The sequence below is a fragment of the Nyctibius grandis genome, chromosome 5 (assembly GCF_013368605.1).
Source record: "Nyctibius grandis isolate bNycGra1 chromosome 5, bNycGra1.pri, whole genome shotgun sequence".
In the NCBI taxonomy this organism is placed as follows: Eukaryota; Metazoa; Chordata; class Aves; order Nyctibiiformes; family Nyctibiidae; genus Nyctibius; species Nyctibius grandis.
This window is the reverse complement of record NC_090662.1, coordinates 90,678,148-90,735,451: the sequence shown is the minus strand read 5'-3', so window position 1 is coordinate 90,735,451 and position 57,304 is coordinate 90,678,148. Positions and strand designations below refer to the sequence as shown.

The following is a 57,304-nucleotide window of genomic DNA, read 5'->3' as shown; positions in this document are numbered from 1 at the left end:
GCGCTGACAGCTGTAATCCTCTCTAATAGGAGCCAGGTGGGCAGCCACGCCGCGCTCCCGTGCTGAGCAGCCTGGCCCCAACCAGTCACCACCAGACTGTGTCTACCTGTTTCTTCCAGTGCTTTGGTGGCGTGGTGAGAGGTATGACGTGGGCGAAGACCCCGCAAAGGGAGCTAGTTACTGGGGCGGTCTCTACAGGTACTCCCTGACGCTCTTGCTGGCAGGGTTATGATCTGGAGAGGGCTGTTTGCTACCAGTTAGGCAACGCGTACCCCAGAGCCTCGGTCACTGAAGTGCCACGTTTCCCAACAAGCCACCGCTTCCCTGAAATCTTTCTCTGTACAATGCCTGAACACATCCTTACCGCAAATGCCCCCGAGGTTCCCCATCTCACCTCCAACCCCTTTTTCTTCGTTAACTTGAAGTTTCTCAGTCAGCAGCAGCCTTAATTTTCACTCTAAAAACATCCATGCAGGATATAAGTGATTATGATTAAGGTGTTTTTAGTGTTTGTGAGGGCCAAGTAGATTAAATGGATTTTAAAAAATGAGGCTTCTAAATGTTTTCCTTTGATGATAACACCGCGAGATAGATTTCCAGCTGTTTGGCTGCTTTAAACCTGGAAGCTGCCCTACCTTACTCTGGTTTGCTTACGTACCCAGTTTAACTGAATCTTCTGAGTTTATAGCACTTGGCTTCGAAAGAATTACAGCAAGATCTGTGTAATACCATCTTCCCAGCCTGCTGGTGGGTGTCACTGCCCCCAACAACCCCACAGCGCCCTTCCATTGGGGAAAATGCCTGTGAAATCCCCTCGCTTTGGTGCTGCGCCCGTGTTAGGGAAATCCAAATTAATCAGAGGACCCTCCTCACACCCCTGCCCAGCTCTGCTTCCGAGGACAACTGGGTGAAGTGGGCTCTATATTCTATTTCAATGATTTCTGTAGTTTCATGCATGGTCTGAGTCACTTAAGGTTCGGTTCCCAGCCTGGGGACCCGGGAGAGAGTCCTGTCCCACCTTCCTCCACCTTGTGGGCAGCCTACCCTGCCCAGGCCTTTATCAGGCCCACAGACCTCTCTTGGTTTCACTTTCAACAGAGACATGTTTCTCCAAGGTAACAAGAAGAGCAAAGCATGACATTGTTTCACCCTGGTTACTCATTCGGTGTTTTCACTCCAGCATGGATGGAGGCCAGAAACCTCCATCCAGGGTATTTTGGTGCTGCCCAATGTGGGAGGAAGGGGTGAGGCGGAAGGGACTCCAGAGTATTTTGGAAAGAAGGGAGAGTTTCCAGGCTAGCGTGAACTGTTCGTGTGCAGGACACAGATAACAGACTATAAGCATGACTTGCTGGTGCTGCAGACAATGTGACCTCGGAGGTCAGTTTATGGTCTCTCGGGTTATTTTTTGTATTGGATTCCTTTTGTGTCCAATAACAAAGCAGAGGCGTTACAGGGTTTAGATGCTGGACGTTGTGATGCTGCTACCGTATTGCTTCCTTGGGGTTCTGGGATACAGACGTACTGCTGTTCAACTCTTCTTCATTTTCGCTGTTCCTCTGACTGAGGGTTGCTCTAGCCTGCCTGTAATACCCACTTTGTCAGGTTACATACAACAGGTAACATGAAAAGTATCTTTCAGTATCTGTGTAAAACTAGTATCATCCGATGTATCCATAAATGTGATGCTGTTCCTCAAAGGCTGCAGATACATTTCACCTCTTCTTTTAACCTAGCTGTGACCATTTGTAGCTGACGTGAATCGATTTACCCCTTGTGTTTTCTACTCGGCAGCCCTGGAGGCTCTCCTGATCATATTGATGCTTGCCATGACTCTGAGTTGAGGTCTTACAGCTTCAGCCAAGTAACCTTGAAGATCTCAGGATTTCTGAGAAGTCTCTTGCCTTTTGTTTTTCTTTGGTAAGGCAGAGAATTTTGCCCTAGACCATTTTGAGAGGGGAGGGGTATCAAACTCCCAGATAAGTAACTTTTACTTTGGAATTAGTAAGAAATCGGTCCATACCTTCACTCAATATTCAGTTGTTGTCCCAGAGTCCATGCCTCTTCAACACTCCTCCCCCCATTTTAAACTATTTGTGAGAATCCTGCGTCCCCAACACTAGCCAAAGCAATTGCCCTGAATTCTGCCAGTCTCCCCCAACACTACAAAGCTCTTTCCTCTGCCCAAGATACTCTTCTCCACTTCTAGATTTCTGCAAAGTCTCCGTGGCAAGCTAAGGAAATCTAAATCATCCATTCTCATTGTTGCTTTCTTCGTCATGCCCCCCACCCCTACTCTATTTGTTTGTTTGTTTGCTTTTTCACAGAGAAGCATGAGCTTATTTGTTTAGCACCTTTGCTTTGGTGTCAGACGTGGAAGAAAATGACACAAGAAATAATCTCCTCGCCTTGTGGAGAAGAGACAAGAGCCCCTCCTGCCATGACTGAGAAGCTGCTCCTGCAGCAAGTAAATGCCACTGGAACAAGAGGCAGAGACTTGCACACAGAGAATTTGGGAGCATACAACCAGAATAAGATGAAGAACCACTGAACAGACAATGTGTGCTTCTTTTTTGAGAACAACATGCTAGTGTCAATGAAGGATCCAGTCTCTCTAACAGCCACCTAGGCAAGGACTGCCCTTATGCCAGCATGACTCTGCATCTACTTCCCGTTAGAAGAACAGCAGCTCAGACTTCGTTCGGCAGTCCTCAGGAGCCTCGTCTCCTGTTTTGCCAGGAGAAGGAGGGGGCAGGGTGCATGGCGCAGCTGTGCAGCCAGAGCCACACCACGTCAGCCAGCCGTGCAGGGTGCACAAGGCAGGGCTAGCGGCAGAGAGCTGAGGCAGGGGGAGAGATGGAGAAGATTGGGGATTGCTCAGCCCCCTGTAAATCTGAACTGCTGATCTCTATCTCTCTATGCTTTGCTAGTTTGCTTGCTTTAAAAAACATCACAGGCATACCTGGTACTGACACTTACAGCTAAGGTTACTCGGTATTTTCCATCACAAGTCTGTTTTCAGTTACTCAGAACTTTGCCAGACATCAGACATTCAGACTCGAATTTTCCATGTTTATCTTCACCTTTTTTCTGAAGATGAAGGCACTTAGCAAGACGTAAGAAACAAACGTTATTTTATAATTGTAAAATTTTGACTTTGCAATATTACCGGTCTTTTAACATAGAATTTTGTATATAATGAATAATGAAAGCTGGAAGCGATACCCAAAAGTTAAGGATGCTTATCAGTTATCATTTTTAGGTTGCCATTTCCCTAAAGTGCCTTAGATAGAGAAGCCCTGCTCCCCTCTTCATGAAACAAACAGTTGGATCCAGTCAGAGAAACAGCAAGTGGTCTCAAAGGGACTGCAATAACAGCCTCCTGGTTCAAGCTGCCTGGACTGCAAATCTGTGATACCTATTTTTGCGTCCTGCATTAAAGCTGGTGTGTGCTGGCAAAAATCATTAACACTGAAACACATCTCCTCGTGAGCTCGGTTAGCAGAAATACTGAAAAAACAGGCTGGGACAGAACTCTCCTTCATCTCCTGCCTCCAGCTGGATCTGGGAGAGGCGTTTCCAGAGCTGCACCCAGCAACAACTGTGCTACAGGCAACAGTGCAAATTAGCCTAGAGGTTGTATACCCCATTTGATTGTGTGTGAACCCCACTGCTGCTGAGCAAAGCTGATGGACTCGAGTTTGCTTGAGAGGAGGAGGACATATGAGACTCAAATCTCAATGGTGATACCTACTAAGTCACCTTCAGCTCAAAACCAGTCAGAGGTTTGCCAAGCTGCTAAAGCCACGAGTGTCTGGAGGAGGTTTTCTCTTGTCCCGTAACAGGCAACAACCAGCCAGGTAACCTTGGGGCTGTGCCCTCAGGGCAGAAGTCAATGATCACGTATCAGGTCCTGCTCTGAGATGAACTATTTAGGGATGGGTCTTGCTCTGTGCCATGCACTGCACGTTTCTTGGAAGTCGCCAGCTCCTAGCTTTGCACCACTTGGACTTAACGCGTCAAGTGTTTTCTTTAAAAAAGATAGGTTTAGGACCAATGTTTAAGCGCCTTTCTCATTACAACTCATTGGGATGCCCCAGTTTGAAGGGCTGTGTGTTTTTTCTCTTCCTCAACTATGTAGGTAACAGAATTCACTCTGAGAGCAAGCAGAAGCCCCCAGACTACTGGAGGCAAGAGCACCCAATGGCAGCCTCACCATCCTGGGGACCCAGCCGAGGATTTCCATAAAACCCACGTGGAGTTGGCAGCCATGGCCCCCACCACGTTGCTGTCCCTGCCTGCATCCGATGTGTCGCTGCGTTTGCCTCCTCCTGCCGTGCCTCCCCCGAGGGCCGGCGGGACGCGGGCCCCGAGCAGCCCTCCGGGACAGCCCCACCCTGCCCAGCCGCCTGCATCCCATAATAGTTCACAAAGGCGAGTCCATCCCATAATAGCCACCCACGGGAAATGCTCCATAGTAACCACCCCCCCCACCCCACCCCCACACCGTGGAGCAGCCATCCCATAATACCCTGCCGGCTTTATTGGTTATGACTGCTGAGAGGCAGGGGAGGGGGAGCCGGGGCGAGGGGCCCCGGGGCGGGCGGGACGGGGGCACCAGGCGGGCGGCGGGACGGGGGGCAGCGGGGCCGCGGCGCCGCCGGGGGGGTGGGTCCCCGCGGGCCCTGCCAGGCAGCCTGGCTGGGGCTGCAACCGCCCCCGCCCCGGGCTGCACTGACATCCCATAATAACTCCCCCCCCCGCCCCCCCCACTCTGTCCGCTGCATCCCATAATATTTCCCAGGGAGGCAGCCCGCCGTAGGTACAGAGGCATCCCATAATAGTCTGGCCGGGTCACACGCGCTGGGAATGGTGCCATCCCATAATACTCCTCTCTCGCCCCTCACGCCGGCTGCGGCGGGCCCTGCTATCCCATAATACCCGCCTGCCCCCCCGCCTGTGGGGCATCCTCATCCCATAATACTCCCCCAGCGGCAGGAGGCCCTGCCATCCCATAATACTCCCTGCCACCCACCTGCCCCCCTCCGGCCGCGGGAGGCCTCGCCATCCCATAATAGTCGCGGCTCTCCCTCCCCCGCCGCAGAAGGCCTCGCCATCCCATAATACCCACCGCTTGCCCTCCCCCTCGACCCCCCCCAACCGGGCCTCGCCATCCCGTAAGAGCCGCGGCTGAGGCCTGACCCTGCCGGCCCCGCTCGGCTCGGCCGCCGCCCGGCCGGGCTCCCCACCGGTCCCCCGCACCCCCTCTCTGCCTCCCCTTGCCCCCCGCCGCCGCCGGGCTGCCTGGCCCCCGGCCTCGCCACCCGGCTCTGGCCTGCCTTCACCTTCACCTGGCGGGCAGGCGGCCCTGCCTGTGCCCCCGGGCCCACCGCTGCCTCAGCTCTCTGGGGCAGCCCGCCTCGGGCCCGCACCTTCCCAGAGCCTTGCCCGGGGCACCCCCAACCTGCGCTGGGCCCCTCGCCCTGGTGCCCTCCCTGCCAATCCACCCACCCAGCCCTCAGCCTCTGCTGCCCCGGCCTGGGCACTGCCCGCCGTCCCCTGGCCACCCTTGAGTCAGCAGAAAAGCACAAAGCCGCATCGTGCTGCTCAACGGCAAGGTGGTCGTGTGCCCATGGTTGGAGCCCCTGCTGCTGTGGGGCCTGGGGCCACGCTGGCACAGCCTTCACGACTGTGGAGCCCTGACCTAGTTTGCCGGGTGCTGTGCCGCTGTCCAGAAGGCCTCCTGCGCCTCACCCGCAGCCCCCGCGTGCCGCGTTTCGGTCAGCTCACAGAAAGCTTTGCTATCTGCTCACATCTGCGTTATCGCGCGTCTACCGTGGCAGATAACTCCTCATCTTGCCCTCTGCTCACGTCAGCGTGTTTGACTTCTGAACACGGTTTTTACCGTTGTCTGTGAGCTTTGCTTTCAGCCCCATCACTGCTCTTGTGCCCCTGTTGTATTTAGTGTTTATTATGGGCTCATGGTGGTGTTTTTGAGCTGCTCGGTGGTTTTACTGGACATACTCGCTACCCATCCTTACAAGTACGGCTCAGCACCTGCAACATTTACTTCTTGTTAAAGCCAGCAAAACTACCCCAATATCTAAGGGAGGAATAGAAAGTATAAACCCCGAAAGCTGAAATAACAACATGTAAAAGGTTTGCACGCAGAAGAGAATCAAAAAAACCCCCATAATCTCCCACACCCTGAATGAAGGCTCCAAAGTTACAGACTTTGTGGGTTAAAAGTATCGAGGCAGGCTGGGAAAGAGTGATACGCGGTGAGAAGGTAGGGAGGTGTTTCCTTGGCGGTAAGTAGGGTGGGACACCGCCAAGTTGCCCGAGTCCGTTCGGTCAGATTCCTGCAGAACACGCACGGGGACGAGGTTTTAGAGCAGCAGCAGCACATTAGGGCACCACTGCGAGGAACGGTGGGAAGGATCCTGTTCTCCCAGTGAGAAACCCGCTGCCACTGCTTCAAGGGGAAGGGTCTCTACCCGGCCTCATGCTGGTGAATCCGGAGAAGGGGTCTGCTGGGAGCCCCCACGCCCGTCACCCTGACTGGCAGTACTGGCGAGGTGTGGTCCCTTTGTCTGGTGGCTTTCTGGCGGTGGCAGATGCAGGAACCCCCTTTGCAAACTCCGTGTTTTACAGGGAGTCGCCCTGTGGCAGGCACATTCACAGGGGAAGCATCTGCAGGGGAGCGCGAGGTGGTGGAGGATGCAGCCTGCAAAGTGCCGCACGTTTTCTTCTGCCTGTCATACATTTTGTTCGTGGATGATCTTCTGGCATCGGTTAGAAACAAGCGAGCAAGTGAACACATGCGGTGCTCCACGGTCTTGGAGAAGGAGCTCTGGACTTCGAGCCTGGAAGCGCTGAGTCCTTCTGACAATCCTTCCCGCTCACTGTTTTTCATGTTTCCGTGCACTTGGGCACCCACTAAGTAGGTTCCAGACCTGTGTTCTCGGGACGATAGCTGTTCTTTCGCTTCTTTTACATAGAGAGTAACTGAAGGGCCCAGTGAGGCTGTGTCAGGCTGAGCTAACAGAATCACAGAATCACAGAATGGTCGGGGTTGGAAGACACCTCTGGAGATCATCTAGTCCAACCCCCTGCCAAAGCAGGTTCCCCCAGAGCACGTTGCACAGGGTCGCGTCCAGGTGGGTTTTGAATATCTCCAGAGAAGGAGACTCCACAGCCTCCCTGGGCAGCACAGAGCTTTAGTTTACAACGTATGGTCCATTCTATACCATCTGCATGTGACGTGTTTAGATCAATGTTACATCTGTTCAGTAAAACATCGAGAACGCCTAACGCAGAGGAGGAACTTAAACTGTTCCAAGCCTGGCTTTAATTGGATAGATCTGTAGTTTGGGCACACGCTCACTTAGCAGAACTCCGCTGCAGTTTGGGTGCTCCTGTCTCCTGGCTGTCCACTACTGACCTACTGCAGTAGAAGTTGCTCCTCTCTCGGCTCTGGTGACAGAGCACAAGATGTGCATGCTCGGTGCCTGCTCCAGCGCGCAGTCCAGCACTTGATGGCACGACAGCTGCGGGAGGAGGTCTGAGCTAAGGAAGCTGGTCCCAGCAGCCGTGCTTGGACCTCACTGGGGCATCCCTCTTTTCAGGGCCTGCCTGCACTGCCAGCAGCCGTTTCCTCCTCTCCCCTGCACACCCTCCTTCCTCTCCTCTCATCCTCCTCAGCCCCCACAGCAGGTCCTGTGCTGTGCAGCCTTCGGAGGGGCATTAGAGTCCCGGACAGCGAGCCACGCCAGCCCGCAGGCTCTCAGTTTGATTGCACTGAGTGAACAGGTGCCTCATCCTTTACTTTAAGAACTCATCAAATTTAATTATACCGCTTCCAAATGTTCCATCTTAGGTGCGGCTTGAACACGTCCACATTAGTGGTTTTTAGAGGTGTAACGAGACTGTTTTTAAATGGATTGATTTACACTGGTGACACTGCTAACAGACCAACCATACCATGAAAAACTCGGCGTTTCAGGTTCGCCCTTCTCTCTTTCCAAAGAAATATCGCAGGCTTTGTGTGTAAAGTGGCTGTTTCCAGTCATCAGGCCTCATTTCTCCGTCTGCCTCGCAATTCAGACAAAGCTGCTGACAAGGCATGATCGACAGCAAGTGCCGTATCCCTGCCTTATTCTGAAGTTGCTAGGGACAGCGAAGTGACTGATCCCTGAGTGGCAGCTCAAACTGTGGATGAACCAAGGAGAAAGTTACCAGCAGAGCTGGAATTAGACCGTCTGGGCATTCCTGCTGCAGACTGCTCAGTTGCTTATAACTTCCACGACTGGAGCTGAAATTTTCCATTCTGGCTGTCTGCCTACATCTGATTTGTTATAATTTTTTTATTTTATTTTTAAATATGGCTTCAGCCTGAATGAACATTTAATCTACTCAGGGGAAAAAAAAAAGCAGAGAAAACCATTTTGGTTTAGACCATTAAAGCGTACGTTAAAAAGAACAGCCCTTTACTGTGAACAACTCCAGCCCAACCGCTTTGAAGGAGGAAGCTGAAGCCTATGAAGGAGAGCTGTCCTCGCATCAGAGCTACACCACTCACTATCCCCAGAAAAATCCATGTGATATTTTGACAAATCATAATTTTTTTTAAAAAAAAAATCGGGTTCACACAGGCTCTGTAGGGACACTTCAGACTTTCACCGTGCGGTTCTTCAAAGATCTTCCTTCACTGAGCACTGCCTCACAAAGGTGGGATAAGCACGGGGTACATGCATGTTGTAGGGCTGCGGGGGAAAGCCGCCCATCTTCTGCAACCACTGCCCTGCCAAGAGCAAGCACCCAGTTGCTGCTGACTGGTTTGGGTCCAGGCAGGGTGAAGGAGGAGCAGGTGAATGCAAGGAGGACAACATGTCCCCTGGGGAAGGGAAGCATGGAGAATAGATGAGGGCGAGGAGCCTAATGATGTGGGGGTTAAGACAGAAGGAGCTACTGGAAGATGAAGGGGTGGAAAAGGGAGAAAAGAACCTTGACTGGCTGAATAACATGACTAGATTGAAAGTCAGAGTACAAGGGGTTAAAAAAAAGTCAAGACTGATAGCTGTAGTAGAAGCAGAGCCTAGAGAGAGGGAAGACTAGGACAAGATGAACAAGCAAGCCAGTCTTGGGAGCTATGGAGAAAGCAGGAGTAAGGAGCCTGTGAAATGAGGAGAAAAAGGGAGCTAAAAGCGGTGGGAAGGCTGTTAACAACACTGGACCTGGAGATAGGAAAGAACAAGCTGTGATAGACTCAATAAGGAGCCAGAGGGCAGGAAGAGCACTCAGATAACAGGGCAAAGAGATTTGAGGAGGAAGGGTGGGCAAGGAGCTGGCCAAGCAAGCACCGTCTCTATCCTGTTCTAGGGGCTTAAGCAAACTCTCAGGTTCCTGCATCTCATTCCTGATTCAGGAATGCTGAGGCTGGTAGCACTGCTACGGTGAAGTGCTAAAGGAGAGAAGGAAAAAGAAGAAAGAGTAAGATGGAGGGGATTCTACAACAGCTTCTGAGCTGAGCTGCCATTCTCCACATGAAAAAACACAAACAAGTTACTCCTAAAAAAGATCTGCCTCCTTCATAAGTTGATAAATGGCATCCTGACACCATGTTATGGGCAAAAGAGCATCTCTCCTGGTCCTCACATCCTCATCCACTCCCTTTCCAGACTGCTTGGTAATGTCACAGAGACTGAACCAAATGAATGAAGACACATCTCTTTTAAAGTCTTTGGTTAACAAATCCTACACTTTTTTTTTCTTTTGGAGGGGGGGGGCAGGAGTTAGCAGACCAGACAGAAAGCTCTATAGGTGAAAAAGGGTAAGGTGCTCCAGAGGTCTGTGCTGTACCTCTTCCTAATTCCTACACACTCTGCCCACTTCCCCTTACAATTACCATACCTGCCCTCCCCACTGGCTTACTCCCCAGGCTGTAAGGGGTTTCACCAGAACTGCTGATGGGGCAGGTGACTGGGATGCCAGAGCTGGATGGGGTCCATCCAAAATCTGTTGAATGCAGTGATTCTTCTCCTTTACCCACCCTCTTCAAAAACTATGATGCCATGGAGGATAAAGTGGGAAAGGCTGCGAGTGACCGAGCTCTACAAGGTGTGCCATTCCAGATGTGTTTCTCTCTCTACAACACCTGGTATGTTTGATGACAGATGCAGTCACCTAGACTTGAAGTAGAAACAAGGATGGCATTAAGAAACCCCCCAGAGCTGCACATAGGAACAATGTCAGATGTTAAAGTTGCTCTTCAAGTCTTTGTGGTACCACCTTCTTTAAAACAATTCTTTCTTCAACAGCCAAATAAACTACACCAACCAGCCAAAACAAGGACATTGCACCTTAGCAACAAAGTTTCCATTTTACCCTGCAGTAGTTGCATGTACAGTCAAGTGGAATCTCTCTTTCTGTAATTGCCCCCTTTTATGGATGCTCAGGCTTTTTTTTTTTTGCCTTTTTTTTTTTTCCACCGCCCACCCCCCCGCCCTGAGAAGCTGTGGGAGCAACAAAATACAAGAAAGAGATGCTGACCTTCCTTGACCAGCTCTCTCTTCAAAATTATATCCTGGGAATCACTCCCTAAGCTATCTGGGGAAGGAACTTGAGATGGATTTGATGCAGGTTTGGTGCAGGACAAGGAGTATCAACTGGCACTCATGAGCTACATGAGATCGGGAAGCTGTAAGCGTCAAGTGGCTGCAGGTTCAGGCACAAGCAAAGCTCCATCTCAGATTCCAAAAGCATCCATCACTGTGGCATGAGTCCAAAGAGCCGAGACAAAAGGCCGTTCTGGACATTTTCCCTGGCATCCAAGCACAGAGACACAGTGCTATGAAAATCCTGTGTTCTTGGTAGGGTCACTGTGCTGTCAGTGTTTCAAAATGTTCCTCTGGTGAGGAGCACAAACATCTCTAGTAGGTCTCAGAGCTTTTGCCTGTTCTTTTCAGGCTTTGTTGCAGTGCAGTTTCTGATGTTTCACAGGCAACCCTGGCAATCTGAAACATAAAGCAGGGCAACTACCCTCCACAGCATTCAGCTGCTACCAGAAACTCTGCACGGGGAAGAGCTGTCTGTCAGACTGAGATCCTCACCCATCGCCCTGCTCAGCCAGACAGGCAGGAAAAGCGGTACAAAGCTCAGCTGGATCAAACCATCAGCCCTGAGGAGGTTATTTCTCAGGACCATGAACACCATCTCTATGCTGAACCCAAGCCAGTAGGAAACACTTTTTTTAAAAAATAATTTTTTATTTTTTAAATTGGTGAAGGCTACCCCCTATAGAAGGCTACAGAAACCAACCCAAGGACAGAAATAGAAGTGCTGGAAAAGGCAGACACAATCAGCTTCATCCCATGTTTTGGTGTCCCTGGGAAGTTGCTCTCCCAGCTGAATTATGTTTTTGGTGCAAAGTGCCTCAGGTTTTTGGAAGAGAATAGTTTTTCTTAGTGCTTTCAGACTCCATGTCTAGAAAATGACATGAGGACAGCATGGAGGGAACAGAGTAGCGCAGGGTCAGGTTTGAAGAAAGCAAAACAGGGAATTGTATGTATGACAGGGCCCTCCCAGGCTTCAAAAATAGCTCAAGAGATGAGCCTGGCCATTTTCCTTTGAAGCATCGATGTCACCCTGCCTGTGGCAATGATCTACTTATCAGATTGACGATATAGTGCTACTGGCAGTTACTCTGAAACAGCTAAAGTCAATAAATACCATTTCTAAATTAAGTAGCCAGATAATTTTGCTATTGCTTCTCCTATATTTAATTCTTCCTTGTCCGGTAAGTCACGGTGTCTCACCCACTGGCTTTCCTGTGCCTCACCATTAGAAAGTACGAAGTGCAGAATGGCAGAATGACCCATGTCACCTTTTTGACTGACTTACCCTTTTACTTTCTAAATTTCTCATTCATATTACCTCCGAACTAAGATGGCATTTTCCCATTGATTATAGCTGTGGGCTCTTTGGCTAGGTAATAAACTTGGCGCAACCAACCGCCAGATCTCACTGGTATTTTTCTGTCACTGTTTCATCCCGACTAATTCCCCACATCACCTCCCTCCTCTGGAGGAAGGTCCTTTTGGAGCAACAAGCCTGCGTGTTGGTGGTTCAGGTTACGCTCCAGATGCGCAAACAAGGCAATCAGGTCATGAAGACAAACCTCTGATTCCCAGGCCAACAACTAATGCCTCGCTACCCATCACAACGCACCCCAAAACCAAGCCAGCTTGTGGCAGTGCCGATCCTTTCCCTGCTTACAAATTGTCTCCAATAATTTTGGCAAGTGCTAACGAGGCATCCTTACTATGGCTGCAGGAGTCTCCCGCACGTCCTCCAGATTCACGTCTCTCATAGCACCCAGATTCAAGTCTCCCACAGCATCCCCCCCACCCTGCCGCCCCCCCAGCTCCGCAGCGTGCTGGGCACATGGCGATGCCTTCAGCAGCTGTACAGCAGCGACTGCTGTCCCTAAGCCACAGCAGCATGTTTCCCCAACACTTTTTTTCTTTAACCTCCCTGTCCCCTCTGAATTGGCCGTAATGGGAACTCTAGCGCTGCAATCATGCAAATTGTCCCACTGGGTTTTTTGTAATGCTAATTATATCAATGCATGCTCATCAATGAGAACTCTAATTCCCCTTGCTCATTATCTAGATGTCGCACACTGATATAGAATCATCTGAAAAATTCATCTCCTTGCAACACAGTGTTTGTGGACCCCTTGCCAACCACCTTAGCAGCCCCTGCCTCTGCCCCAGAGCCCCCAGGTGATACCGGGCATCAGCACATACACCACGTTGTCCCCCAAAGCCACCAGTCCTTTGCCCCTTCTTGCAAAGGCTCTTGGCTTGAGACTTTGGCACTCGATTCGCAGAATTGCTTAGGGCTTGTATTTGTGACTGAAATCAGTAGGAGTGACACAGAGAAGGTACACGTGCTATATAGCACTCCGAAAAGTGACATCCGAAGTAATTCAGAACATACATTTTAGCTACTAAGTTTCCTGCCTATAAAAGAGTAATAATACCATATCGGCTTATGGGCCTCTTGGGAAAGAAGTTAATTCAGATTTATGAAGCCGTTGGATGCAGGGATGATAAATACTACAGAAAATCACGAGAAGATCAGTAGCCCTGTTTGCAGACTGGAGTTCAGATATGTGCAGTAAACAGCTGATGGATTTGTACACTGCGTGTGGAAGGCAAAAAAAAAAGAAAAACAGCAAATAGCTACTTTTTTTCCTCTTTCTGTGAGCAGCGTTCTTCCTGCGCGGGGAACAAAGAAGGGACTTTGTGGGGAAAAAAATCTGTCATTGCGTAACCAAGGACAACCGTGACACCTATGCACAAGTAGCCCAAACTGAGTCTGGCATTTCTGAACCCAAAGTGCGGGGCTTCGAAACCTGTTTGGGGTGTGCGTTTTCACGGGGTGTGCACGTTCAGCGTTTGCCAGGCTCTGATCAGGTAAAACCCTCACGGAACCCACTGGCCTGTGTGATGGGCGAGATTACTATCAAATGCTTTTATTGCTGTTGCTTCTCTGTTCTTCATCTCGTACCGGGGTGTTGCTATCCTGACAACAAAATTAACTGCCCTTCTCCCCCCGTTCCCGGGGAAGAAGCACTCACACCTTCACTTCCTTCTGTTTTACAGCAGCTTTTCTTTAATACCATTTTTTTAAAACTGCTTTTCCCCAAAGGCTGAGAGGAGGAGGGAACAAGAAGCAGAGCCGTACCCTGCTGCATGGTAACGACGGGCAATCGGCGGCGACGGCTGCGCTCCTGGGAACCAGCCTCCCGGCTGGCCGCGCCGGCCGGTAATGCCCCGCGGGCACGGGGTCCCCCCGGCCCCAGCAGGCCCGGGGAGCCGCCGGGGAACCGGGATGCCCGCTCCCCCCGCCCCATAAAGCCCGCTCCTGCGTCCTAAGGGTCGCTGCGAGCGGCAAGCCGTGGTGGGCGCCGGGCTGCGCAGGGAGAGGCTGCCCCGGTAGCGGCTGCCCCGGTAGCCCCCGGCGGGCGGGCTCCGCCGCCGGGCGGGGGCTCGACGGCCTCGTCCTCTCGGGGACAGGCGGTGGGTCACCTCGGCCCGGCCCCGCTGCTTTGCCCCGGTGCGGCGCGGTACCCGGGACATCTCGGAGGGGGTCGGTGCTGCAGGGAGCTGAGCCCCCCGGTCCTTCCCCGAGACGCTGGGGGCGGCGGTTCCGCGTGGGCCGGGTGCCGGGAACCCCCCGCCGGGGGGACCCGCCGGTTCGGCCCCGAGCAGCGCCAGCGCCGCCGCCGCCGGGGGCCGCTGTTGGCCGCGGCGAGCGCGAGTGGGGCCGGGCGGCGGGGCGGGGAGCGGGGCGGGGGGAGCGGCGTGGGGAGGTGGCAGCGGCGGCGGGAGCCTCCTCCGCCCGGCCCGCAGCCTCCCCGCCCACCGGGCACCGGGGGGGCCGTTCCCCGCTTTGTACCCACCGCCAGACCCTCCGCGCGTGTGCCCGTGCTCGTGTGCGAGGCCTCCGAGGGAGGTGTAGCTGCCATCGTAGGTACGTTGGGTTGGATTCGGAAATTCTTGTGTTGTTTTAGATAAAAAAAAACCAACCCAACCGACCCAAATCAGAAAGCACACGGTGATGTTGGTCAAAACGGAATTTTTCGTCGCAAAATCATTTTGTGAAAGCAGCCCCCTCCCTTCAGCTAGCCCTGGCCTGGCCTGGCTCGGTGTGTTTTACCCACGCCGGCGCTCCTGGGCTCCTGGGAGGGCAAAGAACAAGAGGCCGAGAGGGCCTGCAGGCAGCCCTCTGAAGCTGGGACAGGCTGTTCCAGGTGTCACACCGTGCTGAGGGTTTGGTCCTGTCATCTGAGTCCACACCTGATGCAGTGACAGGTTGCTTTACAGCTCAGTGGTGTCTGTACTGGTTTTCTCACTTTTTAATATTTTTTCTTTACCTTTTTCGTTTTTTTCCTTTATATTTTTCTTTTTTTTTTCCCTCCAAAGTCAGGCAAGCTCTTTCATCATCACTTTGTGGTGAAAAGTTTGATCCTTCCCCTCCACCTCTTGCCCTCCCGGAGAAAAGTACTTTCTTGTTCCCTTGCATTTCAGGGACTGAAGTGGAGAGTGACTGCCTGCGCTTCAGGAGACGGTATTTGTAGGGCAGGGAGGTTTTACAGCTGGCATGGATGACTAGATCACTGATCCCTTGTCGCTGTTACTACCTGAGTGAAAGAGTGAAATAGCAGGGATAGCTACGTCCGGCTTTAGCACATCCAGACTCTCAAATAGCCTCAAACAAAATCAGCAGCATAGCAGGTTCTTCAGTGATGTTACGCTATTTCTTCTCATTTTGTTTGGGAGCCCTTAGAGACCACTGTCTCGCTGATCAAGGTGCTATGCGAGCCAAACAAAAAATGATCCACGCCCAAAGGTCTCCTTGCGTGAACGAGCAGAGACAGCGGGTGACATGGAAATGTGGGAAACCACAAGGAAACCCCGAGACGGTTTTGGTCAGCAGGATGTACGGCGGTATCAGCACAGCAGCAGCCCGGCCTCTGCCGAGATTCTGTTAGCACTGCAGAATACAAGACTGTGAAAGAAAGGCTTCAAAAGGAACTCATGAAATGTGAAGCTTAGGCTGACCGCTCTCAGCCACAGGATCAAGGGCTCTGGCTGCAGCTGGAAGGCAGGCAGGGTACGCAAAGTGTAATCCAAGCGAGAACAACTCTGAGAGGGAATGGTAATGAAGAAGCTGAAAAAATGCTTGGGATATCAGATCAGTATCTAAAACAGAAGGTCAAAGAATCATACAATTATTTAGGTTGGAAGGACCTCTGGAGGACATCTGTCTCAACTCCCTGTGACTGGGCAGGGGGAGCAGAAGGGAGGGATAACCTCCCAAGCTCAAAGCTTAAGTTGCTCAGGGCGTTTGAAATACAATATACATGTTTTGTTGGAGGGATACATCAAACGGTGGGAGGCATACAGCCAGTACGTGGTGGGAGGAATACAAGCCGTAATAAAAAACATTTGAAGATTAAATCTGGCTTGTTCTGGGACTTCTGAAACATCTTTTCAAGCTGACTTATAGAACCCAGAGGGTCAGTGGGTTTCTAGAAAGTATAAAATACATTTAAGATCATGATTAATAGTCATAACAATGTTTCTGTATCATCCAAATAAGGAACCATTTCCAAAAGTGACTGGCATGTCTTTTCTGGAAGTCAAAAGACTTGAAATCCTAATTTATGCATTTTTGCAGATAGCCTGTCTGATCCATATAGAATAACCATTCTGTGCTTCTTTGCCATCTCTCTGACCTTTCACTTGTTTAGTCTTGCTTGATAAGACGAAATTTGTTTAATGTTCACATCTGCGAATGACACGAAGCGCAGGGAAGCAGCAAATGGCATCTTTTACCCCTGACATACTTAGCAAGAATACTAATTGAAGAATTATTGCAGTAGGATGTAGAGGGTCAATTTCAAAGTTTGAAAAGGCTTTGCTGAGCTTATATTGTCGTTTAACTTTCCTTTCTTGAATACCATTGCTTGGTGTAATTTGTTCATGTTGTTTAAAACACATGCTTTGAAGTGGTTCCGTTTTGTAGCAGTTGGTATTGTTGGACACTGTCAAACCCTAGGACTTTCAGGTTTGTTTGTTTGGCTTTTTTTATACATGCTCATTAAACAGAAGCTATAAAGCAAGATAGGGTGAGTGACTCATTTTGCTGAGAGACGTACATGCGTGTTCTCTTCTTTATCACCGCGTGATGGAATAAAAAAAAACCAGGCTAACAAAGGCAAAACCGCAGAAGCGGAGGACCTAGCTAACACTGGCTCTCTCTGGCAGACATAAAAAATATCCAAAATCCCCTCCAGAATCCAAAGCAATTAAATTTGACTAGAATCCTCCAAAATGAAACAAAACCAATGCAAGCTGAAAACGATTGAAAACCCAAAGGACAAAACGCAGCAGCCCACGCCAAGCACACCATTGCCTATATATAACAATTAAGGAAAGCCTTCAGAAACCCAAAGTCAGGAACTTTTCTGCTGCGTGTAGCATGACCAGCAACCCCCTTTGTTGTTAAACTGGTTGATGAGATTCATTAAGAGTTCAGCTTTTCAGTTATTTGTAACTTTGTCAAAATATTTGAGCTAAAATTTCCTCTGCTGGAGGTGGAATATTTATAAAATGTTCCAGGTAAAAATAGTTCCACTATTTTCAGGAATGAAACTATAAGAAAAGATTATGTTTCCTGATATTCTTTTTGAGAAGTTCTGTGTGGTGTTTTGGGGGGGAGGATACTGTAACTTTGGCAGAGGAGCAGCCTCTTCCAAAGGAGTGGCATCTGCCACCTGACATTGCATTCATACTTGGCAAGCTGGCCAAGAGAAGATGGAGCCAGACTCTGCTCCCAGTGGCCCTGAGAAAGCACCAGAGGCAACAGCCACGACTTGCAACAAGGGAGATTCCTGCTGAGCATTAGGAAAAGCCTCTCCCCAAGGCATGTTTTAGCACTGGCGTGGGGGCCCCCAGAGGCAGAGGAATCTCCATCCTTGGAGGTGCTCAGACACACCTGGACAAGGCCCTGAGCAACATGAACTAGCTCAGGGTCCTGAGGGCATCCTCCCTGCTCCTGGGGCTTTGACTGTGTGAGATTGGGACCAGGTCAGAAACAGTGCAGCTGAAGACTGCCCCTTCCCTCTGGTGACTTTGGGGAGAGTTTGCAGGAAGCTCTGCTGGAGCCTTAGCCAGGCTGACCCCCTGCCCCAGGAGCTGCTTATAAGCTGGTGCTCTTGTCCTTGGCTCCTGCCTGAGCAGTATTGCCTGTGCGTGACCACACACTCGTGTTGATCTAGATCCATGGATAGGCTTCCTGGCTTGACCCGAGACCTGCCTTGTCACGATGGACTTGTCTGGCAATCGCTGGACTGTGCCTCACCCTGGTTACTGCCTCCAGACCTGATCTTGAAACTGACTTGACTTCTTAGTTTGACTTTGGACCTGCCTCGTCACCACAGGCTTGTCTGACAATCTGGATTCTCAGCTGAACCTGGCTAGCATCACTGTACCTGCCTTGCTCTCCTTACGTGGGTGCTTCCCCTTGCTGGGGAAACAGCTTCCTCTGCCTGCCTTGTTACCACCCCTGGCTCTCAGCTGCTGTTCCTTTGGGGAGCAGCCAGCCCTCACTGCCCCCAACAACCTGCTGTGAGCAGGGAGTTGGGGTCGGGACCTCCAGAGGTCCCTTCCCAACCAAATCTTTCTGTGAATTTATGACAGTTCTCTAGCCAAGTTAAAAGGAAAGAAAAAATCAACTTCTCTGGGCAGGGAAGAAAACATAGCGGTGAAGACATTGTGTTGATGCTTAGCTGCATGGTGTATTATATCTGGGGAAGGGAGAAAGGACCAGAGGAACAGGGACAAGGAAAGGGGTCTAGCAAAGAGGCAGGTGGAGGAAGACGTGGAAATGGGCAGCAGTGCAGTTGCTGTGATATCACTCCACTACTCTGTAAATCCCAGAACAAAGGGGTAACATCAGACCCTAGCAGAAGGTATGCACACAACTCTCCTCTCCAGCTGCACCATGTCACAAATGATTCGCGTTCACATGTCAGTCCTGAATTGTCAAAATAGAAATACCTACTGCCCTGCAAGCCTCCTCCACCTCTCTCACTGCATCTCTCAGACGCCATTAAATGTCCTTCATCTGCAGTTGTATTTCGAGGCTGGTCTGCTGGTGATGCACGGGCTGAGAAAGGGGACGGAGCTGGCCTACCTAGGGGCGTACATGTCCCAAGGCAGCCTGTGACTCAAGGATCTCTCTGTGGAGATTCTCAGCATCTTCTGCATGTCTCCTTGAAGACCTGCTTCTACAGTCACCTGTAGTAAGAGAGAAGGTCTTCAAGGGAGACTGGAAAGATGGATTTAAAATCTCCTAAACTGTAGTGAACAGAAAACCATGATGCATTGCAATCCATTTATTCTTGCAGCAGTCATGAGGTAGGGACTTGAAATAAGATTCGTGGCTAATTTAGAAGTCTAAGAACCAGGACTTTACTCTGAACAGCATTTCTTGTCACTTTCCCTTGCCATTCCTTTAACATTTAAAAAAAAATAAAATATACCATAATGGACCCACTCTGGGATAGCCTGAGTCCTGCTGGAAGACACAGAGAGGCTGTTGTGCAGTGCAAGTGGAAAGGCAACCCTTGGTCACTAGCAGGAGCGAATAACTGGGGGTTCTGGCACTGCCTGTGTACAGCTGAGTCTCTCACTTCTGGGGAGATTTATAGGGCTTTCGCATACAGTGCATGCTAAAAAAGCACGTACAAACAGCGCAAGCAAATACATTTCACTGCAGCCTCATTCTGTGACATCATTTCTTTTTAACAGTGAAAATCTCTCAGACTTTAAATCAATCACCCTACAGCCAAGTGACAAGAAATTGCAAAGCACTAACACCAGTGTGAGCTTCAGAAACTACGACAGTATTGGTATCCTCTTTTTTCTGTGGCCGTGACGAATGCTGGGTGTATTTTTAAGTACGCTAGTGTTTCCCAAGCCGTTTTGCTTTTGGTAAATGTATAGCCATTGTGCTGCATGTGTGAGTGTGTACAGCTGTACAAGCACATTTGACATACCTTCTAAAGATCGTTTTGCTAAGGTCTTACTATACAGTTAGGAACCTATTTTCTGCAAGAGTACTGAACACCCAGCTATCTCCTTGACCCCAACAAGGATTGCTAAATGCTTCAACTCTTTTGGAAAATTAAGACGCTTATTTAGGTGTCCCAAGCTGGATTTAAGATGCAAATTGAAGCATCTAGTTAAAAAAAAACACCCCAAATTTTCCCTCAGTCCTTACCACTAACTTCACTCTGTCAGCAGTGAGTACCACGTCTGCTCTCTAATTAACCCCAGGACTGCCTCACGTTACAGTGCAGCCAGGAGGTGCTCAGGCAGGATGGACTTGCTGTAGGAATCTATGCTGACCAGACCTAGACACACTAGGTTTGTGTCAAGTCCTTGTTCCCCACTGTGTTTCCTGTACCAAAAGAGTCAAGAGGTACCATGTCACCAAGACATCTCTGTTTATTCAAAACCACCTTTCATCCTTCAGCTTTGTATCACCACGTCCACCCACATACAGTCTGCGGTGCTCCCTCAAACAGTTTGCTGAGTTACCCTGGGCTGTTTCCCACAGTCTTGCTGTAATTATTGAATGGGTGACTCTGCAATGGTATGACCTTTCTGTGGTTATATTTCCGAGTCCTCAATAGGGCCGTTCAAAAATACTGCAGTAGGAAGTGATGGCAAAGATTCATTGGGACGGATAAAGTTTTTACCTGGGAACTGTTTTACTTTTGAGACAGTATGGTCTCGGGTCGACCTATTCTCCACAACCTGATTCTTAAGCGTCCCTGTATCTGAGTCCCAGGCTTGTCCCCGCCGCAGTTTCTTAAAGGTGTTACGGAAACCCTCAGTACTAAAGTAGTAGATCAAGGGGTCCAGCGTGCAGTTCATGCTGGCCAACAGCATTGTCGTAATTAACACTTGACGCACGGAGGCCTGTGTTTCTTTATCAACCTTCATCACCTGGGCCTTTATCATCCCATAAACTGCCAGGGTAGTGTTGTAGGGCACAAAGCAGATGATGAAAATGACCAGATTGACCAAGAGGAGACGGACGGTCTTCTGCTGTCGCAAGGTCTTTGTCTGGCTGTCCTGGCAGAGCTCCTGAAAGATCCGAATCGAGCAGTATGTCACAGAGCTGAGAGGCAGGAGAAACCCCAAGATTTCAGCCAGGACAACTAGTGGGAAGAGGTTATTCTGCCACATGTTGTCACTAAAGCTTTCAAAGCACAGATAAATGGTCTGGTTGTGTACCTCACAGTGGTTTTGCTTGTGGACTATGGCTGTCGGGATGGAGCCCGTGAAGATCACAACCCAGACAATCAGGCAAAGGAGCTTGGCCACCTTGGGGCGCCGCAGATGGCGCCAGCGAAGTGGGTGGACAATGGCAACATAGCGATCCAGGTTGATACACATGAGGAAGAGGCAGCTACCATACATGTTGATCTGGAAGACAGAGCCAGAGACCTGGCACAGGGTGTTACCAAAGGGCCAGTGGTGGTTGGAATAGTAGTAGAGTCGCAGCGGCAGAGGGAGTGTGAAGGTGAGGTCGCTCATGGCCAGGTTGAACATGTAGATCATCACTACAGACTTTAGGCGCAGGTAGCGAATGAATATCCATAGGGCCATCACGTTCAGTATCAAGCCTGTAATGAATATCAGGATGTAGCCAGGCAGGAGGAGGTGGTGGTTGAAGGTGTAATCCTTGCATGTCTGAGACGCATTGGAAGCTGACATGCCCAGCAGGGATCAGGGGAGGGTCTCGCTGAGATGGTTGAGCCTGCTGGTGGGCTAAAGAGGCACAAAGAAAAGCACTGAGAGAAGTCATTCCCCTCTAAGAAGCTATGGGCAGGTCATTCCCCTCATCTGCAGCTGGGAGACAGATGGGCACGTCTCTCTCTTGACTGGTGCTACTTTGGATTGTTGGTCAGTGGTCATCTGGCAGGGATGGTAATGTAGTCAGCTTCTGCCTCTACTTCAGCAATTCTTTCCAGTGGTTATGGGGATGCTGATGTGATGGAGGGTCATTGCCAGTCGTTGAATGTCAGCACAATTCCTGGTCAGAGTGGAAGACCAAGACAGGAGAGTTTAAGTTAGAGGGAGAAACCTCTTGAAAGGTCAAAATCCCACCATGATGGCTTCTGCTGCAAGAGCTCACAAAGAAACCAAAAGACTAAGAAAAATGGACAGTAGAAAAGTAATTACATGGCAGAAGAAGCCAGAGCACAGAGAAGGTAATTGTTGTACATAATTATTTACTGCTCAGCCCCAGAGAATGCACGTTGCTTTGATCACTGCTGAGAGCACATGTATACAAGAAAGGGACAGCACAAGAGCACACAGGAAAAGCAGTCAAGACAGCTCCAGAAAAAGAGAGAGAGAGAAAGAAAAAGAAGAGAGCAAGCATTTTGAGGGAAAAATGCTGACTGGAAGGAACTTAAAATAAAAACTGCATGGTATTGTTTCATATCAGAGAAATAGGACTTTGTACATCCATTGCAGATAAAAAGAATTACACTGCAGTTAGACTGGACTCCACCCTAGCTCCTTTTCATAGGTGGAACAACTCACACAAACCTGAGTCCCAGCTAGCTGGAGTTCCTTACATTGCTTACATTCATACAGCTCCATTGGTGTTCTCTTTTGAATGGGACCAGTGGTGCCTATTTGAATTGCATGTCCTCAGATCATCTTCCTGCTTACAACACCATAAAGAATGAAGCAGGCCAAGTCCCACAAACACAGAGCAGTACAGCCAGGTAAGGGAGGACACAGCAAAGAAGGAAGGGCCATGGGATTCATGTGGGCAAACATATCTGTGACTCCAAGTTAGCGTGAGGCTGGTAACCACTCTAGATACTAATGATAGCACTGTCCCACCAAACATTGATCAACTGGAGTGAATCCAGTGGAAGGTGACCAAAGTAATCTGGGGGCTGGAGCACTTGCCCTATGAGGAGATGCCGAGGGAACTGTTCTTGTTCAACTGGAGAAGAGAAGGCTCCAGGGGATATAATAGCAGCCTACTTGTATTGGGTTTGTGTGGCACGGTTTTTGTAACAGCAGGACTCTAGGAGTGGCTTCTATGAGAACATGCTAGAAGCTTTCCCCATGTCCAATAGAGCCAATTCCAGCTGGCTCCAAGATGGACCCACCGCTGGCCAAGGCTGAGCCCATCGGCAACGGTGGAAGCACCTCTGTGATAACATATTTAAGAAGGGGAAAGAAAACTGCTGTGCAACAGCAACCAGAAGAGAGGAGTGAGAATATGTGAGAGAAACAAGTCTGCAGACACCAGGTCAGTGAAGAAGGAGTGGAGGAGCTGCTCCAGGCACCAGAGCAGAGGTTCCCCTGCAGCCTGTGGTGCAGACCATGGTGAGGCAGGCTGTTCCCCTGCAGCCCGTGGAGGTTAATGGTGGAGCAGATATCCACATGCAGCCCATGGATGTCCCCAAGCTGGAGCAGGTTACTGGCAGGACTTGTGACCCTGTGGGGGACCCATGCTGGAGCAGTTTGTGAAGAACTGCAGCCTGTGGGAAGGACTCACATTGGAGAAGTTTGTGGTGGATGTCTCCTGTGGGAGGGACCCCACACTGGAGCAGGAGAAGAGTGTGAAGAGTCCTCCCCCTGAGGAGGAAAGAGCAGCAGAAACAACGTGTAATGAACTGACCACAACTCCCATTCCCTGTCCCCCTGTGCTGCTCAGGGGGAGGAGGTAGAGAACTTGGGAGTAAAGCTGAGCCCAGGAAGAAGGGAGGGGTGGGGGGAAGGTGTTTTAAGATTTGTCTTTATTTCTCATTATCCTACTCTGATTTGATTGGTAATAAATTAAATTAGTTTTTCCCTGAGTCAAGTCAGTTTTGCCCGTGACATTAACTGCTGAGTGATCTCCCTGTCCTTATCTTGACCCACGAGCCTTTTGTTATATTTTCTCTCTCCTGCCCAGCTGAGGAAGGGGAGTGACAGAGCAGCTTTGCTGGGCAGCTGTCCAGCCGGAGTCAACCCTCCACCCTCCCCAAACCTGCAATTTGGCTACTGGTAGAGGACAGAGTTAGCTGTTCACGGTGAGGCATGGCAGGGGAACAAGAGGCAATGGGCTTAAACTGAAGTAATAGATAGTCAGACTGGATATAGGGAAAAAAATGTTTTCACTGTGAGGACAGTCAGGTATTGCAACAGGTTTCCTAGAGAGGTTGTGGAGTCTCCATCCTTGGAAGTTTTCAAAACCAGACTCTGTAAAGTCCAGAGTAACCTTATCTGATCTGATAGCTGACTCTGCTTTGAGTAGGAGGTTGGGCTAGAGACTGCCTTAATTATTCTATGATCCTAAAACTAGACATCTGCTCTCAAAGCTGTCACAGTGGAATAGGGGTTGGCAAGTATGACACAGTTCCCCACAGCTGTTTTCAGGAGTTAGTATAGGGACTCCTTCACAGAGCCCATGTAGAGTGTGATTCACCTCAAAAGGATAGTAGAATTTTCTGTCTAGAGGAAAGCTTTACATAAGGTTGATATTAATGTAAGAGGAAGCTAATCAGCAACTTGACAGGCATGACAAGCAAGTCAGACCTTCTGGGTGGCATCGTGGGGCAATGCACAGATCTAGAGGGAGGATCTATGAAAGACAGAAGCAGCGTGTGCTGACCACATAGATAAGAAAAGATTCATTCTGGCAACAATATGTTAAGCAATGAAAGTGGAAGTCTATTACAAGACGGTAGACAGCTATCAATTTGCCCATCCTTTTGTGGTGCTGGGCAGGTCTGCCACCAAGACAGGTTTCTTCGAGGAACTTTTCTACTGGTTTGTCAAGCTACATCTGAGTGGCTTTCACCCTTCTTTGATAATGATGGATGAAAACTTTGTGTGAACAAAGTATAAGTTAATCCAGCAAGACAAGGCAAATGTGCAAGAATGTTGTTGGTTTCAAGTGAAATTATTAGATGTCTCAAAAAGTCTCAAGGAGGATACGCCAGCTTTTGCTAGAGCCAAAACCTTGCAATGACTGCAGACTGAACAGACTGGCGAGACCTCCATCTTGACAGAGACAAAGTGAGTGAGACTGAGACTCTGTGAGAGAACATGACATGCTCTAACATGTGTGCCCAGACCAGCCAGGTGTCACGTGAAGATGACTTGTCTCCACAGACAAGCTTTTTTTATCAAGAGGTATTCAATGAACACCTCTAGAGAATATACTATGTAAACACTATCCATACTGTGTGAGATCAGTGGTCTATCTACAACCAGTATTCTATCTCAAATCATGGATGGTGAAGGGATAATGTAAGAACAGTGCAATCATGTAGTTATGCTCCCTAAAGTTCTCTTTCTGCTTCCAGCATGTTGTAGTCCAGGGATTTCCTGAGCCAGAGGTGACCTATTTGTATTCAGTAGTCCTCAGGGAACTTTTCTTTCATGATTTTTTCCAGTTGCTTTTTGAGTTAATGTAAAATTTACCATCTACAACATCCAGTGCCAGGAGTGCCAAGGAATTCCACAGCTTAATCTCATCTCAGGCGAAGAACCACTTCCTTGTACTAATTTTTGAATCACCACCTGCTAGATGTGGTTCCTAGTTTTAGTGCTGGAAGAGACAGTGGAAAAAACATCCCTATTCACCTTCACCTTATCACTGATGATTTTATAAACATCTACCATATTCCCCCTCAGTAACCGTTTGTTTTTTTTTTTGAGGCTAAATGGTCCTTGTCTTCATAGCTGTTCTTCACAGAGGAGCCGTTCTGTCCTTGTTGCCCTTCTCAGCACCTTTCCACTTCTGCTACAGCCTTTGTGAGCCCTATGGTGGGGTGCTCAAGATGTACACAATGTCATTGATGTGGCTGCACTGGGCTGAGTAGGCGTAGAACTCATTTGCAAGGGGTAATGGTCAGTTCAGATTGGTTTTTCTCATCACTTTGCTAGGTGAAATTTCAGCTGTTATTTTAAGGCCAGCCACTCACACTTCTCTTAATCTCTGCAGTTCTTCGCAGCCAACCCTCATCTTTTCTAACTTGAATAATTTTATATCTCCAACGGATTTGTTATTTTATTATTCATCCCTGATGAATAAGTCAAACAGTCCAAGCCCCAGCACTGGTGTCTTATAACTCCACTGAGAAAACCCATCTACCCTCATTCTGTCCTGTCTTTTAGGCACTTTTTATCCAGGTAGGAACCTTTTCTCTAAATTTCTTTAAGCACCATTGGTGAGAGCCCTTTTGAAAACCTTTTGGAAATCCACATGGGCCACTGTTCACGTGCTTGTTGACTCCTTCAAAGAAGGACTGTGAGACACAGCATCCCTTTATAAAAGCCATGACGACTCTTCCCCAGTAATTAGAGGTGACTGCATGCCAATTGATTTTTTCCTTTATTATAGCTTCTACTAATTTGTTCAGCAGAGACATCAGGCTCCCTGGTCTGAAATCCCCCAAGAACCTTTTCTCAATTTGTGTCTGCTAGTGAGCCTTTAAAAACAGTTTTAAGCAAATGTTTCTACACCACAGTTAGTCAGGTCTTACACCCTTCAGTTGTTTTCAGACCTCTGGGGTAGGAGCTGTGTGGTTTCAGACATTGCTTAGTTCATATTGCTGCTCCATAACCATTCCTACCACTGTTTTGATCAGAGACAGTCCTCTGATGAATTTCCCTGTAAAGAGAGTTTCTGGCATGGAAATCTCCCAGGGTTTCCTGCCATGAACACCAGTGCAAGAAATCTGTTTAATTTTTTGCCCACCATCCCCTTTTCTTTTTTTCTGAGTGGTCTTTCCTTAGATACGAGCCCTTCAGCCTTCGAGACACCGAACAGCAGAGTTCTAAACAGGCAGAAAACATCACTGAGAGTGGAAAACATACTGGGGGTTTTTGAGGGGATTTTTTTTGTGGGTGGATGGAAAGACAGAAGCAAGAATCCACTAACAGTGGTGTTATTGAAGCTAAGCTGATAGTCTCAAATTTGACATAACAGATACTGTAATCAAGATCTCAGAGACCTGAAATGACCTGCGTACATGCACGGTCTTTGGAAAGATGAAGTTGTGGGAATGGAACGTTTCTCCGCAGAGCTCTGGAGGTACTGTTTTGACTGTCCCTCACTGAAGAGGAAAGCTATGGGTAAAGCAGGCTGGTAGCAGAGAGACAGAAGAGCTGAAACTGGTTGAATTATCCTTGTTGGTTAATGTCTGAGCGCCACAGGCCATGTTCTTTGTGGCTGCCTCTACAAGAACCTCAAGTACTCGTTGCTCTACACAAAAGCTTCTGAGAGGTCTCAAGTCATCAGCTACATAAGGAGGCAAAGGTACTGCAGCTGAATCATCCTCCTCCTCACGATGAGATGCTGTCTTGAAATCCTGAGGGAACTTTCTGTTTGGTGACTGACCTTATGTGGCCCAGGAGGTGGAGGAAGCATCTTTTTACCTCTCAGTGAAGATCAGTATGAGCCCCTGAAGGCCATCTTCCCAGACCATGGACTTTTCCCCAGCAGGGGTAGAAAAGAGCAATTCAAACTACGGCTGCAACTTAGGCAGGTACTTCTTTCTGTTTGCAGGTGGAAAGTGAATTTGTTGCTAGTATTCATGCTCTGGGGGGTGGGCAGGGGGAATGACATAGACATGACACATGTGCACATGTGCGTGTGTATATACACACACACACAGACACACACACACACACACACTGAGCAGCTGCTGCAGGGGAGGCTGCAGAAACTATAAGGAAGGAAAAACACCGGTGAGGGAGGAAGAGGTGCTGGTATAGGTGTGAGATGGGGGCAACGCTGCCTGCTGTTGTTGTGTGAGGGGAGAGGAGAAAGTGATGCTGGAGGATGGGCAGACAATCCCCCCCCAAAAAAACAGTTGAAAAACAATGCACCATCCTCCCCTGCCATACACCTCCTCCTGTGACCACCCCACTCGGACAACAGCCACCTGCCTCCCCTAAGCGCTCAGGAGCTGCCCAGGGCCCTGGCTGGCGTGGGGTGCTGGACTGAGACGAGCCAGAGGTTGGGCTCAAGGTGGGCACCTCTTGCCAGAGGCAGGAAAACAGCTGCTAGCAAGAAGTGCCCCCCAGGACATGCAAAACACATGGGGATTTTGAAATTTTTTTTTTGGGGTGTGGGAAAACCCTAGCTGTACTTGCATGCAGGGGCTGGAACAGGCAGGTGTGCCCTGAGATGAGATGTGTGCCTGGCATCTCGCTGCCTGGTCCTGGGCATCTTCTCTCCTGACACTATCTCACCAATAGCTGCTGCCTCCTAGCACCGCAGAAATGACAAAGGAGCACAGCATGGTGGGACACAGCGTTATGCATGGGGTTGAGAAATGAGGTGGAAAAAGACAGCTAGAAAAATCTTGCTGAGCATGCTGCAGGGTCAGTGTTTCTGAGAGAGAGACTTGTCATTTAAATCCTGGCGTGCTTTGGGGCTGCCCTGGGGATGCAGACAGAGAACACAGCGTCAGGGTGCAGAGCAGTGCAGCTGAAAACACAAACTGCACAAGCTCGCTTAGTAAATCTGAAACAGAGAGGAAATAACAAAGAACGCACCAAACCTCAAAAAAAACACCCAACTTTGCTTTAGAAATGGAAGGTATAATTTTTCATAAATGTGGGTGCTTTTTACCTGCTGTAGGTGATATTTAAGCCCCACTTTTCTCCTTTTTTCTAACTCAGAAATTAGATTATTGTGATGATTAGAACCATGAAGACATTCAAGACTTAGGGTGGCTTGTTTTTAATGAGATACATGACACCAAAGCTGAGACCTCTGTTTTTAACTCACGAGGTCTGATCACACTGCTGCTGCCTGCTCCCTAGAGGTGTCACCCCACTTAATCTCCTGAAGGCCCCATGGGAGAGGACTTCCATTGTGGGCACCTTGGCAAGTAAGCCTTGCAGGAGGCCCATGGTTTTAGTATCACAGGATCCCAAAGGAAGCCTCCATTTGAATAAATACTGAGATGTGCCCTGTACCTCTAGGCAACTGAAGAGGCGTAGAGGGTTCCCCAAGTGCCCTGTGGTCAGGTCTAGACGCACATGCACAGCAGCTCACGGGGACCAGTGCCCGGTGCGCCCAGACCATCCAGCTCTCCAGATGTTTCCGTCTCACTTACCTCTCTGCTGGTGAAGAGCCAAGGGTGCACGCGGGCTTGCCGGCGAGCGATCGCTGTCACTGCAGAGGTCTCGATCCAGTCACCAGAACTGCAAGCAGCTTGAATCAAAACAGAACCAGGCAGGCTCTTTGGCTACTTGTTTATCCAAACCACAGCCGTCCTCTACCGCGCCATGGCTGGTCCTACGTCTGTCATGCTGCAGTTCATCTCCCCTCCTTTCTCACTTCCTGATGCACTTCTGGCTGGCCACAAAGCGTGAACTTTGCTATCCAAAGCTGATAAGCTAAAACACATCCTATGAAAGCAAACGTAATCATGAAAGAAGCAACACCCAGGTGTCCTTGCAACTGAGGAGACCTGCCCTGAGTCATAGTGCCAAATACTTGCTTGTCTTTGCTCACATGCTAACTCAGCCACCCCCAGGACTGTCAGGGGAAAATTAAAACATCCCCCTCCCCAAAATATTGCCAAACAGGAGGTAGAAGTGAAATATGGGAAGTGAGAGCAAAGTCGATTTGATCACTAGCCAGCGCAAAGGCTCAGAGTCCTGTCAATCCCACGGATTTTCTCTGCAGCCCTTGCCTGGCTCCACTGCTGCTGGCTGTTGCTGCTGGTGTTTGACTTTCTCATTCCCTGCGTCCCTTGTTCTGCCATCACTGCCTTCTCATTCAGGGAGTGACACGCCAAGGGATATATGTTCATGCTGCTCATAAATCCTTGGAGGGCACAATAGCACCCGAACCACTGATCTCACCCTGCTGCTTTTTAGTGCCTCTCTTTTTTAACCAAACCCTCTTTCTCACTTCCTAGTTGCTGGGATCTTTGTTCTCACAGCTTTTTTGTGTCTCTTCAGTTCCCATCAAGGCTCTGGTACTGATAAAGGCTTGCAGATATATTGCGGGGGGGTGGGGTGGTGTCCTCCTTTGCAAAAGGAGTCTCTGACATCCTCTGTGGGAACTTTCCCCTCCCCTGCGGCCCTCGCCCCTTGCACACATGTGCCCATACCTGGCTGAGCCTGGAAGTCCTGGCTTTACCGTGTGTGTCAGAAGAGGAGGACACAATGGCACTTAGCCTAGCCTGCGATCCCGCGCTGCCCCACAGCATCCCTCACCCAGCCAGGTCCACTCACCTCACCGGGTCTTGGTGCATCAGCCCGCAAACTCCGGCTCCTCACTGCCCGGGTGGGCTCACACCTTCACCCCTCGCTCTTTCCTGGGGGCTCAGCTTGTGGGGAAGAGCAGCGCAACCCCTGGCATTCCCTCACCGCTGTGTGAGTCGACAGCAGGTAAGACCAGATTAGTGGGGTGTGTGTTGGAGGCTACACCCTGATGCTGCAGATCCCAACACGCCTGCCACCCCAGAGCGCTGGCTCCAGAAAGCAGGAGCAGGGACCCGACAGAACGAGGGACACGGGGAGCTGGAAAGGCAAGGAGAGAGGTGGAAAGCATGCTACAACAGAGGGGCTGCTCAGGTTTGAAAGGATGACTGATAAAGCCCAATGCTCTTCAGACCTCTTTGTGCAAGGAAAAGTGGAAGAGCACAGCAAAGCGGTTAACTCACATGTGGGGCCGTGGTGGAAGAACCATAGCGGGGGCAGAGCAGCCGTGTTTCACTTTCTGAATGATTCAGACAGGAAAAGCAGAAACCTCTGGGCTGCATGAGGAGTTTCACCTTCCAGGGCGGTGGGGACAGCTGGTGTTTCCCAGGCCTGCTGGGGGAATGGCAGGCTTTTCTCCCAGGGTGTTTCAGCTCCCCGGTCACACAACTCACATTTTCCTGGACTCTCAGGGGCTTTAGGAAAGGGCTACCTACTGAGAAGAGGGGCAGCCACCCCATTATGCCTGCTTAGGAGAAGAGCAAGGACTGTCCCTCTTGCCATGGAGAAGAACATGAAGGGGGTGAAGGGAGACATGCCAGGGAAAGAGTTAAGAGAGCCAGGGAGCAGCTGGGCTGGGTCTGTTTGCTGTAGCTATGTGGGCTGCAGGGTAGGAAAGAAGAATCTCCAGCCTGACGGAGGCAGATGAGGGAGGGTCCTCAGGGACGGTGGCTGGGGATGAGGGAGGCAGCAGGTCTTCCCCTCTCTGCTCCTGTGAGCTGTCATTGCAGGGAAACTCTCCAGCTCCCCAAAGGGCTTGGTGACAAAGTGATGACGAGCCGGTGGGTCTAACGACAGCTGCTTGGTGCTGCCAGGTTTTTCTTGTGTGGAAGGCTCTCTCTGCGGCTGACTGGGTCTCGAGCTGCTTCCTGCTGATGAGGTGACTTGACCGTGGAGGAAGACAACCAGATCGTCTGCTGACAGGACAGCAGAGACTGGGGGTCTGACACTGATGCTGTCCCCAGCCATGTGAGCTGCCTCTGACGGATGCACGCCCCAGAGCCCTAGTTCAGAGCTCTCCCACGATGCTGCCTGAGTTGTAGGTAGGGAACAGCACCAGCGTGGACGCCCTCGCAGGGCCAACCCAGCAGGTTTTTGCAGGCCACTGGGTCTCCGATGCTGTCAGGCGCACCAGGACAGCCCATGGTCATTGCCCAGGGCAGGGGCTACCCGTGCTTTGCAGTGGTGGGCTGGAGCTGCTGTGAGAGTGACTGTCGAGCACAGGCAGTGGGAGGTCGCAGGAGGGGATTCAGGTGGCTGCTGCACTGTGGCTGAAGGTGGAGTTTTGCAGGGGACAGGATGGAGATGGTGTGGCTGTATGTGGTGCTGATCCCTGTGCAGCACGTCCTTGCTGTGACCTGGCTGTAAGTATGCTTTGCACTTATATTGTCTGGATTGGAAAGTCACCTGGGGAGGTGCTGTCTCCCAAGAGAACAGGCAGGTCTGTGAGAAAAGGGTGGAAGAAGGAACCTGGGCAATGCTAAGGCAGCACATTAGAAGGGGCATCTCTGGGAGCATGAAGGGACAGGGACGGTGAAGCTGAAGAGGTGCAGACCAGGACGGGGAGCATGAATGTCCAATTTGGCACAGACAAGAGGCAGCTTATCCCCTTCCCTACCCCATTTCTGCTCTAAAATAAGGCTATAGAGGGCTAGTCCCCTCAGACATAGCCTTGGCTCTATCCCATCTATGACTAAATCTCTCCCCTGGCCCACAGGTACCTGGCCAAGCAGCCTTCTCTGCAGGCAGTCCTCCAGGACCCCAGTGGCTGTGAGGGTCTGACGGGACTGGTAAAAGAGCAGGTCCGGGTTTGCCGGCGGCAGGTGGAAGCCATGGATGCGGTGAAGTGAGGCGCGGAGCTGGCTGTCTAGGAGTGCCAGCACCAGTTTCACTCTCGGCGGTGGAACTGCTCCACGCTGCAGGGGCTGCAGGTCTTCGGCAAGGTCACCATCCAAGGTCAGCGAGGGGGAGGCGGGGCGGGCAGAGCTGGCAAGGAGTCCTTTCAGTAGGCCCATGGGATCCCCTTGACACATCGGCTTTTCCTAGGCTAGTGTGCAAGTGTCACACTGGGACCAGCCCCGGAGTGGCCAGTGCCTTCTTCCACATGCTAACATAGCTGTTAAAACAGAGCAAACTGAAACAAATGCATGTGCTGTTACAAATATTAATATTCTGGCTAAACTTCTTCCTCATTCAGCCAGGCTTGGCTTTTAGGTCCCATCTGGCCCATTCTGGGTACCAGCTCTACAGACTGGTAGATCTTCTCCCCCAACCTGCCACTAGCCTGGCCCTTTAGAGTAGCAGCTCAAATCAAACCTTTTGCTCTGAGTCTGCAGTCCCTCTTTTGTTGCAGACCAAGGAAGAAGGATCTGCCTGTGCCCCTAAAACAGCACTGAAAGGTTTTGCATGTGTTTGGATGGGAGGAGCCACGAGCAGGGGCTCTCTGGCTCCTACAGACAAGGCGGCAGGGTCCTCCCTGACAAACCCCTCTCTGTGGGAGGCTCAGCCCCTGGCTTCCCCCACCACGACTCCCTGTTCGCTTCCCTTGGGGGCTGCTGACTTCTGTCCCTCAATGGGATGCCTGGCCCAGGAACTGAGGGTGCCAAAGGAGAGGGCGTTGAGCCAGAAGGACTCCGCAGAGCCATCTCCAGGCCTCGGGAACTGCAGCACTAGATGAACATCCTGACAGAGATTTCTCCCAAGCAGTCTCCATCGGAATGCATCCTTCCTGCAGGCAGTCACAGCCTCTTTCCTGCCACGCCGTGTCCCAACAGTGCCTTCCCCCTCCGCAGACTGGTGCCTTTTCTCGCCCCGCTGCAGGCACACGGGAGTCTGCTTTCATCCACGCCATCTCCGCTGCCGGCGTTGCCTTTGCTGTGACTCGTGCCTGCAGCCGTGGGGAGCTGGAGAAGTGTGGCTGCGACCGCAGGATCCGAGGAATCAGCCCTGAAGGTGAAGGAGGAGGCTGGTGGCAGTGAGGGATGGCAGAGAAGATCCATGGGGGATACCCTCACCAGGGGAGGAGATACCTCCCTTCTCCACAGCCCTCAGCCCTTTGGGAGCTCCTCCTAGGGCTCCTCGTCCTTCATCTCATAGCCGCTTTCCCTCTGCAGGTTTCCAATGGTCGGGCTGTTCTGATAACCTGTCTTATGGGATTGCCTTCTCTCAAGCCTTCATAGACAACCCAGAGAGGAGCCATGGTGTGTCCTCCAGCCGAGCGCTCATGAACTTGCACAACAACGAGGCTGGGAGGAAGGTAAGGGCAGGAACAAGGGCTGGGAAGCAAGCCTGGCTTCAGGAGCTTCTCCCTGGCTAGGCTGAGCACGGTCCAGCGCCCCCGTACCCTGAGGAGCAGTTCAGGGCAGCCACGGGTTCCCGGAGAGGGTCTGTGTCCTGATGCCTTTCCTCAGCCCAGCACTGCACCACTCACGCCGTGCTGGCTCCTCACCTGCAGAGTGGGGTCCCAGCCTCCCCTGCCCTCCTCTGTGCACTCTCCTTTTCCTCACAGAGCCCAGCTGTGTTTTACCTTCCTTGGCCTTTTCTGCAACGGAAATTAGTTTCTCTGTTCTGCTCTGAAGGGCTCCCCTGTCCCTCCAGCCCCCCCTGAGCAAAGACACCATTTTCTGCAGTGGCCGCTGTCGGATCTGGTCCCTTGAACATCCTCTGGCTCTGGGTGGATCTGTTCCCCTCCCCACAGCTCCATGGGTCAGAGCAGGTCCCCATCTCTTCTCCTGCCTCAGGGATTTTTCTTACAGACCCAAGCCAGCCTGTTTCCCACAGAGTGGATCCCCTTCTGTTTCATATTGCCCTGGCTTAAAAAGACTTTTTTTCTCCCTTCCCTTCCGGTGATCTTGCCCTCCGGTCCTGTAGGAGGGTTTGGGGGGGAACGGCGGCTGCTGGGGTGCCTGCAGGCATGGGAGGTGTAGGGCAGGGTGTCCCGGGTCTGGCTGGCAGCTTCCTCCTGCTCCCCAGGCTCTCCTGGCCCACATGAAGGTGGAGTGCAAGTGCCATGGTGTGTCAGGCTCCTGTGAGGTGCGCACATGCTGGTAGGTCATGCCTCCCTTCCGCAAGGTGGGCAACGTCCTCAAGGAGAAGTTTGAGGGGGCGACAGAGGTTCAACCCAAGCGGGTCAGTTCCCGCAAGCTCCTGGTGCCCAAGAGTTCTCGCTTCAAGCCCTACACAGCTCACGACCTGGTCTACCTGTTGGCCAGCCCAGATTTCTGCGACCGGGACCCTCGGCACGGGGTCTTCGGCACCTCTGGCCGCCAGTGCAACCGGACGTCCCCGGCCATGGACGGCTGCGAGTTCCTGTGCTGCGGAAGGGGCTTCCGCATGGCCCAGGCGGAGGTGGTGGAGCGATGCAGCTGCGAGTTCTGCTGGTGCTGCTCCGTCAAGTGCAAGCAGTGCCGGCACCTGGTGGAGGTGCACAGCTGCCGCTGAGGGGGAGCGCGCGGGGCTGCCGGGGGCTGCCGGGGGACTGGGAGGCAGCTGGGGAGAGGACAGCCTGGGGAGAGATACAGGGAAGCAGGGGAAGGCGTGGGGGAGACACAGCCTGAGAGGGAGCAGGAGGGTTTTGCTGCCCTGCCAGAGAGCAGCCCCAGGCTCCAAGGGTGCCATCGGCTCCTGTGTGCGCCCCACACAGCACCCTCCCGCCAGCCTCATGGGGCTTTTTGTGGTTTGAATTATTTTTCCAGATGGAGGGTCAGAGGACACAGGCCCAATAAACCCCTAAACTTTAGAAATAAACCAGCTGCAATGGAAAGCAAAGTGTGTATGTCAGCTCCTTCCTCATGTGTGGCGCTTGGGACCTGGAGGGTACCTGGCTCTGCTCCCTCCTGTGGGCTGGGATGGGAAGAGGCCACGCTGGAGTCCCCGTGCTCAGCAGCCTCATGGGCTGCAGCGAGCGAGGAACACCAGGGAGCGGAGCAGGGGCGAGCAGGGACCCACCTCGGGTGTGAAAGGAGTCACTGAGGGGTGTAATAGAGTGGAAGCAGCAGAGAGAAGGGAGCAAATTAGGTTTGTGGAACAAATAAACTCTTTATTCAATAAAACTCATCCTTGGGAGAACTACTGATTCGTATAGGTGGAGGGAGGCAAGAGATGGCTGGGGACTTCAGACAAGGACGCTTGGGCCGGTGGCTCTAAATCCAGATTCTCAGGGCTGATGCCTTCTCTGATGCTCAGCTGCTCCTTTGGCTGGAGAAAATGTTTTCAGGAGGAGTTCCAGCAGATGCCTCAGTGAAATGCTGTTGAGTGAGGCTCTGTTCCTGGTGTGCCACTGCCGATGGTGCAGAGCAGGTGCTCAGAGGGGGAGATTTCACCATGATGATCTGGCTGGCCAGCAAGGGGTCTGGGAAGAGCTGTCCAAGTCTATGAAGGCTCTCTGGCCCACCACAGGCCCAGAGAGCCTGCTCTGGAGCCCTGCATTTCCCGTGCATCCCCCCGCTACTGTGCATCACGCCTTGGTGAGGCTGAGGAACCTCTGCTGCCACAGCCGCACCTCCTCCTCTCCCTCCTTCTTACTCAGCACCTGATATGTCTCATTTCTGCGGCAGGCGCGGCGAGACACCTGCAAGGAGAGCCTGAGTTCATAGGGCTGATACCACTGCCCATCCTTCCCCCAGGGAAAGAGGACCCCCATGATAGACAGCATCTGGAGGCTGGGATGATGGGAGCACCAGAGGGAAGAGAGGAGAACCAGCTGGGAAGAGGGAGGCAGAGGATGATAGATACGGGCTAGCCCTCTGTCCTGCTCTGGTGTTTCTGTTTTTTGTTACCACCTAGGAAGCACCCAGTAGATGGTGGAGATCCCTCCCCGCAGGGATACACAGGGATACCCTGATGGGTAGGAGGCTCCCCACAGCTCCTCTGTCTCAACATTAGTGTCTGTCTCCGCTGCCACCTCTTATAGCATCTGTGCAAATCCTACTGCCTCAATTACATCCCAGCTGTGCTCGGGTCACTCTTTGTCACCCCCCCCCCCCCAAACACAGCCAAGTGTGTCCTACTGGAGGGACAAGCAGTGGGCCAGTGAGTCCTGCAGGGACTCGGGGCTGGCTGTGGAGGAGGTAGCCATGGAGGAGAAGGCTGTGTAAAGGGCACTGCAGGCTGCTTCTCACCTTGTGGTTGTAGAGGGTCTGCTGCAGACACTGGTGGCTCTTGAATGCACAGTAGCTGGGGTGCTGAACTCCGCCCGAGTCGCAGATCTGGGGAGATGGGAATGAAGACCAGAGAAAGAAGAGGAGAAGGAGGGCTGGGAGCACCTACCAGGCACCCACCTGGCTTGGGAGATCTCCATCGTGGAAGGTGGTATACTCTGTCTTCAGCCAGAGTGACACACGAGGGTTCTCACAGCCATGGGTGGCCATCTGGCTGCACCAGTACTCCGGACTCAGCCGTCTGAAACCCTCCATGCCATAGTGCTCCAGCGTCGCTGGGGAGCTGGTCTGCAAAGGGGTGGAATAAAGAGAGCTCTGCTTCTTCCTCCCCTTCCCCACCACCCAGTCCAGGCTCCTCCTTAGAGGCTGGCTGGAGATGCAGCACACTCGGTACCTTGTTGCCTGCAGCCTGGTACTGGGCTGAGATCTGAGGGTTGATGTAGGTGATGAAGTCGTCTGTCTCACAGCGAACACGGTTCAGGATATTGATGTTCCGACACTGCTCTCTCTTCAGCGAGCAGAAAGCGCAGTTGGGGCACAGGTCCTTGTGATACCGCCCGAGGCTGTCGCACACCTAGGGTGGATGCAGTGGGGAGGTCAGGGGGGAAAAAGGAGGCTGAGGAGCTCCCATACCCCTGGCTTGGAGCTTGCCTCCCTGGTCACCCAGGTCAGCTTCTCCCAGGAGGTGGCACCTGAAAGAACAGTGCTGATGAGCTCTGGCCACTGGAGCATTGTGGTCAGCACTGCAGGGAGCCCTGCCTACAGTGGGGGTCAAAGGTGGACATTAGCATCTTTACCAAATCTCCAAACCCAAGGATTCTTTCTTCCATCTCCTTCCAGGCGTGGGTCACCACCGATGAGAGACAGTTTCCCTCCAGAATTGCATTGCACAGGATTGTCACTGCCTCGTCATTCTTCAGGGCTAAAAGGCTGACAGAGAAAGGGAAGGAGAAAGTAAAGTCTCATCTCTTGTCACAAGCTGAAGAGACAGACCTTTAGTTAAAAACTGAAAGGGAGGGAAACAACCCCAACGCACAGCAAAAATCTTTTCCCAAAGAAACCTTGGACTCTCAGCCAAACTGCACGGAGGAACGGGGATGTCTGCAGAGTCTGTACGTGCCTGTGTAACACAGAGTCTGTGGGGTGGGGGTGTGTGTGCATTTGGGAGCACATGAGAGGGACTGGACAAAGAGTACAGCTTGAAGAACTTTCCCAGGGGCCCTGCAGCAGCTGCTGCCTAGTTTTGTCCATGTGAGTGCATAGCAAGGAGGTGTTTGTTACGAGTCTGCTGAGTGTTGACCATGGGGCAGCCCCATTTGGGCCTGGAATATATAACTTATTAAGCCTCCCTTCTGCTTGAGACGATGTATTTGACAGAAAGGGGAAAAAATTGGTAACAACGAATTAATTTTTCATCCAAACCGACACAGGAAGCTAAAGGTAGAAAATTTAAGGACAGTAAGAATATTTTACATCTCTCAGGAACAGAAGAAATTGTACATATGGTATAGAATTGTTATTAGACAGGGATGGTATGAACTATCAGCAATGATGCAGAAGAGGCAAAAATGACCATTAAATATTTGTCTTCTGTGTCTAGAAACAAAACCAATGATAAATGAACAAACTTTGATCTAGCAGAATGTAAGAAAAGATAAGAGCAGCAATTGCTTATGTTAAAATGCTCTTAAAATCCACGCATGGGCTAAACTGTATGGAGAAGTTTTCCTAAGAATGGCTGAAACTTCTTGGAGACCTTCAGATTATCCTTAAAAGAATGAAAAAAAAAAAGAGGTGGAGAACCTGGAGGAAGGTCAGGAAGATGGGATTTCCTAAAGCCTGGAAAAATTTCACCTGGAGGAAGGAACTGAAGAACCTTTACTTAGCTGAGCAAAGGCACTAGTGGGTGGCCACTCAGTCAGTCTGTACCTTTACCAAGATGGGGATCAGCTGGAAAGCTCTCTTCATCAGCAGATGGAAGAGTGATGACCCAAGGCACACCTAGCATTTCTCTTTTGTGAAGGTTTGCTCTTTGTGTGGGGATTACCTAACACTGACAATTTCTCTCTTAAGCAGTTGTAGCCCAGGAGAACAAGTGTTCGGTCCACTTTGCTGATAAATTTGTGACAGCCAAAGGGAGTCTCTGCCACCACTCAGATGTTTGACTGCCTAGGCACAGTTGGATCTTCACCTTCAAGATTTGGTAAACTGGCTGGGTCATCTTGATGGGACTCAAAAATTTAAGTTAATGACCCTGATATTATTCTCCAAACTTATCTGAAAGAATGTATCCATAAATATATCATTATTGGCTATTGTTCCACTGCTTGCTTGTTATTCCAGTGGCACGTTGTGATTTGATTGCTTCTTCATCACATCAGGATGATCAAGCCAGTAAAGTGAGAGGCACATTAACAGTCATTAAAAATGATATGAATAGCTCTGATATTTTCATCACTGAGGTAGAAAAAAAGAAGAAAACTGTCCAGCTTGCTGTACTTTTTTAAAAATAGCAAATAAACAACAACCTGAGGCTTAGAAAGCAACTGCTAATAAATGGGTTTAACAGCCGTTGCTTTCTCCAACACACATACTGGTCCAACAAGTGCAACCCGGACAAGATGCAAATAGAGGATTATAGGCAAAAGGGGCAGTAAAAGGGAACTCGGCTCCAGCCTTTTCTAAAAAGAGTGCTTCCATAAGTAGCTCATAAGTAGCAATAAAACATCCGCTGAGCATTGATGACCTACTTGCTCAGAACAGACACAAAGTCAGATGTGGGTAGGAGCCTCTGTTGCATGACAAATTTTAGATTTATAGACTGTATTTGATACGATTACCACACACAGATCAGAAAGCCCCACAACCCTACGCACCACCTACCGACACGTTGCTGTTGGCCATATATGCAGATGCACGTGAACTGGGTTCATAACTTCCACTCACTCACCCAGGAAACTGAGTTGTGCCATCAGCCTGAGGTTACCAAGAAATTCTGTTGCTCTCTCTGTCACATCCATTTCCTCCTCTGTCTCTGTTCTCCATCTCTGCTGTGAGGCTTTCTGGCCTCACGGTTGCAAATTTATGATTTGGTTTACCACCTCTGGGTGAGTGAGATACATCTACATCATTCCCAAGTGACAGCTAGTTCCTGAAAGCAGCTGAGAAGTGTCAGGGGAACGGGTCCCACGCTGCATCACCAGACCCAGGGACGGGTCCTGGGCTCCTCCCTCACTTGCAATCTATGATGCCGTGGCATTAGGTGCACTTGGGGGCTGTTCTTCGTTTCTCTCCTGGTGATTCCCAGTACCCTGGCACCACTCTTTGGCCTATCCAGCCACTCTCCCACTGCTGCTGCCTTACGGCAGTACTGGGGCTTTAGGTCCCATCACAGAGGCACCACAGGCAAAGGGTACAGGCCCAGCACAGCACTGCTGCTGGTCCGCTGCACTCACTGGCACACTGCTGAGCTGTTTGTGGATGTGCAGAAGCTTCCCCATGCATCAGGGAAACTGAACGGTCTGTCTAAAGCGATTTCCTAATGCAAATCCCTCCCCAGCTTAGTATCTCTGCACATTTATGTCCTAACCGCTGCCCTGGAAAAAGCCTAACAGGTACTGGGAGGCAATGTTTCAAAGGGAATGTAAAAAAGTATAATTAAGAAGAATCTGTGGGCCAAGATCAGTAGTTGCTCAAAGGCAAAAAGAGAAAACTTCAGATAACAGCCTATCTTACTTCAGCATCTCAAGACACGGAGTGACACACATAGAGCCTACTTTAGCAGTGTCTCTGAAGAGTGCTGGTTAACAACATCCACCTCTCCCTCAACGTAACAGTAAGGATTTGGTCCATTAACTTTCAACTGCTGAACCTCCCCGATGTTGGCTGGCTGTGTGAGGTGGAGTGAATACCTGAGGCAAGCAGGAAAGAAGATAAGAGCAAACAGCAGCTTTCCAGCGCTTTGTAATTTCTGATTCAGAGGGGTTGCTGCAGGAAACTCAAACCACTAAGGAAAAAGCCATTCTTAACAGTTTCAAAAACAAAAAGAGATCTTGGCCTGCATGCCAAGAAGGCAGGCAGGCTGGCTAGGTGCCTGACAGATCAAACCCAGCAGGGAATCCAATGCAGGAGCCATTGGGAGAACAGGAACATAACACCTGCCCAAGGGTCGGGGGACACAAAGCATGGGAAAATTTGTATTTTGTAAATATATCTCTCCTGCTGACCTGCATGATATTGCAGCTTTTTACCTCTGCCCCCCTGGGACACTGAGAGCCCCCTGCTCTGAGATACCCAAAAGCCTCAGAGCACCTGAACTTCTGGCCTGGTGGCAAGAGGACAACCTGCCTTGTCACGACTCCCCACTCACAGGTAGCCGTGCACGGTAGCAATATGGAGACACTAAATTGCACCTTAGCCTTACTCAACAGCCAAAAGATACCTCTACGTCATCCCCAAGTGACATCTAGTTCCTGAAAGCAGCTGAGAAGTGTCAGGGGAAAGGGCCCCATCCCACACCACCAGACCCAGGGTAGAAAAGGAAAAGTAATTGCTAACAGGTGATGATTCAAAGAGAGTGTTTTTCTGGGGACAATATTTTTAACGAAGGATCTGGTCTTAAAATTAAAGCCACTGGGGATGAAGTACATAAGCACAACAAGGACTATTTGGAGGGGTAAAGCAGGAGTAGGAGGGTGCAGCCACCGGGAGGGCCGGACTCAGCCTTGCTGGGGAAGCTGGGCTCACACGAACCACGAGCATCCACACACGAATACCAACAGGATGGCATCTGTATCCAGGACAGCCGTGACCCTGAGAGGGATGTAGGGGTTGTAGTGGACAAACAACACAACAGCAGGAAGCCCTGGGAAAAAGGGCAAACGCAATTCTTGTGTGCAAACAGAAGAGCTGAGAAGGGAAGGGAGGTTGACCTCCTTCTGCATACCCAACTGCTGAAACCCATCACTGAATGGTGCACACAGACCTGCAGCGTGTGGATGTTTTAAAGGGACACTGAAAATTGCCACAGAAAATAAGTTGTGCAGGCTTTATAACATGGGCTAAGGAGCTCTGTTCAGCTTCCTGCAAGACTGAATCATTGCATATAGGCAGCTTCGAGGAGAGGAAATACTGGGAAATAAATAGCTCCTTAATTGAGGGGGCAAAAAGCACAGTAAGAACTAAACATTGAAAATAAATGCAATAAGAGACACTTTTTCCCCCTATGATGATTCACTGCTAGCAGAAAGACCACAAAAGTGTGCTGCCAGTTCTCCTCGTTATTTTGCTGCCACTGACATGTCTCTCTCTAAAGGTCACAGCTACCTTCATTAGTTACCATGAAAGCTGGTAGAGTTACCAGAGCAGCTGCCACAAGCAGGAGTGAGTGAGAAGGGATGGATGTCCTGCTGGACATAAGACCCTAGGGAAGACACGCAGCCCTGGGTTTGGTGCCTGTCACAATTGTGCACACCTTGTGTTAAACCAGATGTTGAATGGCACCTGTGCACACCGACCAGTCCCACCCAGCACTGCTCCTCTTGCCAGAATGGAAATGCCTCAAAGCATTTTGCCCCTTTTTAGGTCATGCTTTGAAGTCCCTTTGAGAGGAGGCTGGATGTGGCAAGCAGCAAAGCCGACAGGCACGGTCTGTCTCGCCTTTTTATCCTCACTTGAGTTTAAGCTTTGCCTAGCATGATTGATGGGGCTCGGCTGCCAGGTTACAGACACAGTCAGCATTAGTGTCTTTGAGAAATTCTGCAGCAGATTAGCAAGTGTTGTCTGCAATCACAGCAGTTCCTCAATAATCCAAATATAACTAAATCAGAGCAAGGCTCAATTTCAGGGGCAGGGAAATGAACATAACCTCAATGAAACAGAATTTTGCCTTAGAGTACATAACATCAGGAAAAATTTGCCACGTAGTAAAAGCCTCCTACAATATTAAGAAGGAGGATGACGTAAGTTACAGCCTTGTAAGAGAACGATTATAGCTTTAATAACATGATGCAATTCATTTTTGCATGCAAAAGTGGGATCTCTGGCTCAACTGTAGTAGTATGCAGTGTTTTTAATAGAAACCACAGATGTGCACAAAACCTATGCGCTTACAGGAACATCACTGGCCAGCAACAGAGTGAAACCAAAATGACTTCTTTTTGAAAACACATCTAGACAGCATTATTTTTTGCTCTTGGCAAGCAAAATAATCTTTGCATCTCAATTAAAGCAAGTGATCCTCAGCCACAAAGAACTAAAGGATCAAAAAGTAAATTTGAGTGAAAACATGTGATCCTTTTGCATATCTTTTCTGTTTGGGCTCACCAGCCCCATCTGCCTGAGCATGGAGGTGAATGGATCCTGACATATCAGCTAAGAAGAGCTCAAGATGCTTGACAAGCTCCTAAAGCATCCCTAGGACAGAGGAACTAAGAAGGGTGAGTAAAAGATTGCAGCAAGCTGGACTGTCGCAGGGCCCTGTGCTGAAATGGCACGCAACTGCTTTCAAAGCCAGAATGGGGAACCAGAAATGCCCTAGGAAGAACAATGCCCAGATCCAGAGCACAGAGAGATGTATGTGCTCAACGAGAAATAGTGGTCCTGCATAGCTGGGAGCAAGGCTCTGCGCTCCGGACTCTGTTTCCTAGCCCGGGGCTGCTTTTGCTCTACCTGAGATAATGGTAGCACTCCTCAGGTCAGGCTGTTTAAAGAAACATCTGCTTCACATTGCATGTGGAGAGGAGAGGAGCACAGCGAGACACACTATTACTCCAGTGTCCCAAGGACCTGTATTTGCAAGGAAGCTCTTTCTGCAGGTCATCCAGACTCCCAGGAGACGTGAGCTGGGAGGGTGATGAGTGCAGAGGTGATTGCACACTGCAGATGGTCACAGTGTGGGAATACACGTGCATGGGATAAAGCCCTGCCTGCAGCTAAGGCCCAGCCTAAATGCACTTTGCTCAGGATGCAAGGACAGGAACATTGTCAGGTGCTAGCAGTGCTGCGTCACCCTCTCCCTGATGACTCTGTGCTGGAGTGGGGGGTGTGTGAGGGGCTCCCCGAGTACATTCCTGCTCTGTATGGGATGGCTTGCTCCAGAACTGCACTGCACTGCACAGGCTCCTGCCTGCACTCACCGGCTGCTCGGGGCAGGAGCATGAGTGCCATGGGGCTACCAGCCAGAATGCGTGAGGACAACCCTGAACGAGTGGCATGCAGTACCCCACCAGATGGGGAGATGGGTGTTTCTCTCACCTGCCACTGGGGGCAGTTCTCTGCACCACTTTCTCGGCACTGCCTGGCATGCTCCCTGGCTCTATCTTGCTGCTGGGGTCCAGAGAAGAGCCCTTGATGCCTAAGGACGCCTCCAAGTAGATGGCCGAGCGGATCAGCTGCCAGATGCTGTTCTGCAGGCGTTGCCCCCAGATTTGCTTTGCCTGGTCAAGGGATCCCAGCCCGGGAGGTGAAGGAGCAGGGTCAGCCAGGACTCGCAGTGTCGATGGGAGCGCAGGCAGTCTGTTGCCCTGCGAGGGTCTCCGCAACTCTGGTGTGGGCGGCGGGAGCGTCTTCGGCAGCGGTTTCTGACCTGACAGTGCATAGGAATATTTGAGGAGAGTCTCCACGTTGGCATTCAGCATGGCATCAGCAGGTGAGAGAGAAGCCTGCCCCGGAGCTGGGGAGAGAGCGGGACGGGGGGAGGGCTGAGGGGACCATTCTGAGGCCAGCCATAAAGCTGATGGAGGGGAAGAGTATCTAGGGGAGATCAACAGGTGAGCAGGGGCACCCAGCTCAGCTCAGTGCAAACATACCTTCTTCCATAGGGGGGTTTTTGCCCTTTGTCCCAGAGCCCACAGCATGGGATTGCTCCATTGGGAGGAGAACGTGTTTTGGAGACGTCAAACTCGAACATGGGATTCGCTGAGCAGAGGAGAGAGGGAGAAACACAAGTCCTGCTATGTTATCTTCCGTTCCTCTTCACCCCTTCCACCTCCCAAGAGATACTCCCCCCTGCCCCATCCCAAAACCTGCTCCCCACCTTGGCGTAGAACTGGCGTTTCATGCAGCGGTAAGTGGCAAACAGGCAGAAGGATTGAAACCACGGCACCTCCGGGAAGTTGGAGCAGACCGGCCCTGGAGAGGAGTGAGAGAGAGATGCAGGATGAGGGCAGGCCGCAGGTTTAGTCATCTCCCCCCTTGGCCTGGGTGCAACAAGAGATGAGGACCTCTCAGATGGATGTTTTCAGAGCAACTTGTGGTTGAAGGGAAAGCCAAAGCTGTCTACTCCCAAGTGGAGATCACAGCCTTGTGCTGTTACAGCTCCCGATCCCAAGTGCCTCATGCACTTTCCCTCCAAACCACCCAGGGTTTTGGTTCACCCTTCTGCCCTTTTTCACACAGTTATCTTCCCTTTCACAGAGTCCCAAACCTCCTGTTTCCAGGATCCAATAAGGACTCCACCAGAGGAGACAACCTCTTCAGGGCAAAATAATTTGACAGTGGTTCCAGCCATGCAGGGGATGGAGGAAAGTCCATAGGGCCAAGGTGCTGCTGGCAAAGCCTGTGCCTGTACACATGTGCACCATAGTCTTGACCAGCACTGCTGACACCACTGGCTCAAAAGCTGCAGCTCTTCCTGAAGTGATCACAGGATGGCCAAGATCATGCAGGAGAGCTGAAAACCCTGGGAGATTTGAGGAGGGGGTAATCTTGTGCTCCCTGTGCTCAGTGAGTGCATGGCCCAGCTAGCACAGCCAGCCCTTTGCGCACACCAAGTAGGTTAAGTGCTGGCGGAGGCAGAGGAGTTTAGCAGTGGAATTGCACTGCTCTCCTGTTAGTTGCTTGAACACCATCTTTTACCCTGTACACGCTTCTTCTCTTGTGCTGAGCATACGGATTCACCAGCAAAAGTAGAATTTCAGATATCCACCAGGATCCAAGCCCAGAAGAATACCTAACTTGTAGGGAACAAGCCAGACCCCCACCCTGTCCTTTGGTGATGCCCTGTGAAATCCCTCCAGGACGTGCGGGACATGAACTTGGCCAGTGCAATGCCCGTGCACGTGGACTGAGAGCTGCAGAGTTACACTCCATCACACAGCCACTGCTTGCAAAGGAGCATTGCTGCCATTGAGCAGGGAAGGAAGCCCAACCACCTGCTAACCCCAGCATTAGCCTGGATCTCCTGGGCCAGGACTGCATCCCTAGCAGCGCATACCAGGCCAGACTTGGAGTATTACAGCTTGCTGCGTCCTGTCACAAACCGTTCCTCTGATATACGGAAGCTTTCCTTTTTGAGATGGGGGGGAGAAGAAAGGTACATATTCATTCCCGCATCTGGGAAGTGAAGGAAAACTTGGCACAGATAAAGTTTCCCATGGCCTCTCTTTGCTGGTCTCTTGATTTTCACCATGGCTCAGCTCTCCCACAGCCTGTTGAATGCTGATGGCATGGCCTGATGAGCAGCTTGCCTCCTTTAGCACCAATCCCTGTCTCCTCTTTTCTCTCAGCTCATCCTCCTTATGGAAATACTCGTCTGTCTTTGAATCCTCTGACCTTCCTGCCAAGGGGAGCCCTTCCCAGCACCAGCTGCTTAGTTTAATCAATATGATCTTTTGCCTCTTTCCTCTGCTCCTCCTGCCCATGTGTTTATTGCAAACAGCTACAGCTTCTGCGGGGTGCCAGGAAGCCACCCCCTTGGGCATTGTGGCCAAGTCCACCCACAGGAGCTCCCAGCGGGGCGGGGGGGGGAAGGGGGGGCGCACAATTAACTAACAAACAATTACATCGTCACTAAAAGATGGAGCCAGCCAAGGTATTTGCATATACTCATCAGAAAGCATCCTCCTGACTCTCACCTTCCACAACAAAGAGCATTGAAAGGTTACTTGTAGGTTTCCCTTGTTTAAAACACAAAGTAATTGCTTTCCTCAGCGCCACACCTGAAGAGGCACAATTAATGCTCGTTAATATTTGGACATAGACAGCACTGCCATTTATCTGTGAGGACAGTGGAGACAGAACATGTGAAGGCACATGCTCTGCTGTGTCCGCTTGACCTCTCAGTCTGGCCGCAACATGTGCCAAAATAGCCCCAAAGCTGCAAGGAAGGAAACATGGAGTGGAATAAAGTCTGCCGGATGGGTCTGTTAGGCTGAGGGATGGAGGAAAAGAAGGCAAAGAGGACATCTCGCAAAATTGTCCCATCTCCTGGCATTCCCAGGTACTCCTGCTCTTGAGAGCTGAGCCTCTGAAGGCAGCAGCAGTGGGAGCGTGGCTGAATACACCAAAGAGCAGTGCCAGGGCACTGGGATCACCAGGAGAGGAACCAGTGACAGACCTCAGGTGCACCTAGCACCACGGTGTCATGGATTGCACATGCCCACAGTGAGTGAGGGGCCCAGGACCCATCCCTGGGTCTGGTGATGTGAGGTGGGACCCCTTCCACTGACACAGCTGCAGAAGCAAGCAAGAAATAGCCTTCAAGCTGCCATCCAAATAAGCACAGTTGGCTGATCATTCAGTTCATTGACGTTCATAGCTAAATATAAAGACATAATTTTTATGAGAAAATTGTTCCTTTTTTTTTTTTCCTCTGAAGAAAAATACAACAGAAGTAGTCCCAAGTTTTTCAGCTGCACAGATATAATTATGCCACTTAAATTCTCTGATGCAGGGGTGCAGGGAAAGTATGATTGCAGAGATTTAAAGGGTGCTGTTGCTATGGCACTTTCTGAACTGGGATGTTTCTTGGATCCTGAAATGTTAAACACTTTAAAAAGCAGCTTATCAGCTCAAGCTTTCCTAAAGGCCCATGAGAGCCCATGAGCCAAGCTGCTGCATTAAACTCCAGATCAAGCTGGAGGGAGCCAGTCAAGTTGTAAGACGAACTGTTGGGAAGAGATGATGAGCTTCAGTGAGCTTCAGAAAACTGTGGCCAGTTTTTTTTCCCCTGCCACCCCACCAACGGAGATGTGAAGAAACTGAAGAGCTCAGTGAAGGGCCACTGAAATGGCCATGGCTTTCAGCCTCTGACCCATGAAGAGAGGCTGGGACAGCTGTGCTTGTTCAGCTGGGTGAAGAGGAGATGGGGAGGTGAGTTAACGGCAGCTCACAGGGACCTGAAGGAAAGCTACAAGATGACAAAGTCAAACTCCTCTTGGTGGTGCCAGACAACATAAGAGGGAAAAAACCTGCAAATTCCTGCTTGGGAGCTTAGGATTGGCCATTAGGAGAAGCTTTTTTTCTCCAGGAAAGCGGTGCAGCACTGGAAGGGGTGCCCGGAGAGGCCATGAAACCAAATTCCCTTGCACAAAGCCAGGGTGCTCTAGTGCTGGGAGTGTCCTGATCTGAGCTGGACTTTGTGCTAGAGACCCCAAAATGACCCATCCCACCACCATTCTCACAATCCTGTGACATTTTGGAGCAGAGAAACAGCCAGTGCTGCTCCAGCTGGGGGATGCCTGCCTCTGCCCCTGGAGGCAGGATGATGTCCTTACCTTTGGGAACACGGCCGTGGTTCTCCTCCTCGTCCAGCTTCAGGATGGCGGGGGCGAGGCAGCCGTGTACCAGGCGCAGCTGGCAGGCTGCCTCTGCCTTCCAGGGGGGATGCAGGATGGCAAAGAAGGCCTGGTACTCTCTGCCTGACAGAGGGGTGCCTGGAGCGACAGGCACCGGCGGAGCGATGGTGGACGTCATCAAGGTCAGCAGACCTGGGGCAGAAAACAGGCTACGCTTAACCCTCCTAACAACAGGGGCACACAGTGGGTGGAAACAAAAGAGCGTCTGGTGGGGCAGCCCACTCCCATCTGCTGGTGCTGAGCAGGGCACAGGGATGAGCTGGCCTGAGGTCTCCCTCCATCACCTCTTCTTGCAAGGCCCCATGGCAAAAGGTGGGAAAAGAGTGAAAAAGCAGGGGAAAAGGTGGGGGGGGGGGGGGGGGGGGGGGGGGCCCAGAGAGAGAGAGAAAAAAAGAAAAAAGAGAACAAAGAAAAAAGAAAAAAGGAAAAGAAGAAGAAAAGAAAAAAGAGTAAAGAAAAAAGAAAAAATAATAAAGAAAAAGAAGAAAAAAGAAAAAGTAAAAAACAAAACAGAAAAATAAGAACAAATTTTTAAAAATTTAGATGTTGGGTTTTTTTGTGGGTTGAATGGCAGTTGTTTTGGCTTGGCTTGGTTTGAGGGAGGGATTGTTTTGGGTTTTGATTTTTTGTTTTTTTCCCCACAAAAGCCGAGCCTTGCCCCTGGTAGGCCCCGCTGCCCACCCCTGTGAGCTGCCCCCTCCACCACGCCGAGGGCTGTACCCCTCCACGGGGACATCCCTCCATCCCCTCCTTTCCCTCCTTCGCCTTCAGCTGGGCCCCTCCTCTCCTGCCTCCCTTGTGCTCAGCAGCCTCTGAGGTGGCCCTGGCAGAGTGGGTAGGGGCCGGGAGCTGGCATCACTCACCCATCAGGCAGAGAAACCTCTCCATGTCTGCCCTGTGTCACTGGCAGTCTAGAATGAGAAGGGGATGAGCCGGTGGGTGCCAGGCCACAGTGCTCCTCACAGGGTCACAATGCCCCTCCAGGTGACCGTTGCCAAGGGCAATGGTGGAGGGGAGCCGAGGCACAGGCACAGGCCTGTGGAGGGGTGAGGGGAGACAGGCAGCCCATGAGGAAGGAAGACACTGGGGCCATGGGGGCAAGGCAAGCAGGAGGAGCGGGAGCCAAACTGGGAGCTTCCCCCTCTGCTCGGGGACACAGTGGTGACTGGCAACAACCTGCAACAGCATTTGAGGCTTGGCCAGGCTACCCCCGGGCTAAGGGCACCCCAAAAGCAGTACCTTTGGGGTACCTTGCGCCCCAAAGCATTTTGCACTCTTCTGCAAGAGGAAGGGGACAAAATCTGTTCCACCTGCGGGGACTGAGACGCACCCCGTGCCTCCCTGTGGAGCATCTCAGCACTGACTTGCTTCGGGATGCGGTGGGAAGCTGGCTTGGTGTCTCCCGGGCAGCCGTGCCACTTTCTGAACCCCCAGTGAGTCACGGGAGCTGGTCTTCCTCTGCCTCCGGTGTGGGTGCCCTGCGCACCGCTCTCTGCACATTAAAGCCTTCCCAGGCAAAAGGGGGAATGGTGCCGGCAAAAGAGGCTTTGGGGCCACCAGTATGGAGGTGTACAGACCCCCACAGGGCTGATTTTGAGGGAGACCCACACCCACATGCCTGTGCCTGGCTCTTACTACAGAGACCAAAGCGTGGGGTGCAGACACAGAGACCCACACGTGCACCCTATGGATCGCAGCTGACACAGCGTTTCCCACGGCTGGGCACTTTCTGATGTGAGGGAAAGTCACGACCATAACCATCACAGGCGAGCAGCTGTCAGGGTGGTTGGAAAGAAAATGCTTGGCACAGCAGCTCCAAGAACTGCATCCCTAAGCAAAACGCAGGGTGGCATAGTGACTTTGTGTGCCCGCTGCATCGCTCCACAGCCTCAGCTCAGCTGCCAAATGACACCCTTGCAGAACCAAAGAGGAGATGCAGACAAAGTTTTTGACAGCGTAGCAGGATGCTGCTGAAGAAGTCGCTTCTGTCACAAATCCTGGGAGATCTGAGCAGCTCTGCTGTACGCAACAGCTACGGAGAGCGCTGCGGGTGTGCCGGCTGCGATTGCAAGGCTCACACATTGCCTGCCAGTACCCTGAGTGGCCATACAGGCGATCAAGGTGAAAGCTCAAATCACCGCAGCCTTGCAGCCCGTTAGAAAGGTGTCTGGCAACAGCACATAGCTACGTGGGTCCTTGCAGGAGACAAGCTGTAGCTTGCTCTAAGATGTCTTGTTAGAAGGTAACATTTCTGAGAAGCTTGAAGCCTGACCATTTAACAGCAGCACTGATTTTAAGATGTTTTTGCAACTTCTTAGAAAGACAGTAAACAGGAGACATTTTCCAGCTAGCTCTTGTCACTCACATTAAAACAGGCAGCACTGCTGGGGCTTGCAAATTTTAGCCAGTTCCCAGTCTTCCATTGCTTAGCTTGAGACGTGTTGCTTATTAGCTGATTTTAGACAACTCCAGGGCCTTCAGCTCCCTAATTGTGTTAATCCTCTCTGCTCCCCCATGACAACAGAGTCCAGGCTGAGTTCTGCCATCCTGACTTGAGCAGCTTTCCAGGGGAGTTCAATGCTGACCTCAGTGGCTGATGGAAATGTATGACCTAGGAGAAAGCACGCCGACACTGCATGTCATGCAGTGTTATTAATGCCTGGCAGGTGCTGGCTACACGGCCTGCATCTACGTGTGCTGGCAAGAGTTTTATGGCGTATGAAATCAGGAAACAAGAATGAATGGACCAGAGTCTCTGGACATATACTGAGAACTCAAACACAAGGCAGAAGGTGAAGGAACTGCCAAAGACATCGTTCTTGGTGATGCTCTAGTAGCAATGCCTGTGGGGAGCTACTGTATATTTGGAAAGAAGGTGGTTAGCTGTGGGGGACTCTACTCCCTGCTGCGGCATCAAGCAATTATAGTGGTCAGTAATGCACAGCACAGGGGTGATGTTAATTCCAATGTTTTCTGATTTCTGAGGCTTAACTTGCACCTTTAAGGCTGTACTACCCATGACACATTACAAGCTGTGTAATTTACAGTTGCAGATTTGCAACCTTCTTTTCAGAGCCACCACAAAATGGCGTTTCCTGCAGACGGTGTTCCTGCGCTAGCCTGAGCTCCGTGGGCTGATGTAGGCAGCTGTAACCCCAAGGTCTACAGCGTGCCTTGCTCCAGCAGTAGTTACGTGTAACAGCAGGGTAACAACTTGCTGCTGTGACAAGAAAAGGAGCTGCATTTTCCATGTTGCTATCTGATTGCCATGTCAATTCTGAGCTTTGGAAGAGCCTGTCTGGTTTGTGAGGGACCACCCTTCAGCAGACAATCTCCTCTTCCCAGTTAGTCTTCAATACCTCAGTTATTTCTCAGCATTTTCCACTCTGCATATTCCACCACAAGCATCACCACCAGCAGCAATGTCTGAAAACCTCTTGATAACCCCAGGATGGTGGCTCGTAGACCCTTCCTCCTTTGCTACAAGGGTTATATTGCCCCTTTCTTCATCAGGCTCATAGAAAACATCACTGGATTGAGGTGAGCGCCCAAAAATATCATTATCTTGGACACGATGTGCTGATCCAATCCCTCAACCCTTTGCTTCCCCTCTACCTTGTGCAGGTGCACAGTCCCTCAGCCCAGGACAGCTAAGGGCCGTGACTAGAGATGGCAAATAGAGCCAGAAGAGGCTGACCTTGCTGTAGCAGCACGGTGCCAAGCCGGGCCTTGGCTCTAGTGAGTGCCGGACCGACGGGGAAAGGGTGACTGTAGAGCCAGGTCACAGAGGTGTGTAGCATGGTTCCTCAACATGCACGCTAGTCTAACTTGCCAAGAAAAAAGCACACTCAGGCATACAGAGCGTTTAACCGAAGAAGAAGGAATGATGGCTAATGCTTGTTAGATTGTGTCAGCTCTGGAGAAAAGGATGTCTGACCAGCTCAAGAAATTCATGAAGATGAAGGCTACAAAGATTAGGTGTGAATTCCAGACTCAGTGTCCTGGCAAGCAGCATCCCTAGAAAGCATGTGTCTTAAATAATTTGAAATGTAAGCAGAGATGCTAGAGAAATGCTTCCAAAAACACCTGTTATGGGGGAAAAAAAGTTATTTCAGAAAGGAAATTCTGGTAAAAATACCTGAATCTCTTTTCTCGTGTTAGCTGGAGTGAAAAAAAATCAGAGTACTGGTACCGCCATAACAGTGCTATTAACTGCAATATATTTGTATGTCAATATGTTGCTAGAAAAGAAACGCTAGTCTCTTTGCTTATGGAGGAGGCCGTGAGCAATTCTGCTTGTGTAGCTGTTAGGGCAGACTAAGGAAGGGGCCAACAGAGCCCCTGAGACATGCCAGGTTATGTATTCCTTACAGAGCATCAAAGGAAAGGGAAAACTGTGATACCTTCATGTATTAAAATATACACCTAAGAGAACAGGTAGAGAAGGGGGCCAAAGCCCATCACAGTTCCCCAGCAGCATGCTGCCCCCTCCCCTCCACACATGACAACATTCAACAGCAATGGCTTCAGCTCTCCTTGGGGTCCCCTTGCCCACCAGGCTCACTTTCTTGCTAGATTCCCAGTTCCCAAGGCATTTGGTTTTTCTCCCATCTCAGCAATCATTTGGCAGCTCCCAGGAAGTTGGGCTTGCACAGGTGCCCTTGCTCCATGCTGGCTGTGACTCTGTTGGTGACACTGCCAGGTCTCACTTGAGGCTGCAGCAGCTTCAACAAGAGCATGTTTGCTCTGTTCACATGAGGAGTCGGACAGCACAGAGGAGCCTTCCCGCTAAAGCACCACTGGCACCTGCAACCCTCTGCCCATCATACGTCTGATCTCCCCTCCTCGCACACCTGTGCAGTGTCTATGTGCACAGCACAGGCCCTACCAGTGACCATAAAGTCACAAGCGAAACCAGCTTCAGAGCCAGAGTTCAGCTGTCTGCCCAGAAATCAAACATCCTGGTGAAGGAATCTCAAGGAAAGGTGGAAGACGGGAATACTGTTAGGCTGAGATGTGGGACAACAAAGTCACTGGCTGAGACAGCAGTCCCTACCCCAGTGCCTACAGGACATGGATTTAGATGTCATCCAGTGCTGCATCTGAAGGATGTGGAGCTGCATCTCAGGAGTGTGCCTGGGCTGCTAAGACCAGCTGCCATCCGGTACTAACGGAAGAGTGGACAGCCCAGCCAAGAAGCCATCAGAGCCATTGCACAGCAGCCAAGAACAGGTCCTTTTCCAGTTCAGCTCTAGGTCTTCCACGAAGCGGAATCTACTTCAAGAGCCCAATGCTCAACACCTTCATCCTTGTAGCTCTGGCCCTGTGGGAAGGGATGTGGGTACCAGCCCACACAGAGCAGGGCTGAGGTCTCCATCTCCACAGAAAAAAGCATTAGCTTGTGTGCTGACTTAAACCAAAATCATATGAATTGCTGACTTTAATCACAGGTTAAATAAACTTCATTCTGCAGTTGTACTTTATTTTGGTAGGTTTACTGTCACTGGCTGAGAGCTATGCGAATATGCTGATAAATATAGACTTCACATTAAAATTGGCACTGATTTTAACTTGGTGGATATGTTAATCTATTCACATTTATACAAGCACTGTACAGTTATAACGTGCATTAATTCAGATAATTTACATTTTATTTTGTTAGGAAACAGTGAATGAAGCATTTTTTTACTTGTCATTAAAAAAATGGAATATATAATTGATTGCAAAAGTAGCATTTAAAAATGGTTTCTTGAATTAATAACACAACCTAAACTGGAGTGGATTCATAAAAGCATGCTTGAATGAACTGCTCTAGTCTTTTTAGGCAGGCTTGTTTAGTGCAAGAACAACCTGATCTAACCATAAAGTTAGCCCTAGTGCGAGCAGGGGCTTGGACTACAGAGCTCCAGAGAGGTCTCTTCCCACCTAAATCTTTCTGTGATAACTAAATGGGTTCTTTCAATGACTGGATCCTTCAGGCTTTTGGAGTGAGGAAATCTCACTGTCTCACACTTTTTTTTTCTCCCTTGTTGTCAATATGCAAAAAATAATTCCAGCCTTTTCTCCTCCCAGCCCGGTTTTCAGCTTTGAATGAGTTATTCCTTCAATGGCCGTGGCCCAAACCACTGAAATTAAATTGTGCATCTGCAAAAACAGACCGAAGTGGGCAACTTGCTGAGCATTTTTTCACAGTAGGCTTTAGAAGCTCAAGCGTTTGTCACAGCTTTGACTGTCCTTAAGACTTTGCAAAAATGCCTTTTTTAAACTAACACTTATATTTCTTTTATGTATTCAGAAGAATAAACATAAATTAGCATAAATTAATCAAGATGTTTGACTATTTTTATAAATTAAATGCATTTTGTTTGATAAAAACAGCTATGTTTCTTCTGATACTGTAACTACTAGGCAACGGAGTTGGAGAAACTTCCTTCAGTTGTCTTTGGAAAGAAAAGCAGGACATTTTGTTTCCTTCTATTAGTCTTTAACTCTTCTAATGCTGCAGTTTTCCTTGCTTACTGCCACTGCTTTAGAGCAGTCAGGGATCACACGCTCCCCAGGTGTTGCCACTCAGCTTGTCAACGCCTCCACAGTTTGTCCTGCTGGTTCACAGGGCAGGGAAAAAGCAGAGCCATGGTTGATTGTACAAAGGACAATGGCACAGACACTGTCAAACCAGCCAGGTTTTAGACCTTTGTGCAGGGCCCTCGGTCTAAGCTTGTTCAGAAGTTTGGATAATCAAGCTATGTTAAACGATCTACCGACGAGCGCTTGGTACATGACTGGTGTGCCTTGCCCTGCGCCAGGAGAAATGAAACACCAGCGCTCCTGTTGCCAGTTTGTACAAGACTGTTCGCTGTGGTTGCATCGTGGCGTGGGCTCAGTCATCTCAATGTCCTGCTGTGCTTTGGCTGAAGCTTCGCTTAGCCAAGTGAATGACTAGATACCGTTCGTACCCCTCCTTTCTGGGGACTTGGAGGAAGTGCCACCCGTGTCTCTATAGATGTCAGAGGGGAGCAATCCTGCTGTCATCTGTAACTACCACATCCTGACAATGTATATCTGCATATCTGCAATGAGAAACAACCTGGGAGGACCTGGTCTTCTTTTCAGACAGTATAAGCAAGTGATCTCTTGGGAATGTTTTTCTTCTCTGCTGGCAACTTGAGATCTCTGGACTCATTTGGCCAGATTTGAATCGAGCCTTAAGATCTTCAGCAACATCACCTTTCACTTGGAGCCATGCAACTGCTGCTGCTTATCCTAGCTTGCTCTGCTACAGAGTGTCTTGCTACCCAGCATATATCTGACCTGATTTAGGACTGACAGCAGCCCTGCTTTGAAGGGGAAGCTGAACCAGATGACCTCTGGGGCTACCTTCCAATCAGTGCTTCCAATTCTAAGAAAGATATGTATATTTATGTGCAGTAATTGTCTCGTAAGAATTCATCCCAAATAATCTAAGTGAATAGCACTGAAACACACTCTACAATTGAGTCTCAAGTGGTCTGCTTAAGCACACAACAAGAAGCCTTACACAACCATAGACAGTAAGAAATTGTCTACCACACAGCTCTGAATTATGTGCTACCTTAAGAGCGCTCAGTGAAAGGCTGAATGTTGCTGAGCTATGGGGCTACTTTAATCGCTTGCTATGAAGAAGGTTGTCCCACTGGCGGAAGGCAACGGTCGTGGCTGGGACGACGTCTGTGCACATCACGCAGCGGACACAGCGGCGGCAGAGCCCAGGGGAATGGGAGCTTGCTGAGCGTGTCTGTTCACTGGACAGGGGAATGCTTTGCTGAACGGCCTCATCAACCACGCTTGCCCAGCTACCTGGAATGATGCTCACAGCTGGAGCAATCACAGCTGGACAAGATAAACCCGTCATTTGTGTGCATGACCAATTAGCATTAATAAATGGGCTTAAAGAGGCTGGCAAAAGTCTCCTCTCTTGTTGTGCTGTACGGCTCCAGCTTCCGGAAACTCAGACTTGACTTTACTCATCACCTAGGTTATTTCCAATCACTCTAAAAGGGCAATTTCTCCAGCTCCATTTTAGAAAGTGTTTATGTTGCTCTGACAGCTGTTCCAGGAAATCTGCAAGCTAGCCAGTTCTTTAAAGGAGTTAGTGACTACTTTAACTTAGTGTATCCCCTCTTTAAGCACTTCAATTCTAGGAGAAGTAAACTTTTCAGATCCTGTTACCGCTACAGGGATACAAGTAACCATTAACAGTGATCTTTAAAAAAAAAGAAATAAAATCAAGTCATTTTTGACTGACCTTTTTTTGCTACTTCGAGTCAAACTGATTTTATTTTGTCGACCTGGATTTCTTGCTTGTTTTAGAGAGAAGCAATTTACTTCTCTGCTGTTCCAGCATTTCACATCTGGACTGCTATGGCAGCGTTCTTGACATGCTTAAGGACCAGCACAGAGCTGGCTCTTTTCCAGCCTTGTAGGCTTTCCCTAGCAGTCCAGAGCCTGACAGAGAGCAGACCACAGGCGCCTTCGGGTGGCTTTCACAGGACGACAAACACCATTTACTGAAGACTGGTGATCAAAAAAGCCTTCGCCCCAATAGATGCTATTTAAAATCCTCCTTACTGTTTGCCTGGGAAGTACATCGTCCCATATGACACTAGCACCACCACAGAATAAATATTTACAGAACACTTCCCCCTCGACTCATTACAAACAATTCTGCTATCTGCAGTTGGTAATGGACATGTGCCATGTTCAATTATATCAAAAACAAAAGGCATTCTAAAAAAATCTGCTTATGTTTCTAGCCTTGTCGCTTACAGGTTTTGTTCCTACTGGCTTCATTTTTGTACTTTGTCATTTCTAGCTTCTGCTGATTCTTTTATTTCCCACCTTTGGTGATTAAATATTGCACAGTTACTGCCCTTATTCCCTCTCTTCCAAATGCCCTTTCATTTGCATTTATACTTGTAAGCCATTTAAAACTTCTCGGGTTTTTTTTATTCCTATTTTTGTCTAAGTTCCCCTCTTCCTGTAAGTCAGAGCATTCCCACAGCTGCAGCCAATGTCCCCTGGACGCTCCATGCTGCTGGGTGAAGTACCCCTTCGTTGGACGGACGCAGGGCACAATGGCAGAAGGGAGGGTAAGTGGAACTTCCCACCTAGCACTCCCCACCCTTTTCTGGCACCGAATCAGAACCTGGCCTAAGTGTTTCTCATGTGGTTTGTGTTAAGTCATCAGAATGTTCCAATTCTCAGTGTGCCAAGCAGCACAGCAGTGACCCTGTGGCCAGGCTTTAGCCTTGATGTCGTGGTTTCGGCTGCGATAGAGTTAATTTTCTTCCTAGTAGTTGCTATAATTCTGTGTTTTGGATTTAGGGTGAGAAGAATGTTGATAACACACTGATGGTTTGGTTGTTGCCAAGCAGTGCTTACAGTAAGTCAAGGACTTTTCAGCTTCTCACACTGCCCT

The 57,304-nt window shown here is 50.3% G+C and overlaps 2 protein-coding genes and 1 pseudogene across 2 annotated transcripts; 1 reads left to right on the top strand and 2 right to left on the bottom strand.

Annotated features, from left to right (window-relative positions):
- Window positions 1–20,252: 20,252 nt before the first annotated feature.
- On the bottom strand, window positions 20,253–21,365 carry LPAR5 (lysophosphatidic acid receptor 5). Its single transcript, XM_068402497.1, has one exon. It carries the CDS (start codon window positions 21,363–21,365, stop codon window positions 20,253–20,255), a length of 1,113 nt encoding a protein of 370 aa, XP_068258598.1.
- Window positions 21,366–31,412: 10,047 nt separating this feature from the next.
- Window positions 31,413–34,553, top strand: LOC137663519 (protein Wnt-4-like; annotated as a pseudogene).
- Window positions 34,554–35,568: 1,015 nt separating this feature from the next.
- Window positions 35,569–48,735, bottom strand: ACRBP (acrosin binding protein). Its single transcript, XM_068401808.1, has 10 exons — window positions 48,711–48,735; window positions 47,767–47,979; window positions 44,307–44,401; window positions 44,080–44,188; window positions 43,526–43,943; window positions 37,069–37,201; window positions 36,666–36,845; window positions 36,392–36,559; window positions 36,233–36,319; window positions 35,569–35,682 (listed from the first exon to the last, which is right to left on the bottom strand). The coding sequence occupies exons 1-10, from the start codon at window positions 48,733–48,735 to the stop codon at window positions 35,569–35,571; spliced, it is 1,542 nt and encodes a 513-aa protein (XP_068257909.1).
- Window positions 48,736–57,304: the final 8,569 nt, after the last annotated feature.

Bases quoted from the DNA above. Each gene is read 5' to 3' on its own strand.
- LPAR5 (XM_068402497.1), bottom strand. From the start codon at position 21,365: ATGTCAGCTTCCAATGCGTCTCAGACATGCAAGGATTACACCTTCAAC.
- ACRBP (XM_068401808.1), bottom strand. From the start codon at position 48,735: ATGGAGAGGTTTCTCTGCCTGATGG. The intron at 36,846-37,068 runs GTAAAGATGCTA...CATCCACCCTAG, and splicing joins TCCTTGGGTTTGGAGATTTG to GTGTGCGACAGCCTCGGGCG. The intron at 36,560-36,665 runs GTACCGAGTGTG...ACCCCTTTGCAG, and splicing joins ACCAGGCTGCAGGCAACAAG to ACCAGCTCCCCAGCGACGCT.